The sequence below is a fragment of the Aythya ferina genome (genome assembly GCF_964211825.1).
Source record: "Aythya ferina genome assembly, chromosome: 6".
Classification (NCBI taxonomy): domain Eukaryota; kingdom Metazoa; phylum Chordata; class Aves; order Anseriformes; family Anatidae; genus Aythya; species Aythya ferina.
In genome coordinates, this window is record NC_140303.1 from 1,009,615 (window position 1) to 1,081,703 (window position 72,089).

Below are 72,089 nucleotides of genomic sequence, written 5' to 3' on the forward strand. Positions count from 1 at the left end.
TCCCCCTCATTCTAGTCAATTTATCACTCCTTAAATTTATGAACCTGTTTGCTTTTGTTATTCCGGACTTCTATTTCTAACACTGCTATAGATGTGTCTGTGAATGGCTGGGGAAGAATGTTTTAATTACTCGTGAAGCTGTTTGTGTTTGATGTCTGGGAGTTTCAGAACAACTGATAACAACTAGTGACTGTTATGGGATACTATGCGGATCTTTGGTATCTGGTTAGGGGGGCCGAGAGATTAAGAGGAAGGAAAAAGAAGCTGAAGGACGGCTGGGAGACAAGTCTTGAAGAGAATGTTCTATAAACTTGGTATGGTGCCAAGTAAGTACAAAGGGGGAGAGGAAGACTACGAGCCTTCAGCATGAAAGACCCCTAGAGACCCCCAGAAGAGACCCCAGAGGAGACTGCGCATGCTCCAGTAGGAGGGACTGCACCCCGGAAGCTAATTCTAATAATCTATTTTTTTTAGAAGTAGTAATGAATATGTATTAGTCTAGGAGCATAAAAATCAGCTGCTTGATGTAACTGGTGTGCGTCCTGGTGGAGCGGAGACTCCCGGTGCACCCAGCGCTGTTTGCTTACCTCTATTCCTTTATATTCTTTCAATAAATCCTATTTTTTTATTTAATCCTAATTTGAATCCTGAGCCATTTATAACAAGGGTTAGGTTAACTTTAAGGTTTATGTTAAGTGTAAGTGTAAGGGTAACGGAGACAGTAAAGGTAAGGGTAAGGGGAATGGTAAAGTTAAGGCTACAAGTACGTGTTAGGGTATGGGTTATGGTAAGGGTAAGTGTTAGGGTAATGGTTAGGGTTAATTTTAGGGTTAGGGTGAGGGAAACATAAGGGTAAGTGTTAGGGTAATAGTTAAGGGTAAGGTTAAGGTTAAGAGTAAGTGTAAGTTTTAGGGTAAGGGTTAGGGTTAATGTAAGGGTCAGGGTAAGGGCTGCGGTAAGGTTTAGGGTTAGGGTTAGGTTAAGGGTAAGGATTAGGGTAAGGGTAAGGGTATGGATAAGGATAAGTGTAAGTGTTAGGGTAAGGGTAATGTTAAAGGTAACAGTAAGTGTAAGGAGAAGGGTTAGGGTAAGGGTAAGAGTAAGGGTATTGGCAACAGTAAGGGTGAGGGTTACAGTAAGGGTAAGTGTAAGGTTTAGATTTAGGCTAAGGGTAAGTGTAGCAGAAAGGGTAAGGTTTACTGTAAGGTTTAAGGTTTCGGCTTAGGTTAAGGGTAAGGGTAAGGGTAAGGGTAATTGTACGAGTAATTGCTAGGGTAAGTGTAAGCGTAAGTGTACATGTAAGTGTTGTTGTAGGGCTTATGGTAAGGGTAAGGTCAAGGGTAAGGTTTATGTTAAGGGTAAGCGTAAGGGTAACAGATAGAGTAAGGGTAAGGGTAAGGTTAAGGGTACAAATATGTGTTAGGGTATGGGTTATGGTATGGGTAAGAATTAGGGTGAGTATAAGGGTAAGGGTAAGTGTAAGGGTACAGGTCAGGGTAAGGGTTAGAGTAAGGGTTAGGGTTAGGGTTAGGGTAAGTGTAAGGGTTAGGGTAAGGGTTAGTTTTAGGGTTAAAGTCAGGAAAATGTATGCGTAAGTATTAGGTTAATGTTAAGGGTAAGGTTAAGGTTAAAAGTAAGTGTAAGGTTTAGGGTAGAGGTTAGGGTTAATGTAAGGGTCAGGGTAAGGGTTGGGGTAAGGTTTAGGGTAAGGGTTAGGTTCAGGATAAGTGTTAGGGTAAGGGTAAGGTTAATGGTAACCGTAGGGTTACGGTAAGGGTAAGAATAAGGGTATGGGTAATGGTAAGGGCGAGGGTTAGGCTAAGGGTAAGTGTAAGGTTTAGATTTAGGCTAAGGGTAAATGTAGCAGAAAGGGTAAGGTTTACGGTAAGGGTAAGTGTTAGGATAAGGGTAAGGTTTAGGGTTAGGTTAAGGGTAAGGGATAGGGTAAGGGTAAGGGTTACGGTAATGGTAAGGGTAAGGGTTACGGTAAGGGTACGGGTACGGGTAGAAGTATGTGTTAGAGTATGGGTTATGGTAAGGGTGAGGGTTAGGGTAAGGGTAAGTGTTGGGGTAATGGTTAGGGTTAATTTTAGGGTTAGGGTGAGGGAAAAGTAAGGGTAAGTATTAGGTTAAGGTTAAGGGTAAGGTTAAGGTTAAGTTTTAGGGTTAGGGTTAATGTAAGGGTCAGGGTAAGGGTTCAGGTAAGGTTTAGGGTTAGGGTTAGGTTAAGGTTAAGTGTTAGGGTAAGCGGAAGTTGTATGGATAAGGATTAGTGTAAGGGATAGGGTAAGGGTAAGTGTTCGGGTAAGGGTAAGGTTAATGGTAACCGTAAGTGTAAGGGTAAGGGTTAGGGTAAGGGGAAGAGTAAGGGTAAGGGTAGGGGAAGTCTAAGGTTATGGGTCAGGGTTAAAAGTTAGACTAAGGGTTAGGATTAGGGTTAGGTAAGGATAAGTGTTAGGGTAATGGTTACGGTTAATTTTAGGGTTATGTTGAGGGAACATAGCAACAGTGCGCGCAGTCGCAGAATATACCAGGATGTGCTGAGTAATCCCAGAATTAGCAAGGTATAAAAAGGGACCCTGGCAGGGGTGAGGTGCGTGCCGTTGGCGGAGCTGAGACTCCCCGGCTGCCCAGTGCTGTTTTGCTTGATGTTTGCTTACTCAATAAATTCCTTTCTATGATTAATACAATGCTCTCTGAAAATTAATTAAGGGGGCAACTTATAACACTTTGGACGCTCAAAACCCAAACCCAAAAACTTTGGACGCTCAAAACCCTATCCCGAAAACAGGACGCTCAAAGCCCTAACCCAAAATCATTAGGATGCTCCAAGCCCTAACCCAAAAACATTCGGACGCTCAAAACCCAAACCCAAAACATTAAGATGCTCCAAACCCTATCCGGAAAACATTAGGAAGCTCAAAGACCTATCCCAAATACTTAGGACGCTCAAAACCCTATCCTGGAAACACTGAGATGCTCAGAACCCTATCCTCAAAATTTAGGACGCTCCAAACCCTAACCCAAAAACATTAGGACGCTCAAAGCCCCAACCCAAAACATTAGGACGCTCCAAACGCTATCCTGGAAACATTAAGATGCTCAAAACCCTATCCTGAAAACTGAGGATGCTCATTACCCAGACCCAAAATATTAAGATGCTCAAAACCCTAACCCAACTACTTAGGATGCTTGAAAGCCGATCCCAAAAAATTAGGGCACACAAAAGCCTAACCCCAAAAATTAAGATGCTCAAAATCCAAACCCCCAAAATTAGGATACTCAAAACCCTGGCCCTGGAGAACCTAACCTGAAAAAAAAAAAAAAAAAAAAAAAAAAAAAGATCTTAAAACCCTAACCGTAAATAACTGACCAAAAATAAAACCTTAAGACTCTAACCCTAAAAAACATATCAACACTACAACCCAAAAAACTCTAATACCCTAACACGCTAACCCTGAAACCCTTAAAACCCTAACCCCCAAATCCTTAAAACCCTAACCGTTAAAACTCCAACCCTAAAAACCTTAAAATCCTAAACATAAACCCTGAAACCTCTTACCCTGCAACCCAACCCTAGTGCCCAATCCCTGAAACCTTAAAACCCTGAATCAATCTGTAGCAAATAGCATAGGCTGAGTCGAGGATCTCAGTACAGTAGCATTATTATTCGAGATTACAATGGCGGGTGTCCCACAAGCAGGAGGGTGCCTACTAATTCCATACACAGTTTATACACTTTTTTTTTCTGCTGAGGACCGGGACCCTCCCGACCCTCCCCTGTTTCCCCTTTAACTGTGCTATTCAAGGTTCATAATCTAGCTGGTGCTTCACAGAAAATACACAGCTGCTGGCCTGTTACAAGTCACATTTCTTTTGAGGTTTTTACTCTTTGAGGTGGTAACGTTTCTTACGCCGTGATTTCCACCTAATTGCTGTAAGGATTCTGGTTGTCTGCGTTTTACAAGGTTGTCTGTTATAATAAATAAAAGTCCCAAATAGGATTACAATCAAAGTTTACAATTCACTGAATGAATAGAGGTAAGCAAACAGTGCTGGGTACGCCGGGAGTCTCTGCTCCACCAAGACGCGCACCAGTTATACACCAGTTACCTCCCTTAAGGGATATAGAGAAGCCCTCTCAGATACATCCGTCCTACTTCTCCTGCATGCGGCCGGAGGTCGGTCTAATTCTGGTGCTGTTGGTGGTGGAAGCTGGGGCAACGGTGGTACTGGTGGCGATACCACAGCCACCGGAGGGGGAGCCGCCGGGAGTGGATTGTTAGGATATGGAGGTGGTAGCTTATCCAACGGCTCACGTTTATCTTCTTTTTCTTTTTCATGTTCTTCTTGTTCTTCAAATTTCTTACCTGCTTTTAGTGTAAATATTGAGGCTGGAAAAGGACGTGAAGTCCTCCTGATCCATAATCCTGCATAATCACTTTCTTCCTGGCTAAAAGGTTCCTTTGAATTAACATGGATATTTAAGGCCTGGCAAATCCAGTCTTTGAAGGATCCAAAAACAGGCCAAAAGACATGTAGTCTTAAAGGCTCCTTTGGCCATTCTGTCACACAATACTGGACCATTTTTAATTTACTTTTTCCTTTTCTGGGGTCCCTATCATTCCAATTTCGAATCGTTATTCCTAATGGACTTTCTGGTGGTATGACTGGTAATTTGCTCCCTTTCTTCTGGTCTCTGGTCTTCGATTTTGTCTGACCCATCTAGGAATTTTACTCTGGCAATTCCCACAGCCCTTGGTTACCTTAGTAAGAGTGTCTTGCAGGGGGTCGAGGACCTATCACACACCCACAAATCCTATAGGAATCCCTTCGGTCCTTCACCGGCCAAGTCCCTCACGGGAGATTGGAACCGCGGTTAGAAGACCTCCACAATCGCTTCAGAACTAAGTTCCATCTCAGTCACACTCTTACACACACAGGCAACCGAACCCCACCCAACCGAACGGTATACGCTTTAAATGCTTACGACTCCGTCATCTTCGTTCGGATCTTCACACACACAATTATGGGCAAAATATAGTGCTGCAGCTGGCAAGGGAGCTGAAAAAAAGAATCAGAAACTTTGCTTACCTTTATTCAGGTTCAAGATGCCATTAGTTCCGACCTGACTCAAACAGCAGCCACCAAATGGTGGGGGTGCCTCTCCTAGATCAAACCAGAAATCAGGAACCAAAGCCCTCCCGGACGAGCGCCCACTTGTAATAAATGACTGGGTCCCAAATAGGATTGCAATTGAAATTTACAATTTATTAAATGAATAGAGGTAAGCAAGCAGCGCTGGGTGCGCCAGGAGTCTCTGCTCCACCAAGACGCACACAAGTTACATTAGGCGGCTGGTTTTTATGCTGCTAGGCTAATACATATTCATTACTACTTCTACAAAAGGCAGGGTTATTCTAATTAGTTCCCAGAATCCAAACCCTCCCACTGGTGCAGGCGTTATCAGTCTCCGGTGGTCCCTCTGGGGGCCGCTCGTACTGAAGGCTTGTAGTCTTCCTCCCAGGCTTTTCTCTTGTCCATCTCCTTTGTCCATCTTGGCTGGATGGCAGACACTTGCATAGTGTCCCATGCAACAGTTGTAATAGTTAGCAGTTATTCTGAAACCCCTTTGTTCTCTTATCCCCTATTGACCCGAATTGCTGGACCATTCCTTTGCAAGATTCAAGAACTATATATATTAACCACTCTGGTTTTCTCAGACTTTTCATCATATCATGCGGCCCTAGCATTGTTCCATATTGACACGAATCAGATGAACTCATTTCACACTGTTAAGCTGTCTTATCACTGCAAGCATATCTCAATACCACCTTCCTTCCCTCTACAGGATGTAACTGCGCAAAAACAACATTTTTATTCCCACAACCTTGATCCCCTTACCCTGAAATCCTTATTCCCCTTAAACCTAACAACTCTAACCACAACCCTAACCCTTATTATCAACCCCCTAACGCTAATGACACTGACCTTAATCCAAACCCCAACCTGCCCCTAACCCCAGACAACCAACAACGAAACACACACACACAAAGATGGAAACTACAAAAAAGGCAAAACCCACGATACAGGCCCCAAATCACAAATACGCAACCAAAATGCTACAGAAAAGCCCCAGATGCAGGCCCCAAATGCTACTGCTAGGCCTCAAAAGCTCAAGATGCATCCCAAAGCAAAAATGCAGGCCCCAAACGTTACAGAAAAGCCCCCAAACCCAGGCTGCACAAGTCTACAAGCAGGCCCCAAACTGCCAACAGAAGCAGGCACCAACCACACCCAGATGCAGACCCCAACTGCCCACAAGCAGCTCCTACCCCACCACCCCCTCCCAAGAACTGGACTCCACCCAGACACTGGCCCAAGACCCGGACCCGACCCCCGCCAACCCCCCTACCCTCCCCCCGACACAGGTGTACAAGCAGCTCACAACCCGCCCCTTCAGAGACCGGTCCCACTCCCCCCACCCCCCGCAAGACACGGGATGCGGAGGTGTACAACCAACTCCCAACTCCCTCCCCCTCAAAGGGAGGCCCCAAAGACCCCCAAATGGAGGCTCCTAGAGTGAACAAACAGCTCCCAACTTCCCCAGGCACAGTCCCACCCCCCCCCCCCCCCCAAACACAGGCCACAAAGGTGTATAAACAGCCCAGACCCCCCTCCAAGACCATGGCCCCTATAGTGTACAAGCAGCTCCCAACCACCCACAGATGCAGGCCCCAACCCTTCTCAAAAGGGAGGCACCTAGAATGCATGAGCAACTCCCAACCAGCCTAAACATAGGTCCAAAAGTGCACAAGCAGCTCCCAACCCCCCTCAAATACAGACCCCAAAAGTGTACAAGTAGCTCCCCCCCTGAGACAGGACCCAAAGGTGTACAACCAGTTCCCAACACCCCTGAGACACAGGCCCCAACCCCCCCCCCCAGACACAGCGACCCAAATTCTACAAGCAGCTCCCAACCCCTGCCAGGCAGGCCCCCTACCCTATACAAGCAGCTCCCAACCCTCCCCCCCCCCCCCGAGGGAGGCCCCCAAGCCCCCCACAAACACAGGCCCCTACAGTGTACAGGCAGCTCCCAGCCACCCCCAGATGCTGGCCCCAAAGTTGTACAAACAGCTCCCAGCTACCCTGCAGAAACAGATTCCTACATTGTACAAGCAGTTCCCAGCCCGCTAGACACAGGCCCTGACCCCCCACACATGCAGGCCCCAAAGGTGTACATGCAGCTCCCACCCCTCCCCCAGACGCAGGTCCCAACCCCCCCCCCCCAAACACAGGCCCCTACAACCAGCACCCAACCCCCTACCCCCGATGCCAGGCCCAAAGGTGTAGAAGCAGCTCCAAACCTCCTCCCTCAACCCAGGCTCCAACAGTGTACAAGCACCTCCCAACCAACCCTCCCCTTCCCCCCCCCCCCCCCCCCCCCCCGCCCCCTGACACAGGCTCCAAAGGAATACAAAGAGCTCCCACCCCTCCCCCAGATGCAGGTCTCAACCCCCCCCCGCCCCCAGAAGCAGGCCCCAAAGGTGTAGAGTCAGCTCCCAACCCCCTCAATGCCGGCCCCAAGGACCCTACAAGCAGCTCCCCCCTTGCCCCCAGATACCGGCCCCCAGACACAGACCCCAAAAGCCTAATCACAGGCCCTGAACTCTAGAGGCAGGCTCCAAAACCCAGGACAAAGCCCCAGTGGTTCGAGACAGGGCCCAAATCCCAGACACAGGCCCCAAACGCTAAACATATGCCAAAAAAAGTATTAGTGCTGGTGCCAAATGTTACAGACAGGCCCAAAAGCCCGAGATGCTCAAGGCTGAGACGTAACTTGGCTTTCTGAATTACTGGAAAGCAGCTTTCATTCTCAGATAATTGTGTGCAGGCTAGATAGGATGGGGCTTCAGGCACCTCTTCACCTGAGGAAACACATTGCCATCAGGCACCGCTGTGCCAGACAAGCTTGTTCTGCTAGAACACCCTACTCAGATGCACTTTGGATTTATAATTATGGACTATTGGTAAAGCCTCTATGTGAATTGATAAAGATTAACCAGTCAAAGTTAGTCTGGACTGGAGAAGCACAAAAAGTCTTTAAACAACTTAAACAAGAATTGATGATTTTGAAATATTAAGCAATATTGGTAGAACAGGACGACGTGGAAATTGTGATAACTAATATTGTGAATCTAGCCTCTTTTCTTAGTGATGCTCCAGCACAACCTGTGATTCACGATTGTTTAGAAACTATAGAGACTGTGTATTCCAGCCGACCAGACCTTAAGGAGGAGCCCATGGAAGATGCGGAAGAAACTTGGTTCTCGGATGGGAGCAGTTTTGTTATGCAAAGACAACATAAAGCTGGATATGCTATAACAACTACTCAGCAGGTAATCGAGTCTAAGCCTTTACCCCCTGGAACATCAGCTCAAAAGGCGGAGATAGTTGCTCTCATGAGAGCATTGGAACTGGCAGCAGGAAAAAGGGTAAATATTTGGACAGATTCTAAATATACATTCGGCGTGGTACATGCTCATGGAGCAATTTGGAAAGAACATGGATTGCTGACCGCTCAGTGAAAACACAAAGTATGCTGAAGAAATTTTAAAATTGTTAGAGGCTGTAAAACAACCAGAAAAGGTAGCTATCATGCATTGTCAGGGACACCAAAAGGGGAACACCGATTTTGAAATTGGAAATCGATTGGCAGAGGCTAAGCAGGCAGCTGAAATAACTGAGGTGAAGGCATTGTCTTTGATACCAGACGGTAAAATCCAAACTATATCCAAATTATACAAAAGAAGACTTAAAATTAATTGAAGATTTGAAAGGTAAAATGAAACCAGATGGATGAGTATATTTAAAAGATAACCACATAGTAATAGCCTCTAGTTTGACATGGCCCATAGTTCTTACAGAACACAATAAAACGTATTGGGGAGCTGGCACACTGCATAAGAGCCTGCGTCAGACATTAGTGGGACAATATGATAAAACAAGTAACTCAACAATGTAGCATTTGTTTATACAATAACCCCAATACCAAGAATAGAATAAAGTTTGGAATAATCGGTAAAGGAAATTATTCGGGGCAACAGTGGCAAATTGATTTTTCAGAACTCCCTAGAAAAGGGGGGTATCATTATTTACTGGTTCTGACTGACACGTTTTCAGGAAGGCCTGAAGCCTTTCCCTGTCAAACAAACAAAGCAAGAGAAGTGGTTAAAGTCTTGTTAAATGAAATAATACCATGCTTTGGGATTCTAGTAGCAATGTCTTCTGATAGAGTTTCACATTTTTGTGCACAAGTGGTAGACCAGATAAGTAAGATTCTAAAGATAGATTGGCAACTGCATACTCCTTATAGACCACAGGCAAGTGGACAGGTAGAAAAAATGAACCATTTAATTAAACAATAAATAGCTAAAATTGGATAAGAAGCTAATTTGTCATGGCCTCAATCCCTCCCTTTAGCATTACTTGGAATTAGAGTCAAACATAGAATAAAAGGGAATTTGAGTCCCTTCAAAATCTTATATGGAAGGCCGTAGCAATTTCTATTTAGTGGAGAGGACCTAATGCAGTTAGGATCAGAATATTTATATGCTTATATAACTGAACTTCAGAAACAATTAAATAAAGTACATAAATTTGTTTTAGGGACCAGGGCTAGAGGGTTGGATCAACCAATCCACCCCTTTAAGCTCGGGGATTATATATATATAAAGACTTTTTCAGGACAACCCCTACAGGAAAAATGGAAGGAAAGTGGATGGGAGCATACCAAGTATTACTGACAACACACACCGCCATTAAGATTAAGAAGCAAGCAGCTTGGATCCACAATTCAAGGGTGAAGAAGGTCCTGGCGAGGATATAGACCACCACTCCAATTGGACCAACAAAATTACGGTTTTCCAGATCCTAATGATTGCAGGGGTGCGGTTCTCGGATTCAGGGTGGGCAACTTGGGATGAGAACTTACACCTGACCTTAATACAAACAATTTCTCAAGTAACTAATAAGACGAACTGTTGGGTATGCACCCATCTGCCACAGCATGGGAATAAGGGTGTATCGTTAATTGGGATTCCCTTGCCTGCAAACTTATCTTGGACTAATTTGTGGGAAAACACATCTTGGGGTCGAAAATATTAAGCAGTTTTGGAACTAGAAGTGAGTAGCTTCATGCCGTTAGAATCCTATTATGTATGTGTACAAAGGTGTAACCCGCCTAAGGGTATAGGAAAACAGCATTGTATAAATACGGATACTACTTATGTGGGAAATCAGACATCTTGTAATTGAAGAATTGATATTAGTACGACTAGCGGCTGGGCAAATTCAACCAGCTGGACGGTTCCAGAAGGAAAAGGGTGCTATTGGCTATGCAATGATACAGCCTGTAAGGTCTTGCCTGAGAATTGGAAGGGAACTTGCACTCTTGGAGCGGTAGTCCCCAATATGACAGTACATGATGTAGTGCCTCGAGGTTACTTGAGAAATCATATGCGGAGAATCAGACGAAAAATTAACAATCCATTGATAGAGAGACACACCGCTTTTCATAGTTTTGTGCGATGGTTTATCCCATGGTTAGGAGTGAGTGAATTGGAAAAGGCAATAGTTAATATTTCTGCAATTATAGAGAAGTTAGAAAACAAAACTCTGGATGCTATAAAGGCTCAACAAGAAGAGATATCTAGTTTATCACAGGTAGTATTCCAAAATCGGATGGCCCTAGACTTGTTACTGGCCGCTCAAGGGGGAGTCTGTACAGTAATAAACACAAGTTGTTGTGTGTATGTAGATCAGAGTGGAAGGATCTCTACCGACCTGGAAGAAATATGGAAGCAGACAAGGGTCCTACATGATATCAGTAAAGATGATCTTTCGTGGAGTTTTAGTGAACTATGGAATAAGTTAACCTCCTGGTTGCCCAATTTTCAATGGTTGAAACAAGTGTTCATTGCTCTAATCGCATTAGTAGTATTAGGAATATTTGTGTGCATGTTGTTTAGATGCCTGCTTTGTTGTGTTACTGTAAATAATGAAAGTATCTGATGCAAAAGAATTTGCATGGGAAAAGAAAAGGGGGGATTGATTAAGGAGGTATTGGGGAGGTATTGGGGAGGCAAGGACAATCCCCAGACATGGACTGTATATCTCGAAACAAGACACTGGAACTCATGATAAGGAAGCGGCAGACGGACAGAGAAACAAACGTAAGGACTATAAATCTCAAAACTGGACATTGGAATTCATTATAAAGATACAACAAACGGAAGAATTGGCAACAACCAGCTCTCGCAATTAAGAAACATGCCAATTCAGCAGATTCCTGACCAAAGGTGAAAAGTACACTGTGAGGAAGACTCGGGGTCTTCCTCCCAAAGACCCCTGCCCACATCCCAAAGACCCCTGCCCACAATTCTTGGAAGGCTCTGCGCAGGCGCAAGGTGCCAAAAGACTAATTAGCATGAGAAGCGAGGGAAGGCGGGGATAGGTAATGCATATGTATAGGTGCTTGTAGAATATTGATAGATTGATTGTATAAATTCAAGACTGCTTTCTGCTTTGGGTATGCACGATAGGTGGAGAGATCCCCCGTGCATCCAGCGCTGCAATAAAGAATATACCACTTAAAGGAATTTCGGCTTCGATCTTTGAATCAATAGTACCACTACTAATAATGTGTACAAACAAGTGATGCACAATGCAATTGCTCACCACCTGCTGACCGATGCCCAGCCTAACCCCGAGCAGTCCGGCCCCCTCCCCCTGGCTAGCCACCCCTATGTATTGTTTAGCCTGACATCAGATGGTATGGAATACCCCTTTGGCTAGTTCGGGTCACCTGTCCTGGGTCTGTCCCCTCCCAGCTCTTGCTGCACCCCCAGCCTGCCTGTTGGCAGGACAGAGCAAAAGGCTGAGGTGTCCTTGGCTTGCTATAAGCACTGCTCTGCAACAATTAAAACATCGGGGTGTTATCAGCACTCTTCTCATCCTAAGCCAAAACATAGCATTCTATCAGCTACTAGGAAGAAAATTAACTCTGTTCTAACTGAAACCAGGACAAGGTGTAACCGAAAAGGCTTATTTTTGTGAACCTTTGAAGTACAAGTTAGGGAAACAATGGGGCATACACAGATTTTTATCTATGCCTAGCTCCTCATGGGCACTCTTAGGTAGAGATTTATTAGAGCAAGTAGGAACAGAAATTGTCTTTGAAAAAGGGAAAATGGAATTAAGAATAGGAGAAAAGCAACTAATAAATGTGTTAAGCTTGGCACTAATACAAACTGACCCTAAAAGTGAAATACCTTTAGAGATCACAGATCAAGTATGTCCAGGAGTTTGGGCTACTGAAACCCCTGAAAGAGGTAAAACTGTGACCTTAATAATTATTAAATTAAAGCCAGGAGAGAAACCCATTAAGGTTAAGTAATATCCTTTGAGGATAGAAGATAGGAAAGGAATTAAAGAGATAATTAATAAATTTTTACAGTATGGATTATTGATTGAATGCGAATCAGAATACAATACACCCATATTGCCAATTAAAAAGGCAGATGAAAAAGTTATAGGCTAGTTCAGGATTTGAGGGCCATAAATAAAATCACTGAGGATATACATCCAGTAGTGGCAAACCCTTATACTTTGCTGACTAAATTAAAGAATAGTCAAGTCTGGTTTACCGTACTGGATTTAAAAGATGCCTTCTTCTGCCTAGGCTTAGCCACAGAAAGCCAAAACCTATTCGCCTTTGAATGGGAAAATCCCGATTCAGGCAGAAAGACGCAGCTTACGTGGACATTACTACCTCAAGGATTCAAGAATAGCCCCACTATTTTTGGAAACCAATTAGCAAGGGAACTCGAAACATGGATACCTCCGGACACTGAAGGTGCTTTGTTACAATATGTAGATGATCTCTTAATAGCTACCGAGACTAAAGGGAGTTGTATTCAATGGACTATAAGTTGTCTTAATTTTCTGGGTTTAAATGGATATCAAGTCTCTTGACAGAAAGTCCAGCTGGCTCAACAAAGTGTGACCTATCTGGGATTTGAAATTTCGGAAGGACAACGAGAACTAGGAACTGAACATAAGGAAGTCATTTGCCGGACTCCAGAACCTCAAATGGTAAAGGAGCTACAAAGCTTTTTAGGAATGACAGGTTGGTGTCGCCTTTGGATTTATAATTATGGACTATTGGTAAAGCCTCTATGTGAATTGATAAAGATTAACCAGTCAAAGTTAGTCTGGACTGGAGAAGCACAAAAAGTCTTTAAACAACTTAAACAAGAATTGATGATTTTGAAATATCAAGCAATATTGGTAGAACAGGACAACATGGAAATTGTGATAATTCATATTGTGAATTTAGCCTCTTTTCTTAGTGATGCTCCGGCACAAGCTGTGATTCACGATTGTTTAGAAACTCTAGAGACTGTGTATTCCAGCCGACCAGACCTTAAGGAGGAGCCCATGGAAGATGCGGAAGAAACTTGGTTCACGGATGGGAGCAGTTTTGTTACGCAAAGGCAACGTAAAGCTGGATATGCTATAACAACTACTCAGCAGGTAATCGAGTCTAAGCCTTTACCCCCTGGAACATCAGCTCAAAAGGCGGAGATAGTTGCTCTCACGAGAGCATTGGAACTGGCAGCGGGAAAAAGGGTAAATATTTGGACAGATTCTAAATATACATTCGGCGTGGTACATGCTCATGGAGCAATTTGGAAAGAACATGGATTGCTGACCGCTCAGTGAAAACACAAAGTATGCTGAAGTAATTTTAAAATTGTTAGAGGCTGTAAAACAACCAGAAAAGGTAGCTATCATGCATTGTCAGGGACACCAAAAGGGGAACACCGATTTTGAAATTGGAAATCGATTGGCAGAGGCTAAGCAGGCAGCTGAAATAACTGAGGTGAAGGCATTGTCTTTGATACCAGACGGTAAAATCCAAACTATATCCAAATTATACAAAAGAAGACTTAAAATTAATTGAAGATTTGAAAGGTAAAATGAAACCAGATGGATGAGTATATTTAAAAGATAACCACATAGTAATACCCTCTAGTTTGACATGGCCCATAGTTCTTACAGAACACAATAAAACGCATTGGGGAGCTGGCACACTGCATAAGAGCCTGAGTCAGACATTAGTGGGACGATATGATAAAACAAGTAACTCAACAATGTAGCATTTGCTTACACAATAACCCCAATACCAAGGATAGAATAAAATTTGGAATAATCGGTAAAGGAAATTATTCGGGGCAACAGTGGCAAATTGATTTTTCAGAACTCCCTAGAAAAGGGGGGTATCATTATTTACTGGTTCTGACTGACACGTTTTCAGGAAGGCCTGAAGCCTTTCCCTGTCAAACAAACAAAGCAAGAGAAGTGGTTAAAGTCTTGTTAAATGAAATAATACCATGCTTTGGGATTCTAGTAGCAATGTCTTCTGATAGAGGTTCACATTTTTGTGCGCAAGTGGTACAACAGATAAGTAAGATTCTAAAGATAGATTGGCAACTGCATGCTCCTTATAGACCACAGGCAAGTGGACAGGTAGAAAAAATGAACCATTTAATTAAACAATAAATAGCTAAAATTGGATAAGAAGCTAATTTGTCATGGCCTCAATCCCTCCCTTTAGCATTACTTGGAATTAGAGTTAAACCTAGAATAAAAGGGAATTTGAGTCCCTTCAAAATCTTATATGGAAGGCCATAGCAATTTCTATTTAGTGGAGAGGACCTAACGCAGTTAGGATCAGAATATTTATATGCTTATATAACTGAACTTCAGAAACAATTAAATAAAGTACATACATTTGTTTTAGGGACCAGGGCTAGAGGGTTGGATCAACCAATCCACCCCTTTAAGCTCGGGAATTATATATATATAAAGACTTTTTCAGGACAACTCCTACAGGAAAAATGGAAGGAAAGTGGATGGGAGCATACCAAGTATTACTGACAACACACACCGCCATTAAGATTAAGAAGCAAGCAGCTTGGATCCACAATTCAAGGGTGAAGAAGGTCCCGGCGAGGATATAGACCACCACTCCAATTGGACCAACAAAATTACGGTTTTCCAGATCCTAATGATTGCAGGGGTGCGGTTCTCGGATTTGGGGTGGGCAACTTGGGATGAGAACTTACACCTGACCTTAATACAAACAATTTCTCAAGTAACTAATAAGACGAACTGTTGGGTATGCACCCATCTGCCACAGCATGGGAATAAGGGTGTATCGTTAATCGGGATTCCCTTGCCTGCAAACTTATCTTGGACTAATTTGTGGGAAAACACATCTTGGGGTCGAAAATATTAAGCAGTTTTGGAACTAGAAGTGAGTAGCTTCATGCCGTTAGAATCCTATTATGTATGTGTACAAAGGTGTAACCCGCCTAAGGGTATAGGAAAACAGCATTGTATAAATACGGATACTACTTATGTGGGAAATCAGACATCTTGTAATTGAACAATTGATATTAGTACGACTAGCGGCTGGGCAAATTCAACCAGCTGGACGGTTCCAGAAGGAAAAGGGTGCTATTGGCTATGCAATGATACAGCCTGTAAGGTCTTGCCTGAGAATTGGAAGGGAACTTGCACTCTTGGAGCGGTAGTCCCCAATATGACAGTACATGATGTAGTGCCTCGAGGTTACTTGAGAAATCATATGCGGAGAATCAGACGAAAAATTAACAATCCATTGATAGAGAGACACACCGCTTTTCATAGTTTTGTGCGATGGTTTATCCCATGGTTAGGAGTGAGTGAATTGGAAAAGGCAATAGTTAATATTTCTGCAATTATAGAGAAGTTAGAAAACAAAACTCTGGATGCTATAAAGGCTCAACAAGAAGAGATATCTAGTTTATCACAGGTAGTATTCCAAAATCGGATGGCCCTAGACTTGTTACTGGCCGCTCAAGGGGGAGTCTGTACAGTAATAAACACAAGTTGTTGTGTGTATGTAGATCAGAGTGGAAGGATCTCTACCGACCTGGAAGAAATATGGAAGCAGACAAGGGTCCTACATGATATCAGTAAAGATGATCTTTCGTGGAGTTTTAGTGAACTATGGAATAAGTTAACCTCCTGGTTGCCCAATTTTCAATGGTTGAAACAAGTGTTCATTGCTCTAATCGCATTAGTAGTATTAGGAATATTTGTGTGCATGTTGTTTAGATGCCTGCTTTGTTGTGTTACTGTAAATAATGAAAGTATCTGATGCAAAAGAATTTGCATGGGAAAAGAAAAGGGGGGATTGATTAAGGAGGTATTGGGGAGGTATTGGGGAGGCAAGGACAATCCCCAGACATGGACTGTATATCTCGAAACAAGACACTGGAACTCATGATAAGGAAGCGGCAGACGGACAGAGAAACAAACGTAAGGACTATAAATCTCAAAACTGGACATTGGAATTCATTATAAAGATACAACAAACGGAAGAATTGGCAACAACCAGCTCTCGCAATTAAGAAACATGCCAATTCAGCAGATTCCTGACCAAAGGTGAAAAGTACACTGTGAGGAAGACTCGGGGTCTTCCTCCCAAAGACCCCTGCCCACGTCCCAAAGACCCCTGCCCACAATTCTTGGAAGGCTCTGCGCAGGCGCAAGGTGCCAAAAGACTAATTAGCATGAGAAGCGAGGGAAGGCGGGGATAGGTAATGCATATGTATAGGTGCTTGTAGAATATTGATAGATTGATTGTATAAATTCAAGACTGCTTTCTGCTTTGGGTATGCACGATAGGTGGAGAGATCCCCCGTGCATCCAGCGCTGCAATAAAGAATATACCACTTAAAGGAATTTCGGCTTCGATCTTTGAATCAATAGTACCACTACTAATAATGTGTACAAACAAGTGATGCACAATGCAATTGCTCACCACCTGCTGACCGATGCCCAGCCTAACCCCGAGCAGTCCGGCCCCCTCCCCCTGGCTAGCCACCCCTATGTATTGTTTAGCCTGACATCAGATGGTATGGAATACCCCTTTGGCTAGTTCGGGTCACCTGTCCTGGGTCTGTCCCCTCCCAGCTCTTGCTGCACCCCCAGCCTGCCTGTTGGCAGGACAGAGCAAAAGGCTGAGGTGTCCTTGGCTTGCTATAAGCACTGCTCTGCAACAATTAAAACATCGGGGTGTTATCAGCACTCTTCTCATCCTAAGCCAAAACATAGCATTCTATCAGCTACTAGGAAGAAAATTAACTCTGTTCTAACTGAAACCAGGACAAGGTGTAACCGAAAAGGCTTATTTTTGTGAACCTTTGAAGTACAAGTTAGGGAAACAATGGGGCATACACAGATTTTTATCTATGCCTAGCTCCTCATGGGCACTCTTAGGTAGAGATTTATTAGAGCAAGTAGGAACAGAAATTGTCTTTGAAAAAGGGAAAATGGAATTAAGAATAGGAGAAAAGCAACTAATAAATGTGTTAAGCTTGGCACTAATACAAACTGACCCTAAAAGTGAAATACCTTTAGAGATCACAGATCAAGTATGTCCAGGAGTTTGGGCTACTGAAACCCCTGAAAGAGGTAAAACTGTGACCTTAATAATTATTAAATTAAAGCCAGGAGAGAAACCCATTAAGGTTAAGTAATATCCTTTGAGGATAGAAGATAGGAAAGGAATTAAAGAGATAATTAATAAATTTTTACAGTATGGATTATTGATTGAATGCGAATCAGAATACAATACACCCATATTGCCAATTAAAAAGGCAGATGAAAAAGTTATAGGCTAGTTCAGGATTTGAGGGCCATAAATAAAATCACTGAGGATATACATCCAGTAGTGGCAAACCCTTATACTTTGCTGACTAAATTAAAGAATAGTCAAGTCTGGTTTACCGTACTGGATTTAAAAGATGCCTTCTTCTGCCTAGGCTTAGCCACAGAAAGCCAAAACCTATTCGCCTTTGAATGGGAAAATCCCGATTCAGGCAGAAAGACGCAGCTTACGTGGACATTACTACCTCAAGGATTCAAGAATAGCCCCACTAATTTTGGAAACCAATTAGCAAGGGAACTCGAAACATGGATACCTCCGGACACTGAAGGTGCTTTGTTACAATATGTAGATGATCTCTTAATAGCTACCGAGACTAAAGGGAGTTGTATTCAATGGACTATAAGTTGTCTTAATTTTCTGGGTTTAAATGGATATCAAGTCTCTTGACAGAAAGTCCAGCTGGCTCAACAAAGTGTGACCTATCTGGGATTTGAAATTTCGGAAGGACAACGAGAACTAGGAACTGAACATAAGGAAGTCATTTGCCGGACTCCAGAACCTCAAATGGTAAAGGAGCTACAAAGCTTTTTAGGAATGACAGGTTGGTGTCGCCTTTGGATTTATAATTATGGACTATTGGTAAAGCCTCTATGTGAATTGATAAAGATTAACCAGTCAAAGTTAGTCTGGACTGGAGAAGCACAAAAAGTCTTTAAACAACTTAAACAAGAATTGATGATTTTGAAATATCAAGCAATATTGGTAGAACAGGACAACATGGAAATTGTGATAATTCATATTGTGAATTTAGCCTCTTTTCTTAGTGATGCTCCGGCACAAGCTGTGATTCACGATTGTTTAGAAACTCTAGAGACTGTGTATTCCAGCCGACCAGACCTTAAGGAGGAGCCCATGGAAGATGCGGAAGAAACTTGGTTCACGGATGGGAGCAGTTTTGTTACGCAAAGACAACGTAAAGCTGGATATGCTATAACAACTACTCAGCAGGTAATCGAGTCTAAGCCTTTACCCCCTGGAACATCAGCTCAAAAGGCGGAGATAGTTGCTCTCACGAGAGCATTGGAACTGGCAGCGGGAAAAAGGGTAAATATTTGGACAGATTCTAAATATACATTCGGCGTGGTACATGCTCATGGAGCAATTTGGAAAGAACATGGATTGCTGACCGCTCAGTGAAAACACAAAGTATGCTGAAGTAATTTTAAAATTGTTAGAGGCTGTAAAACAACCAGAAAAGGTAGCTATCATGCATTGTCAGGGACACCAAAAGGGGAACACCGATTTTGAAATTGGAAATCGATTGGCAGAGGCTAAGCAGGCAGCTGAAATAACTGAGGTGAAGGCATTGTCTTTGATACCAGACGGTAAAATCCAAACTATATCCAAATTATACAAAAGAAGACTTAAAATTAATTGAAGATTTGAAAGGTAAAATGAAACCAGATGGATGAGTATATTTAAAAGATAACCACATAGTAATACCCTCTAGTTTGACATGGCCCATAGTTCTTACAGAACACAATAAAACGCATTGGGGAGCTGGCACACTGCATAAGAGCCTGAGTCAGACATTAGTGGGACGATATGATAAAACAAGTAACTCAACAATGTAGCATTTGCTTACACAATAACCCCAATACCAAGGATAGAATAAAATTTGGAATAATCGGTAAAGGAAATTATTCGGGGCAACAGTGGCAAATTGATTTTTCAGAACTCCCTAGAAAAGGGGGGTATCATTATTTACTGGTTCTGACTGACACGTTTTCAGGAAGGCCTGAAGCCTTTCCCTGTCAAACAAACAAAGCAAGAGAAGTGGTTAAAGTCTTGTTAAATGAAATAATACCATGCTTTGGGATTCTAGTAGCAATGTCTTCTGATAGAGGTTCACATTTTTGTGCGCAAGTGGTACAACAGATAAGTAAGATTCTAAAGATAGATTGGCAACTGCATGCTCCTTATAGACCACAGGCAAGTGGACAGGTAGAAAAAATGAACCATTTAATTAAACAATAAATAGCTAAAATTGGATAAGAAGCTAATTTGTCATGGCCTCAATCCCTCCCTTTAGCATTACTTGGAATTAGAGTTAAACCTAGAATAAAAGGAAATTTGAGTCCCTTCAAAATCTTATATGGAAGGCCATAGCAATTTCTATTTAGTGGAGAGGACCTAACGCAGTTAGGATCAGAATATTTATATGCTTATATAACTGAACTTCAGAAACAATTAAATAAAGTACATACATTTGTTTTAGGGACCAGGGCTAGAGGGTTGGATCAACCAATCCACCCCTTTAAGCTCGGGAATTATATATATATAAAGACTTTTTCAGGACAACTCCTACAGGAAAAATGGAAGGAAAGTGGATGGGAGCATACCAAGTATTACTGACAACACACACCGCCATTAAGATTAAGAAGCAAGCAGCTTGGATCCACAATTCAAGGGTGAAGAAGGTCCCGGCGAGGATATAGACCACCACTCCAATTGGACCAACAAAATTACGGTTTTCCAGATCCTAATGATTGCAGGGGTGCGGTTCTCGGATTTGGGGTGGGCAACTTGGGATGAGAACTTACACCTGACCTTAATACAAACAATTTCTCAAGTAACTAATAAGACGAACTGTTGGGTATGCACCCATCTGCCACAGCATGGGAATAAGGGTGTATCGTTAATCGGGATTCCCTTGCCTGCAAACTTATCTTGGACTAATTTGTGGGAAAACACATCTTGGGGTCGAAAATATTAAGCAGTTTTGGAACTAGAAGTGAGTAGCTTCATGCCGTTAGAATCCTATTATGTATGTGTACAAAGGTGTAACCCGCCTAAGGGTATAGGAAAACAGCATTGTATAAATACGGATACTACCTATGTGGGAAATCAGACATCTTGTAATTGAACAATTGATATTAGTACGACTAGCGGCTGGGCAAATTCAACCAGCTGGACGGTTCCAGAAGGAAAAGGGTGGTATTGGCTATGCAACGATACAGCCCGTAAGGTCTTGCCTGAGAATTGGAAGGGAACTTGCACTCTTGGAGCGGTAGTCCCCAATATGACAGTACATGATGTAGTGCCTCGAGGTTACTTGAGAAATCATATGCGGAGAATCAGACGAAAAATTAACAATCCATTGATAGAGAGACACACCGCTTTTCATAGTTTCGTTCGATGGTTTATCCCATGGTTAGGAGTGAGTGAATTGGAAAAGGCAATAGTTAATATTTCTGCAATTATAGAGAAGTTAGAAAACAAAATTCTGGATGCTATAAAGGCTCAACAAGAAGAGATATCTAGTTTATCACAGGTAGTATTCCAAAATCGGATGACCCTAGACTTGTTACTGGCCACTCAAGGGGGAGTCTGTACAGTAATAAACACAAGTTATTGTATGTATGTAGATCAGAGTGGAAGGATCTCTACCGACCTGGAAGAAATATGGAAGCAGACCAGGATCCTACATGAGATCAGTAAAGATGATCTTTCATGGAGTTTTAGTGAACTATGGACTAAGTTAACCTCCTGGTTGCCCAATTTCCAATGGTTGAAACAAGTATTCATTGCTCTAATCGTATTAGTAGTGTTAGGAATATTTGTGTGCATGTTGTTTAGATGCCTGCTTTGTTGTGTTACTGTAAATAAAGAAAGTATCTGATGCAAAAGAATTTGCATGGGAAAAGAAAAGGGGGGATTGATTAAGGAGGTACTGGGGAGGTATTGGGGAGGCAAGGGCAATCCCCAGACATGGACTGTATATCTCGAAACAAGACACTGGAACTCATGATAAGGAAGCGGCAGACGGACAGAGAAACGAATGTAAGGACTATAAATCTTGAAACTGGACATTGGAATTCATTATAAAGATACAACAAACGGAAGAATTAGCAACAACCAGCTCTTGCAATTAAGAAACATGCCAATTCAGCAGATTCCTGACCAAAGGTGAAAAGTACACTGTGAGGAAGACTCGGGGTCTTCCTCCCAAAGACCCCTGCCCACGTCCCAAAGACCCCTGCCCACAATTCTTGGGAGGCTCTACGCAGGCGCAAGGTGCCAAAAGGCTAATTAGCATGAGAAGCGAGGGAAGGCGGGGATAGGTAATGAATATGTATAGGCACTTGTAGAATATTGATAGATTGATTGTATAAATTCAAGACTGCTTTCCGCTTTGGGTATGCACGATAGGTGGAGAGATCCCCCGTGCATCCAGCGCTGCAATAAAGAATATACCACTTAAAGGAATTTCGGCTTCGATCTTTGAATCAGAGCCTTCAGCATGAAAGACCCCTAGAGACCCCCAGAAGAGACCCCAGAGGAGACTGCGCATGCTCCAGTAGGAGAGACTGCACCCCGGAAGCTAATTTTAATAATCTATTTTTTTTAGAAGTAGTAATGAATATGTATTAGTCTAGGAGCATAAAAATCAGCTGCTTGATCTAACTGGTGTGCGTCCTGGTGGAGCGGAGACTCCCGGTGCACCCAGCGCTGTTTGCTTACCTCTATTCACGCTTAGATGTACAGCTTAGGGATATGGTTTAGTGGAGGGCTGTTAGCGTTAGGTTGGAGGTTGGACTCGATGACCTTGAGGTCTCTTCCAACCTAGAAAATTCTGTGATTCTGTGATTCTGTGATTCCTTTATATTCTTTCATAGAAGACAGCAGAGATGCTTGTGGATACCGTCCAGTTGGATTCTGGATGAATACGACTGATTCGTAAGATACCGTCCGGTTGGGTAAAGGTGCGGTTGCTAGTGTTTGTGTGTGAGAGTGTAACTGAGACTTCTAAAGTCCGTGTGGAGGTCTTTTTGTTTTCTCACCAGTTCTAATCTCCTCTCGGGGGTGCTGGGCTGGTGAAGAGAGGGATACGTGGGTGGGTGATAGGTCCTAAATCCCCTGCAAGACACTCTCACTAGGGGCAACCAAGGACTGTGGGAATTGCCACTAGTAAAATTCCTGGATGGGTCAGATAAAATCGAAGACCAAGGACCAGAAAGGGAGCAAATTACCAGATATATGACCAAAAAGTCCATTACGAATAATGATTAGAAATTGGAACAATAGGGGCCCCAGAAAATTAAAGAGTAAATTAAAAATGATCCTGTATTATATGATAGAATGACCAAAAGAACTCTTAAGACCCCATGTATTTTGATCCACAGAGGACGGGGTCTGTCAGGCTTTGAACATTAATAGTAGAATACCCATGGATCCAGAAAAGAGCAAGCTGAAACATTGGAATTAGAAATTTGAGAGCAATTGATTAAGAATGAATATGTGCTACATTTGTGCCTGTGCTGCACTTATACCACCAGATAACAGGAGCCTCTCGGACCCCGAGAACCAGATCAAAAACAACCTCATGGTTCGGACTTTAATCAAGGGGTCTGAGATAAGGAGGACTGCTCACAAAGGGACAGCTTAGGAATATGTATATGTATAGGAATGTTCATGTATATGTAACTCTTTACTAGAGCAATTTGCCACGTTAGGCGTGCACGACTTTGGTGGGACTACCCGCCCCGTGCTGCATGGAACTGAGTAAACATACCTACTTTACAATCTTACTGATTGTGGAGTCAGCTTTCTGTGAGTCATTTTGGTGAGCCAGGCAGGAGACACTCTGCTCGGCTGCGGGATCGGCTGCAGCGCGGACGCCCCTAGGTGCACCCTGAGCGTTTTTGCTCGGAGGGGACTCCACTCTCAGCTGCTCACCGCAGGAGCAAAGATCTCCTGAAACTCCAGACAAACGGTATGTTTTCAGCTGCTGGAGGGATACTAACTGGAGTGTTAATAATTGTATGTGTTTTTATGTATGTATTTTGTGTTGACATTTTGTATATTGTAATATTTGCATATTGTATGTATTTTGTGTTGAAAGTATTTGTGTAAATGTAAGGGTTTGAAACAAAGTGTTACAAGTCACTTCACGAAGAACACAGTCAGAGACAATACTTGTTTGGTTGGTTATCATTCTAAATTATATTCCTGTGGTATGAATGAGATGTGCTGGAGGCCTCCGTGTGCGATTGTGCTGTGTGAGTGAGACGCAGCGTTGCTGCAAAGCGAGTGCAGAGTTCCGATCCGTTGTTCCGTACTCTCCACAAGGGGAGTGGGCAGAGACGAACGAAGTGCTTGACAGACTGAAAAGAAGTGCTGTTTTATCCAAGTTTTGAGTGGTGGTGCCCAGTGTATCTTGTGTATCTTGTGTATCCTATTTTTGCTCTTAAATGTTTTGACTGTGACAAGAAAAAGGCAGGAGCATGATATGACATGCTTTCTGCAACATATGAGGCCTGCACAGGCCGAGACCTGGACTCGCTGAGACCTGAACAGGCCGAGAGACCGGAGCGGTGCCGAGAGACTGGAGTGGCGCTGGGAGACCCGAGACACTACGGAGGGACTACCACTGGACGGAGAGAGCCCTGAGAGACGCTGCAGAGCCACGGACGGCTCTGAGAGACACAGAATAGACCGGACAGAAGCCGGAAAACACGGGGAATTGAAGTAATTGCGGGACATCCAAGATCGAGTTGCTACGGGAGACCAGAGGCGTCAGTGGACACCGGTAGCCGACCCTCACCGTGTGGCCAGTCGGCACAGAGCAGAGGGGCGGACATCAGGACCCTGCAGCCTGTCTGACGTAACCATGGAGGCAGTGGCAGCAGCGGCTGTGCTGCTTCACTCTAGCATTCTTTTTATAAAAGGTTTATCTTGCAATGCAAAAAAGACTATTAGTCCCCAGATTGGTGTTATAACTGTTACTAATGACGACTAAGCTCTATTGCAGGGCAGGAGTGCAGAGACGCAGATTACACTGCCAAATGACCACCAGCAGGCTCTTTCACAAACCTAAGGTTGCAGCTGGCACTGCCTGCAGCCATATAGCAGACGTTACACTCTCTTTCCTAACTAGTAATCATGTGTCTCATCCATTTGTGGTGAATGGTCAGTGGCAAAAAGAAAAGGAGGATGCCACTGACACTAACAGCATGGGTAATAGGAGTAGTATAAGTGACACAGGTGACGGTGCGAGGCGAGGCGCTCTGCCTGCTGCTCGCCTTCGCCTGACTGTGCACTGCTGCCGACGGTGCTAGAGTAAAATGTGAAGACTGCTCAGATGGCAGTGATGAGAGTGTTTGTGTGAAGAAGATGTGTGAAGAAGATGTGTGCTGAATCTGACTTTGTGTGCAACGGTGGTCAGTGTGTGCCAAACAGATGGCAGTGTGATGGGGATCTGGATTGTGAAGATGGGTCTGATGAAAGTGCTGAGCTGTGTCATATGAGAACAGTGTCATGGAAATGTGATGGTGAAAAAGACTGTGACAGTGGAGAAGATGAAGAGAATTGTGGCGATGTGATAGAGATCCTTACTGTAAGGATGGAAGAGATGAAATTAACTGCCCTTCCTGGACCTGTAGGCCAGACCAGTTCAGATGTGAACTGTGTCCATGGGAGTAGGCAGTGCAGTGGTGTGAGAGACTGTCTGGATGGCACTGATGAAGCAAACTGTAACAATGTTATTCAGTGCTCTGGACCTGGCAAATTCAAGTGCAGAAGTGGAGAATGCATAGATATCAATAAAGTGTGTAACCAGCAGAGAGACTGCAAGGACTGGGGTGATGAGCCCCTGAAGGAATGCAACATAAATGAATGTGACTGTCCAGCTGTGAAACTGTGGAGATAGTGATGAATGCCAAAACCCTGTAGTCAAATCTGTATCAACCTGAAAGGCTATCAGATGAATCCTGCTACAGGAACCTGGAAAGGGCCATACGGCAAAGCAAATTAAATAACTGTTATTTAACTTGTCAGAAGATAAAAAATAAAGTGTTTCAACAAGTAGCCACGGGAGGGAAGAATCACTGAACCCTCGATGTGAGGGACTGTACCTTGTTTTACTGACTACTGAAACAGCTGTGAGAACTGCAGAAAGGGACCCACGCATCCAGAATAAAAGGACCAGTAACTACTGAAACTTGGAGGGTTGAGTCCGCTCCTGGGAAACTGAAACTCAAGCTAAGGGAGAACTAATATTCTGGCAACGAGGCTCTGCATGAATTAAGGATGCCAAATAAAAAGGACAAGCCTAAAGGGAGAAAAGGGAGAAGGCAAGACTGGGGCAGGACCCTCCACTGTGGTGTGTATGGTCTACCGAGGGAGGCAACCCCTATCAGTATTGACTGCCGAATGAGAGGGCCTCGACCGGACTTCTCCCACACTAAGATCAGGTTGTCCCGAGAAAATAACATAAAAAACCTCTTTTTTAAACCTATATAAAATTGTGATTCGTTTTACAGGAGCTGGATCACCCTGACAGGCCGAACGGTAACACAAGCCTGAATCGACCCTGAAGGCGTTTGCCTATTATGATCCAGCTACATGGGCAGAAGACAGATCCTGGGGCTATAGGACCTCAGTATATATACTTAATAGAATAATTAGGTTATTAGCTGTAATAGAAATAGTTATAAATGATGAGAACTGATCTAAATGAGTTATAAAGATGAGAACTGCTTTGTATCAAAATTGCCTAGCTTTGGATTGTTTGCTAGCACAAGAAGGAGAAGTCTGTGGAAAATTTAACTTTAGTAATTACTGTTTAAAGATTGATGAAAAGGTGTTTCTTCCTAGTAACTGATAGAATGTTATGTTCTGGTTTAGGATGAGAAGAATGTTAATAATATGCTGATGTTTTAATTGTTTTTAATTGTTACAGAGCAGTGCTTACACCAAGCCAAGGACCAAGCCAAATTCAGCTTCTCACTGTCCTGCCAGCAGGCAGGCTGGGAGGAGGGCCGGACTGCTCGGGGTAAGGTTGGGCATCGGACAGCAGGTGGTGAGCAATTGCATTGTGCATCACTTGTTTCGTACACATTATTACTAGTAGTACTATTATCATCATTATTGTTATTATCTTCTTGTTTTTAACTCAACTCACAGGCTTCACTTTCCCATTTCTCTCTCCCATCCCAGAGAAGGAGGGGGGAGGTGAGCGAGCAAACACAAACCTGGAAGGATATGGAATGGGATTTATTTTCATGGCTGCCTGGTGGACCATGGGTCAAAAGAGTGTTATTTTTATTGTTATGTGGTGTAATTACGTTATTATTTGTACCTTGTATGATACCTTGTCTTACATTATTAATACACCGGGTGATAAATAGTACATTTGTAATAACTTCATTAAAAAAAGAAGGGAATATGTCAATTATGATGCTTAAGAATTGGACCCTCCAAGAACAAACTGATGAAATCCAATTATTAATAACAGAAGAGACACGAATTGGGGATGTTAAAAAGAAGATAAGGGATTGTGAGGAATGTTTTAACAATTCGTGTCCATAAAGAACAATTCTGTTTGAATCCTGTCTGCCTCTGGGCCCTGCACTGGCAATTTAATTCTTGAACCACAGCTGCAGCGTGTCCCAGTCTCCCCCTCATTCTAGTCAATTTATCACTCCTTAAATTTATGAACCTGTTTGCTTTTGTTATTCCGGACTTCTATTTCTAACACTGCTATAGATGTGTCTGTGAATGGCTGGGGAAGAATGTTTTAATTACTCGTGAAGCTGTTTGTGTTTGATGTCTGGGAGTTTCAGAACAACTGATAACAACTAGTGACTGTTATGGGATACTATGCGGATCTTTGGTATCTGGTTAGGGGGGCCGAGAGATTAAGAGGAAGGAAAAAGAAGCTGAAGGACGGCTGGGAGACAAGTCTTGAAGAGAATGTTCTATAAACTTGGTATGGTGCCAAGTAAGTACAAAGGGGGAGAGGAAGACTACGAGCCTTCAGCATGAAAGACCCCTAGAGACCCCCAGAAGAGACCCCAGAGGAGACTGCGCATGCTCCAGTAGGAGGGACTGCACCCCGGAAGCTAATTCTAATAATCTATTTTTTTTAGAAGTAGTAATGAATATGTATTAGTCTAGGAGCATAAAAATCAGCTGCTTGATGTAACTGGTGTGCGTCCTGGTGGAGCGGAGACTCCCGGTGCACCCAGCGCTGTTTGCTTACCTCTATTCCTTTATATTCTTTCAATAAATCCTATTTTTTTATTTAATCCTAATTTGAATCCTGAGCCATTTATAACAAGGGTTAGGTTAACTTTAAGGTTTATGTTAAGTGTAAGTGTAAGGGTAACGGAGACAGTAAAGGTAAGGGTAAGGGGAATGGTAAAGTTAAGGCTACAAGTACGTGTTAGGGTATGGGTTATGGTAAGGGTAAGTGTTAGGGTAATGGTTAGGGTTAATTTTAGGGTTAGGGTGAGGGAAACATAAGGGTAAGTGTTAGGGTAATAGTTAAGGGTAAGGTTAAGGTTAAGAGTAAGTGTAAGTTTTAGGGTAAGGGTTAGGGTTAATGTAAGGGTCAGGGTAAGGGCTGCGGTAAGGTTTAGGGTTAGGGTTAGGTTAAGGGTAAGGATTAGGGTAAGGGTAAGGGTATGGATAAGGATAAGTGTAAGTGTTAGGGTAAGGGTAATGTTAAAGGTAACAGTAAGTGTAAGGAGAAGGGTTAGGGTAAGGGTAAGAGTAAGGGTATTGGCAACAGTAAGGGTGAGGGTTACAGTAAGGGTAAGTGTAAGGTTTAGATTTAGGCTAAGGGTAAGTGTAGCAGAAAGGGTAAGGTTTACTGTAAGGTTTAAGGTTTCGGCTTAGGTTAAGGGTAAGGGTAAGGGTAAGGGTAATTGTACGAGTAATTGCTAGGGTAAGTGTAAGCGTAAGTGTACATGTAAGTGTTGTTGTAGGGCTTATGGTAAGGGTAAGGTCAAGGGTAAGGTTTATGTTAAGGGTAAGCGTAAGGGTAACAGATAGAGTAAGGGTAAGGGTAAGGTTAAGGGTACAAATATGTGTTAGGGTATGGGTTATGGTATGGGTAAGAATTAGGGTGAGTATAAGGGTAAGGGTAAGTGTAAGGGTACAGGTCAGGGTAAGGGTTAGAGTAAGGGTTAGGGTTAGGGTTAGGGTAAGTGTAAGGGTTAGGGTAAGGGTTAGTTTTAGGGTTAAAGTCAGGAAAATGTATGCGTAAGTATTAGGTTAATGTTAAGGGTAAGGTTAAGGTTAAAAGTAAGTGTAAGGTTTAGGGTAGAGGTTAGGGTTAATGTAAGGGTCAGGGTAAGGGTTGGGGTAAGGTTTAGGGTAAGGGTTAGGTTCAGGATAAGTGTTAGGGTAAGGGTAAGGTTAATGGTAACCGTAGGGTTACGGTAAGGGTAAGAATAAGGGTATGGGTAATGGTAAGGGCGAGGGTTAGGCTAAGGGTAAGTGTAAGGTTTAGATTTAGGCTAAGGGTAAATGTAGCAGAAAGGGTAAGGTTTACGGTAAGGGTAAGTGTTAGGATAAGGGTAAGGTTTAGGGTTAGGTTAAGGGTAAGGGATAGGGTAAGGGTAAGGGTTACGGTAATGGTAAGGGTAAGGGTTACGGTAAGGGTACGGGTACGGGTAGAAGTATGTGTTAGAGTATGGGTTATGGTAAGGGTGAGGGTTAGGGTAAGGGTAAGTGTTGGGGTAATGGTTAGGGTTAATTTTAGGGTTAGGGTGAGGGAAAAGTAAGGGTAAGTATTAGGTTAAGGTTAAGGGTAAGGTTAAGGTTAAGTTTTAGGGTTAGGGTTAATGTAAGGGTCAGGGTAAGGGTTCAGGTAAGGTTTAGGGTTAGGGTTAGGTTAAGGTTAAGTGTTAGGGTAAGCGGAAGTTGTATGGATAAGGATTAGTGTAAGGGATAGGGTAAGGGTAAGTGTTCGGGTAAGGGTAAGGTTAATGGTAACCGTAAGTGTAAGGGTAAGGGTTAGGGTAAGGGGAAGAGTAAGGGTAAGGGTAGGGGAAGTCTAAGGTTATGGGTCAGGGTTAAAAGTTAGACTAAGGGTTAGGATTAGGGTTAGGTAAGGATAAGTGTTAGGGTAATGGTTACGGTTAATTTTAGGGTTATGTTGAGGGAACATAGCAACAGTGCGCGCAGTCGCAGAATATACCAGGATGTGCTGAGTAATCCCAGAATTAGCAAGGTATAAAAAGGGACCCTGGCAGGGGTGAGGTGCGTGCCGTTGGCGGAGCTGAGACTCCCCGGCTGCCCAGTGCTGTTTTGCTTGATGTTTGCTTACTCAATAAATTCCTTTCTATGATTAATACAATGCTCTCTGAAAATTAATTAAGGGGGCAACTTATAACACTTTGGACGCTCAAAACCCAAACCCAAAAACTTTGGACGCTCAAAACCCTATCCCGAAAACAGGACGCTCAAAGCCCTAACCCAAAATCATTAGGATGCTCCAAGCCCTAACCCAAAAACATTCGGACGCTCAAAACCCAAACCCAAAACATTAAGATGCTCCAAACCCTATCCGGAAAACATTAGGAAGCTCAAAGACCTATCCCAAATACTTAGGACGCTCAAAACCCTATCCTGGAAACACTGAGATGCTCAGAACCCTATCCTCAAAATTTAGGACGCTCCAAACCCTAACCCAAAAACATTAGGACGCTCAAAGCCCCAACCCAAAACATTAGGACGCTCCAAACGCTATCCTGGAAACATTAAGATGCTCAAAACCCTATCCTGAAAACTGAGGATGCTCATTACCCAGACCCAAAATATTAAGATGCTCAAAACCCTAACCCAACTACTTAGGATGCTTGAAAGCCGATCCCAAAAAATTAGGGCACACAAAAGCCTAACCCCAAAAATTAAGATGCTCAAAATCCAAACCCCCAAAATTAGGATACTCAAAACCCTGGCCCTGGAGAACCTAACCTGAAAAAAAAAAAAAAAAAAAAAAAAAAAAAGATCTTAAAACCCTAACCGTAAATAACTGACCAAAAATAAAACCTTAAGACTCTAACCCTAAAAAACATATCAACACTACAACCCAAAAAACTCTAATACCCTAACACGCTAACCCTGAAACCCTTAAAACCCTAACCCCCAAATCCTTAAAACCCTAACCGTTAAAACTCCAACCCTAAAAACCTTAAAATCCTAAACATAAACCCTGAAACCTCTTACCCTGCAACCCAACCCTAGTGCCCAATCCCTGAAACCTTAAAACCCTGAATCAATCTGTAGCAAATAGCATAGGCTGAGTCGAGGATCTCAGTACAGTAGCATTATTATTCGAGATTACAATGGCGGGTGTCCCACAAGCAGGAGGGTGCCTACTAATTCCATACACAGTTTATACACTTTTTTTTTCTGCTGAGGACCGGGACCCTCCCGACCCTCCCCTGTTTCCCCTTTAACTGTGCTATTCAAGGTTCATAATCTAGCTGGTGCTTCACAGAAAATACACAGCTGCTGGCCTGTTACAAGTCACATTTCTTTTGAGGTTTTTACTCTTTGAGGTGGTAACGTTTCTTACGCCGTGATTTCCACCTAATTGCTGTAAGGATTCTGGTTGTCTGCGTTTTACAAGGTTGTCTGTTATAATAAATAAAAGTCCCAAATAGGATTACAATCAAAGTTTACAATTCACTGAATGAATAGAGGTAAGCAAACAGTGCTGGGTACGCCGGGAGTCTCTGCTCCACCAAGACGCGCACCAGTTATACACCAGTTACCTCCCTTAAGGGATATAGAGAAGCCCTCTCAGATACATCCGTCCTACTTCTCCTGCATGCGGCCGGAGGTCGGTCTAATTCTGGTGCTGTTGGTGGTGGAAGCTGGGGCAACGGTGGTACTGGTGGCGATACCACAGCCACCGGAGGGGGAGCCGCCGGGAGTGGATTGTTAGGATATGGAGGTGGTAGCTTATCCAACGGCTCACGTTTATCTTCTTTTTCTTTTTCATGTTCTTCTTGTTCTTCAAATTTCTTACCTGCTTTTAGTGTAAATATTGAGGCTGGAAAAGGACGTGAAGTCCTCCTGATCCATAATCCTGCATAATCACTTTCTTCCTGGCTAAAAGGTTCCTTTGAATTAACATGGATATTTAAGGCCTGGCAAATCCAGTCTTTGAAGGATCCAAAAACAGGCCAAAAGACATGTAGTCTTAAAGGCTCCTTTGGCCATTCTGTCACACAATACTGGACCATTTTTAATTTACTTTTTCCTTTTCTGGGGTCCCTATCATTCCAATTTCGAATCGTTATTCCTAATGGACTTTCTGGTGGTATGACTGGTAATTTGCTCCCTTTCTTCTGGTCTCTGGTCTTCGATTTTGTCTGACCCATCTAGGAATTTTACTCTGGCAATTCCCACAGCCCTTGGTTACCTTAGTAAGAGTGTCTTGCAGGGGGTCGAGGACCTATCACACACCCACAAATCCTATAGGAATCCCTTCGGTCCTTCACCGGCCAAGTCCCTCATGGGAGATTGGAACCGCGGTTAGAAGACCTCCACAATCGCTTCAGAACTAAGTTCCATCTCAGTCACACTCTTACACACACAGGCAACCGAACCCCACCCAACCGAACGGTATACGCTTTAAATGCTTACGACTCCGTCATCTTCGTTCGGATCTTCACACACACAATTATGGGCAAAATATAGTGCTGCAGCTGGCAAGGGAGCTGAAAAAAAGAATCAGAAACTTTGCTTACCTTTATTCAGGTTCAAGATGCCATTAGTTCCGACCTGACTCAAACAGCAGCCACCAAATGGTGGGGGTGCCTCTCCTAGATCAAACCAGAAATCAGGAACCAAAGCCCTCCCGGACGAGCGCCCTCTTGTAATAAATGACTGGGTCCCAAATAGGATTGCAATTGAAATTTACAATTTATTAAATGAATAGAGGTAAGCAAGCAGCGCTGGGTGCGCCAGGAGTCTCTGCTCCACCAAGACGCACACAAGTTACATCAGGCGGCTGGTTTTTATGCTGCTAGGCTAATACATATTCATTACTACTTCTACAAAAGGCAGGGTTATTCTAATTAGTTCCCAGAATCCAAACCCTCCCACTGGTGCAGGCGTTATCAGTCTCCGGTGGTCCCTCTGGGGGCCGCTCGTACTGAAGGCTTGTAGTCTTCCTCCCAGGCTTTTCTCTTGTCCATCTCCTTTGTCCATCTTGGCTGGATGGCAGACACTTGCATAGTGTCCCATGCAACAGTTGTAATAGTTAGCAGTTATTCTGAAACCCCTTTGTTCTCTTATCCCCTATTGACCCGAATTGCTGGACCATTCCTTTGCAAGATTCAAGAACTATATATATTAACCACTCTGGTTTTCTCAGACTTTTCATCATATCATGCGGCCCTAGCATTGTTCCATATTGACACGAATCAGATGAACTCATTTCACACTGTTAAGCTGTCTTATCACTGCAAGCATATCTCAATACCACCTTCCTTCCCTCTACAGGATGTAACTGCGCAAAAACAACATTTTTATTCCCACAACCTTGATCCCCTTACCCTGAAATCCTTATTCCCCTTAAACCTAACAACTCTAACCACAACCCTAACCCTTATTATCAACCCCCTAACGCTAATGACACTGACCTTAATCCAAACCCCAACCTGCCCCTAACCCCAGACAACCAACAACGAAACACACACACACAAAGATGGAAACTACAAAAAAGGCAAAACCCACGATACAGGCCCCAAATCACAAATACGCAACCAAAATGCTACAGAAAAGCCCCAGATGCAGGCCCCAAATGCTACTGCTAGGCCTCAAAAGCTCAAGATGCATCCCAAAGCAAAAATGCAGGCCCCAAACGTTACAGAAAAGCCCCCAAACCCAGGCTGCACAAGTCTACAAGCAGGCCCCAAACTGCCAACAGAAGCAGGCACCAACCACACCCAGATGCAGACCCCAACTGCCCACAAGCAGCTCCTACCCCACCACCCCCTCCCAAGAACTGGACTCCACCCAGACACTGGCCCAAGACCCGGACCCGACCCCCGCCAACCCCCCTACCCTCCCCCCGACACAGGTGTACAAGCAGCTCACAACCCGCCCCTTCAGAGACCGGTCCCACTCCCCCCACCCCCCGCAAGACACGGGATGCGGAGGTGTACAACCAACTCCCAACTCCCTCCCCCTCAAAGGGAGGCCCCAAAGACCCCCAAATGGAGGCTCCTAGAGTGAACAAACAGCTCCCAACTTCCCCAGGCACAGTCCCACCCCCCCCCCCCCCCCAAACACAGGCCACAAAGGTGTATAAACAGCCCAGACCCCCCTCCAAGACCATGGCCCCTATAGTGTACAAGCAGCTCCCAACCACCCACAGATGCAGGCCCCAACCCTTCTCAAAAGGGAGGCACCTAGAATGCATGAGCAACTCCCAACCAGCCTAAACATAGGTCCAAAAGTGCACAAGCAGCTCCCAACCCCCCTCAAATACAGACCCCAAAAGTGTACAAGTAGCTCCCCCCCTGAGACAGGACCCAAAGGTGTACAACCAGTTCCCAACACCCCTGAGACACAGGCCCCAACCCCCCCCCCCAGACACAGCGACCCAAATTCTACAAGCAGCTCCCAACCCCTGCCAGGCAGGCCCCCTACCCTATACAAGCAGCTCCCAACCCTCCCCCCCCCCCCCGAGGGAGGCCCCCAAGCCCCCCACAAACACAGGCCCCTACAGTGTACAGGCAGCTCCCAGCCACCCCCAGATGCTGGCCCCAAAGTTGTACAAACAGCTCCCAGCTACCCTGCAGAAACAGATTCCTACATTGTACAAGCAGTTCCCAGCCCGCTAGACACAGGCCCTGACCCCCCACACATGCAGGCCCCAAAGGTGTACAAGCAGCTCCCACCCCTCCCCCAGACGCAGGTCCCAACCCCCCCCCGCAAACACAGGCCCCTACAACCAGCACCCAACCCCCTACCCCCGATGCCAGGCCCAAAGGTGTAGAAGCAGCTCCAAACCTCCTCCCTCGACCCAGGCTCCAACAGTGTACAAGCACCTCCCAACCAACCCTCCCCTTCCCCCCCCCCCCCCCCCCCCGCCCCCTGACACAGGCTCCAAAGGAATACAAAGAGCTCCCACCCCTCCCCCAGATGCAGGTCTCAACCCCCCTCCTGCCCCCAGAAGCAGGCCCCAAAGGTGTAGAGTCAGCTCCCAACCCCCTCAATGCCGGCCCCAAGGGTCTACAAGCAGCTCCCCCCTTGCCCCCAGATACCGGCCCCCAGACACAGACCCCAAAAGCCTAATCACAGGCCCTGAACTCTAGAGGCAGGCTCCAAAACCCAGGACAAAGCCCCAGTGGTTCGAGACAGGGCCCAAATCCCAGACACAGGCCCCAAACGCTAAACATATGCCAAAAGAAGTATTAGTGCTGGTGCCAAATGTTACAGACAGGCCCAAAAGCCCGAGATGCTCAAGGCTGAGACGTAACTTGGCTTTCTGAATTACTGGAAAGCAGCTTTCATTCTCAGATAATTGTGTGCAGGCTGATTAAGGAGCTATTGGGGAGGCAAGGACAATCCCCAGACAAGGACTGTATATCTCGAAACAAGACACTGGAACTCATGATAAGGAAGCGGCAGGCGGACAGAGAAACGAATGTAAGGACTATAACTCTCGAAACTGGACATTGGAATTCATTATAAAGATACAACAAACGGGAGAATTGGCAACAACCAGCTCTTGCAATTAAGAAACATGCCAATTCAGCAGATTCCTGACCAAAGGTGAAAAGTACACTGTGAGGAAGACTCGGGGTCTTCCTCCCAAAGACCCCTGCCCACGTCCCAAAGACCCCTGCCCACAATTCTTGGAAGGCTCTGCGCAGGCGCAAGGTGCCAAAAGGCTAATTAGCATGAGAAGCGAGGGAAGGCGGGGATAGGTAATGCATATGTATAGGTGCTTGTAGAATATTGATAGATTGATTGTATAAATTCAAGACTGCTTTCTGCTTTGGGTATGCACGATAGGTGGAGAGATCCCCCGTGCATCCAGCGCTGCAATAAAGAATATACCACTTAAAGGAATTTCGGCTTCGATCTTTGAATCAATTTGGCGACCCAGATGGGACAACCTCTCTGCCGGACTGCAGGACCTGCTGGGAACAGGACTCCCTAGGGTACCCCCGGGATTTCCCGGAGGGACTCCTCGACTCACCGGATCACTGCGGAGGCAGACAAGGACCCCATCATTGTAAGTGAGTATATTCTTTATTCTGGTTTGGTTTTCTGGTAGACCGGTCATCTGGAACTGTCTGTAAGTCAGAAGGTGATCTTCTGCGAGGCAGTGTTTGGTATATACTTTGTGGTTAGCACCATAAGTACATGTTTGGGGACCTTAAGGAAGGAGCTCGCTTTAAGGTCCATCTGGAATTGTGTTGTCTATTTCGGTTTTCTGACTCATGGAGTATGGTATTTAACTCTGGTTATTGTTACTGCGATTTTGGCAATATTGCTGGTAATAGTAGTTTTGTGGCATCGCTACTGAAAGATATTGCGTGCCCGTATTTTTGTGAGTGATACGTTTTGTGATACGCTTTTGTAAGTAACATGTGTATTCTGAAAGTGTAAACTGGAAACTGGGGGGGGCAAACAAGCAGTGAAATTTTAAAGAAAAGTGTGTTAGGATGTGTTTTAAGTCACTGGAAGGATATTGGAGGATCTGCCGGTGGAAGTGTGAACAGGAAAACATTGATAAAATATCGTAATCAGTGGTGGCCGCTTTATAAGCTGGAATGTGGAGAAAAGTGGCCCCTAAATGGAACTTTAAACTATAATATTTTGCTACAGTTAATGTTGTTTTTTGAGAAGCAGAACAGGATGAAATGTTGTATACTGATGTTTCAGCATCTTGGTGGGAAAAGGTAGGGAATTAAGTTGGCCCCTGACTGAACCTTTGATGTTGGCATTAGAGAAGTACAGGCTGGAGAAAGATAAAGGAAGTGTTAAAAGGGTTGTTGAAAGTGTTAAAGGTGTTTGAAGTTGAATGAGCAGGGAAAGAGGATGTAGGAATGTTAATAGTTCTGCCTCTGCCCGAGGCAGAGATCTTAAAATCATGGGTGTTAGCCCTTTAGGGCAAAGGGACCATGATCGGTCCGAGAGAGTTGTCACAGAAACAGAAAAGAGGTACACTCTTAAAACAACCTGAGTTCATGTGCGAGCTCAGATTGCTGATGGGACCGTTCAGGGAACTGTGGACAACTGCATTCCCCTGACCGACCCCCACTAAGACCCGAATCATCCTGAAAATCATGAACGGTTAAGTAAATACTAAAACCTGGATGAATTGGGAATTGAGAATATGCTTCCAACAAGGTCTAAAAGAAAGCCCTATGGAATTTTTGGACCAACTCTGAAATGTAATGAAAATAAATAAATAAATAAATAAATAAATAAATAAATAAAACAAAACGGTTTGGACCTGGCTTTGGAGGACAAATTGACTAGCCTTTTCCTAGGGTAATCAACCCCTGATTTCAACAGGAATAACGGGGACCTGGGGAATCTACCCTAGCGGATCCTCCACTGGTTATAATGAAGCTAGGGGAGGAATGGAAGTGAAATTTCTTATTGCTATGGGGCAACGTATTCAGTTCTAAATCAAGCATTAATGCCTTCACAGAATTATTATGTTAGGGTAAAAGGTGTGTCGTGGTTTAACCCGGCCGGCAGCTAAACACCACGCAGCTGTTCGCTCCCCCTCCCCCTCCCTCTCTGGGACGGGGGAGAGAAATGTAAAGTGAAGCCTGTGAGTTGAGATAAAGACAGTTTAATAAGACAAAATAATAATAATAATAATAATAATAATAACAATAATAATAACAATAATAATAATACAATGATGATAATAGTACCACTACTAATAATGTGTACAAACAAGTGATGCACAATGCAATTGCTCACCACCCGCTGACCGATGCCCAGCCTAACCCCGAGCAGTCCGGCCCCCTCCCCCTGGCTAGCCACCCCTATGTATTGTTTAGCCTGACGTCAGATGCTATGGAATACCCCTTTGGCTAGTTTGGGTCACCTGTCCTGGGTCTGTCCCCTCCCAGCTCTTACTGCACCCCCAGCCTGCCTGTTGGCAGGACAGAGCAAGAAGCTGAGATGTCCTTGGCTTGCTATAAGCATTGCTCTGCAACAATTGAAACATCGGGGTGTTATCAGCACTCTTCTCATCCTAAGCCAAAACATAGCATTCTCCCAGCTACTAGGAAGAAAATTAACTCTGTTCTAACTGAAACCAGGACAAGGTGTAACCGAAAAGGCTTATTTTTGTGAACCTTTGAAGTACAAATTAGGGAAACAATGGGGCATACACAGATTTTTATCTATGCCTAGCTCCTCATGGGCACTCTTAGGTAGAGATTTATTAGAGCAAGTAGGAGCAGAAATTGTCTTTGAAAAAGGGAAAATGGAATTAAGAACAGGAGAAGAACAACTAATAAATGTGTTAAGCTTGGCACTAATACAAACTGACCCTAAAAGTGAAATACCTTTAGAGATCACAGATCAAGTATGTCCAGGAGTTTGGGCTACCGAAGTCCCTGGAAGAGCTAAAAATGTGACCTTAATAATTATTAAATTAAAGCCAGGAGAGAAACCCGTTAAGGTTAAGTAATATCCTTTGGGGACAGAAGATAGGAAAGGAATTAAAGAGATAATTGATCAATTTTTACAGTATGGATTATTGATTGAATGCGAATCAGAATCCAATGCACCCATATTGCCAATTAAAAAGGCAGATGAAAAAGCTATAGGCTAGTTCAGGATTTGAGGGCCATAAATAAAATCACTGAGGATATACATCCAGTAGTGGCAAACCCTTATACTTTGCTGACTAAATTAAAGAATAGTCAAGTCTGGTTTACCGTACTGGATTTAAAAGATGCCTTCTTCTGCCTAGGCTTAGCCACAGAAAGCCAAAACCTATTCGCCTTTGAATGGGAAAATCCCGATTCAGGCAGAAAGACGCAGCTTACGTGGACATTACTACCTCAAGGATTCAAGAATAGCCCCACTAATTTTGGAAACCAATTAGCAAGGGAACTCGAAACATGGATACCTCCGGACACTGAAGGTGCTTTGTTACAATATGTAGATGATCTCTTAATAGCTACCGAGACTAAGGGGAGTTGGATTCAATGGACTATAAGTCGTCTTAATTTTCTGGGTTTAAATGGATATCAAGTCTCTTGACAGAAAGTCCAGCTGGCTCAACAAAGTGTGACCTATCTGGGATTTGACATTTCGGAAGGACAACGAGAACTAGGAACTGAACATAAGGAAGTCATTTGCCGGACTCCAGAACCTCAAATGGTAAAGGAGCTACAAAGCTTTTTAGGAATGACAGGTTGGTGTCGCCTTTGGATTTATAATTATGGACTATTGGTAAAGCCTCTATGTGAATTGATAAAGATTAACCAGTCAAACCATTAACGATTAACCATTAGTCTGGACTGGAGAAGCACAAAAAGTCTTTAAACAACTTAAACAAGAATTGATGATTTTGAAATATCAAGCAATATTGGTAGAACAGGACGACGTGGAAATTGTGATAATTCATATTGTGAATCTAGCCTCTTTTCTTAGTGATGCTCCAGCACAAGCTGTGATTCACGATTGTTTAGAAACTCTAGAGACTGTGTATTCCAGCCGACCAGACCTTAAGGAGGAGCCCATGGAAGACGCGGAAGAAACTTGGTTCACGGATGGGAGCAGTTTTGTTACGCAAAGACAACGTAAAGCTGGATATGCTATAACAACTACTCAGCAGGTAATCGAGTCTAAGCCTTTACCCCCTGGAACATCAGCTCAAAAGGCGGAGATAGTTGCTCTCACGAGAGCATTGGAACTGGCAGCGGGAAAAAGGGTAAATATTTGGACAGATTCTAAATATACATTCGGCGTGGTACATGCTCATGGAGCAATTTGGAAAGAACATGGATTGCTGACCGCTCAGTGAAAACACAAAGTATGCTGAAGAAATTTTAAAATTGTTAGAGGCTGTAAAACAACCAGAAAAGGTAGCTATCATGCATTGTCAGGGACACCAAAAGGGGAACACCGATTTTGAAATTGGAAAATCGATTGGCAGAGGCTAAGCAGGCAGCTGAAATAACTGAGGTGAAGGCATTGTCTTTGATACCAGACGGTAAAATCCAAACTATATCCAAATTATACAAAAGAAGACTTAAAATTAATTGAAGATTTGAAAGGTAAAATGAAACCAGATGGATGAGTATATTTAAAAGATAACCCCATAGTAATACCCTCTAGTTTGACATGGCCCATAGTTCTTACAGAACACAATAAAACGCACTGGGGAGCTGGCACACTGCATAAGAGCCTGAGTCAGACATTAGTGGGACGATATGATAAAACAAGTAACTCAACAATGTAGCATTTGCTTACACAATAACCCCAATACCAAGGATAGAATAAAATTTGGAATAATCGGTAAAGGAAATTATTCGGGGCAACAGTGGCAAATTGATTTTTCAGAACTCCCTAGAAAAGGGGGGTATCATTATTTACTGGTTCTGACTGACACGTTTTCAGGAAGGCCTGAAGCCTTTCCCTGTCGAACAACCAAAGCAAGAGAAGTGGTTAAAGTCTTGTTAAATGAAATAATACCATGCTTTGGGATTCTAGTAGCAATGTCTTCTGATAGAGTTTCACATTTTTGTGCACAAGTGGTAGACCAGATAAGTAAGATTCTAAAGATAGATTGGCAACTGCATACTCCTTATAGACCACAGGCAAGTGGACAGGTAGAAAAAATGAACCATTTAATTAAACAATAAATAGCTAAAATTGGATAAGAAGCTAATTTGTCATGGCCTCAATCCCTCCCTTTAGCATTACTTGGAATTAGAGTTAAACCTAGAATAAAAGGAAATTTGAGTCCCTTCAAAATCTTATATGGAAGGCCATAGCAATTTCTATTTAGTGGAGAGGACCTAACGCAGTTAGGATCAGAATATTTATATGCTTATATAACTGAACTTCAGAAACAATTAAATAAAGTACATACATTTGTTTTAGGGACCAGGGCTAGAGGGTTGGATCAACCAATCCACCCCTTTAAGCTCGGGGATTATATATATATAAAGACTTTTTCAGGACAACCCGTGCAGGAAAAATGGAAGGAAAGTGGATGGGACCACACCAAGTATTACTGACAACACACACCGCCATTAAGATTAAGAAGCAAGCAGCTTGGATCCACAATTCAAGGGTGAAGAAGGCCCCGGCGAGGATATGGACCACCACTCCAATTGGACCAACAAAATTACGGTTTTCCAGATCCTAATGATTGCAGGGGTGCGGTTCTCGGATTTGGGGTGGGCAACTTGGGATGAGAACTTACACCTGACCTTAATACAAACAATTTCTCAAGTAACTAATAAGACGAACTGTTGGGTATGCACCCATCTGCCACAGCATGGGAATAAGGGTGTATCGTTAATTGGGATTCCCTTGCCTGCAAACTTATCTTGGACTAATTTGTGGGAAAACACATCTTGGGGTCGAAAATATTAAGCAGTTTTGGAACTAGAAGTGAGTAGCTTCTTGCCGTTAGAATCCTATTATGTGTGTGTACAAAGGTGTAACCCGCCTAAGGGTATAGGAAAACAGCATTGTATGAATACGGATACTACTTATGTGGGAAATCAGACATCTTGTAATTGAACAATTGATATTAGTACGACTAGCGGCTGGGCAAATTCAACCAGCTGGACGGTTCCAGAAGGAAAAGGGTGGTATTGGCTATGCAATGATACAGCCCGTAAGGTCTTGCCTGAGAATTGGAAGGGAACTTGCACTCTTGGAGCGGTAGTCCCCAATATGACAGTACATGATGTAGTGCCTCGAGGTTACTTGAGAAATCATATCCGGAGAATCAGATGAAAAATTAACAATCCATTGGTAGAGAGACACACCCCTTTTCATAGTTTTGTGCGATGGTTTATCCCATGGTTAGGAGTGAGTGAATTGGAAAAGGCAATAGTTAATATTTCTGCAATTATAGAGAAGTTAGAAAACAAAATTCTGGATGCTATAAAGGCTCAACAAGAAGAGATATCTAGTTTATCACAGGTAGTATTCCAAAATCGGATGGCCCTAGACTTGTTACTGGCCACTCAAGGGGGAGTCTGTACAGTAATAAACACAAGTTGTTGTATGTATGTAGATCAGAGTGGAAGGATCTCTACCGACCTGGAAGAAATATGGAAGCAGACCAGGATCCTACATGAGATCAGTAAAGATGATCTTTCATGGAGTTTTAGTGAACTATGGAATAAGTTAACCTCCTGGTTGCCCAATTTCCAATGGTTGAAACAAGTATTCATTGCTCTAATCGTATTAGTAGTGTTAGGAATATTTGTGTGCATGTTGTTTAGATGCCTGCTTTGTTGTGTTACTGTAAATAAAGAAAGTATCTGATGCAAAAGAATTTGCATGGGAAAAGAAAAGGGGGGATTGATTAAGGAGGTATTGGGGAGGCAAGGACAATCCCCAGACAAGGACTGTATATCTCGAAACAAGACACTGGAACTCATGATAAGGAAGCGGCAGGCGGACAGAGAAACGAATGTAAGGACTATAACTCTCGAAACTGGACATTGGAATTCATTATAAAGATACAACAAACGGGAGAATTGGCAACAACCAGCTCTTGCAATTAAGAAACATGCCAATTCAGCAGATTCCTGACCAAAGGTGAAAAGTACACTGTGAGGAAGACTCGGGGTCTTCCTCCCAAAGACCCCTGCCCACGTCCCAAAGACCCCTGCCCACAATTCTTGGAAGGCTCTGCGCAGGCGCAAGGTGCCAAAAGGCTAATTAGCATGAGAAGCGAGGGAAGGCGGGGATAGGTAATGCATATGTATAGGTGCTTGTAGAATATTGATAGATTGATTGTATAAATTCAAGACTGCTTTCTGCTTTGGGTATGCACGATAGGTGGAGAGATCCCCCGTGCATCCAGCGCTGCAATAAAGAATATACCACTTAAAGGAATTTCGGCTTCGATCTTTGAATCAATTTGGCGACCCAGATGGGACAACCTCTCTGCCGGACTGCAGGACCTGCTGGGAACAGGACTCCCTAGGGTACCCCCGGGATTTCCCGGAGGGACTCCTCGACTCACCGGATCACTGCGGAGGCAGACAAGGACCCCATCATTGTAAGTGAGTATATTCTTTATTCTGGTTTGGTTTTCTGGTAGACCGGTCATCTGGAACTGTCTGTAAGTCAGAAGGTGATCTTCTGCGAGGCAGTGTTTGGTATATACTTTGTGGTTAGCACCATAAGTACATGTTTGGGGACCTTAAGGAAGGAGCTCGCTTTAAGGTCCATCTGGAATTGTGTTGTCTATTTCGGTTTTCTGACTCATGGAGTATGGTATTTAACTCTGGTTATTGTTACTGCGATTTTGGCTATTTTCCTGGTGGTAATAGTAGGTTCGTGGCATTGTTATAAGAAAGATATCGTTACGGTGTTACACAGTTCGGTTTTCTGACTTATCGCATGTGGAATTTGACTCTGACTATTGTTACTGTGATTTTGGCAATATTGCTGGTAATAGTAGTTTTGTGGCATCGCTACTGAAAGATATTGCGTGCCCGTATTTTTGTGAGTGATACGTTTTGTGATACGCTTTTGTAAGTAACATGTGTATTCTGAAAGTGTAAACTGGAAACTGGGGGGGCAAACAAGCAGTGAAATTTTAAAGAAAAGTGTGTTAGGATGTGTTTTAAGTCACTGGAAGGATATTGGAGGATCTGCCGGTGGAAGTGTGAACAGGAAAACATTGATAAAATATCGTAATCAGTGGTGGCCACTTTATAAGCTGGAATGTGGAGAAAAGTGGCCCCTAAATGGAACTTTAAACTATAATATTTTGCTACAGTTAATGTTGTTTTTTGAGAAGCAGAACAGGATGAAATGTTGTATACTGATGTTTCAGCATCTTGGTGGGAAAAGGTAGGGAATTAAGTTGGCCCCTGACTGAACCTTTGATGTTGGCATTAGAGAAGTACAGGCTGGAGAAAGATAAAGGAAGTGTTAAAAGGGTTGTTGAAAGTGTTAAAGGTGTTTGAAGTTGAATGAGCAGGGAAAGAGGATGTAGGAATGTTAATAGTTCTGCCTCTGCCCGAGGCAGAGATCTTAAAATCATGGGTGTTAGCCCTTTAGGGCAAAGGGACCATGATCGGTCCGAGAGAGTTGTCACAGAAACAGAAAAAAGGTACACTCTTAAAACAACCTGAGTTCATGTGCGAGCTCAGATTGCTGATGGGACCGTTCAGGGAACTGTGGACAACTGCATTCCCCTGACCGACCCCCACTAAGACCCGAATCATCCTGAAAATCATGAACGGTTAAGTAAATACTAAAACCTGGATGAATTGGGAATTGAGAATATGCTTCCAACAAGGTCTAAAAGAAAGCCCTATGGAATTTTTGGACCAACTCTGAAATGTAATGAAAATAAATAAATAAATAAATAAATAAATAAATAAATAAAACAAAACGGTTTGGACCTGGCTTTGGAGGACAAATTGACTAGCCTTTTCCTAGGGTAATCAACCCCTGATTTCAACAGGAATAACGGGGACCTGGGGAATCTACCCTAGCGGATCCTCCACTGGTTATAATGAAGCTAGGGGAGGAATGGAAGTGAAATTTCTTATTGCTATGGGGCAACGTATTCAGTTCTAAATCAAGCATTAATGCCTTCACAGAATTATTATGTTAGGGTAAAAGGTGTGTCGTGGTTTAACCCGGCCGGCAGCTAAACACCACGCAGCTGTTCGCTCCCCCTCCCCCTCCCTCTCTGGGACGGGGGAGAGAAATGTAAAGTGAAGCCTGTGAGTTGAGATAAAGACAGTTTAATAAGACAAAATAATAATAATAATAATAATAATAATAATAATAATAATAATAATAATAATAATACAATGATGATAATAGTACCACTACTAATAATGTGTACAAACAAGTGATGCACAATGCAATTGCTCACCACCCGCTGACCGATGCCCAGCCTAACCCCGAGCAGTCCGGCCCCCTCCCCCTGGCTAGCCACCCCTATGTATTGTTTAGCCTGACGTCAGATGCTATGGAATACCCCTTTGGCTAGTTTGGGTCACCTGTCCTGGGTCTGTCCCCTCCCAGCTCTTACTGCACCCCCAGCCTGCCTGTTGGCAGGACAGAGCAAGAAGCTGAGATGTCCTTGGCTTGCTATAAGCATTGCTCTGCAACAATTGAAACATCGGGGTGTTATCAGCACTCTTCTCATCCTAAGCCAAAACATAGCATTCTCCCAGCTACTAGGAAGAAAATTAACTCTGTTCTAACTGAAACCAGGACAAGGTGTAACCGAAAAGGCTTATTTTTGTGAACCTTTGAAGTACAAATTAGGGAAACAATGGGGCATACACAGATTTTTATCTATGCCTAGCTCCTCATGGGCACTCTTAGGTAGAGATTTATTAGAGCAAGTAGGAGCAGAAATTGTCTTTGAAAAAGGGAAAATGGAATTAAGAACAGGAGAAGAACAACTAATAAATGTGTTAAGCTTGGCACTAATACAAACTGACCCTAAAAGTGAAATACCTTTAGAGATCACAGATCAAGTATGTCCAGGAGTTTGGGCTACCGAAGTCCCTGGAAGAGCTAAAAATGTGACCTTAATAATTATTAAATTAAAGCCAGGAGAGAAACCCGTTAAGGTTAAGTAATATCCTTTGGGGACAGAAGATAGGAAAGGAATTAAAGAGATAATTGATCAATTTTTACAGTATGGATTATTGATTGAATGCGAATCAGAATCCAATGCACCCATATTGCCAATTAAAAAGGCAGATGAAAAAGCTATAGGCTAGTTCAGGATTTGAGGGCCATAAATAAAATCACTGAGGATATACATCCAGTAGTGGCAAACCCTTATACTTTGCTGACTAAATTAAAGAATAGTCAAGTCTGGTTTACCGTACTGGATTTAAAAGATGCCTTCTTCTGCCTAGGCTTAGCCACAGAAAGCCAAAACCTATTCGCCTTTGAATGGGAAAATCCCGATTCAGGCAGAAAGACGCAGCTTACGTGGACATTACTACCTCAAGGATTCAAGAATAGCCCCACTAATTTTGGAAACCAATTAGCAAGGGAACTCGAAACATGGATACCTCCGGACACTGAAGGTGCTTTGTTACAATATGTAGATGATCTCTTAATAGCTACCGAGACTAAAGGGAGTTGGATTCAATGGACTATAAGTTGTCTTAATTTTCTGGGTTTAAATGGATATCAAGTCTCTTGACAGAAAGTCCAGCTGGCTCAACAAAGTGTGACCTATCTGGGATTTGACATTTCGGAAGGACAACGAGAACTAGGAACTGAACATAAGGAAGTCATTTGCCGGACTCCAGAACCTCAAATGGTAAAGGAGCTACAAAGCTTTTTAGGAATGACAGGTTGGTGTCGCCTTTGGATTTATAATTATGGACTATTGGTAAAGCCTCTATGTGAATTGATAAAGATTAACCAGTCAAAGTTAGTCTGGACTGGAGAAGCACAAAAAGTCTTTAAACAACTTAAACAAGAATTGATGATTTTGAAATATCAAGCAATATTGGTAGAACAGGACGACGTGGAGATTGTGATAATTCATATTGTGAATCTAGCCTCTTTTCTTAGTGATGCTCCGGCACAAGCTGTGATTCACGATTGTTTAGAAACTCTAGAGACTGTGTATTCCAGCCGACCAGACCTTAAGGAGGAGCCCATGGAAGACGCGGAAGAAACTTGGTTCACGGATGGGAGCAGTTTTGTTACGCAAAGACAACGTAAAGCTGGATATGCTATAACAACTACTCAGCAGGTAATCGAGTCTAAGCCTTTACCCCCTGGAACATCAGCTCAAAAGGCGGAGATAGTTGCTCTCACGAGAGCATTGGAACTGGCAGCGGGAAAAAGGGTAAATATTTGGACAGATTCTAAATATACATTCGGCGTGGTACATGCTCATGGAGCAATTTGGAAAGAACATGGATTGCTGACCGCTCAGTGAAAACACAAAGTATGCTGAAGAAATTTTAAAATTGTTAGAGGCTGTAAAACAACCAGAAAAGGTAGCTATCATGCATTGTCAGGGACACCAAAAGGGGAACACCGATTTTGAAATTGGAAAATCGATTGGCAGAGGCTAAGCAGGCAGCTGAAATAACTGAGGTGAAGGCATTGTCTTTGATACCAGACGGTAAAATCCAAACTATATCCAAATTATACAAAAGAAGACTTAAAATTAATTGAAGATTTGAAAGGTAAAATGAAACCAGATGGATGAGTATATTTAAAAGATAACCCCATAGTAATACCCTCTAGTTTGACATGGCCCATAGTTCTTACAGAACACAATAAAACGCATTGGGGAGCTGGCACACTGCATAAGAGCCTGAGTCAGACATTAGTGGGACGATATGATAAAACAAGTAACTCAACAATGTAGCATTTGCTTACACAATAACCCCAATACCAAGGATAGAATAAAATTTGGAATAATCGGTAAAGGAAATTATTCGGGGCAACAGTGGCAAATTGATTTTTCAGAACTCCCTAGAAAAGGGGGGTATCATTATTTACTGGTTCTGACTGACACGTTTTCAGGAAGGCCTGAAGCCTTTCCCTGTCGAACAACCAAAGCAAGAGAAGTGGTTAAAGTCTTGTTAAATGAAATAATACCATGCTTTGGGATTCTAGTAGCAATGTCTTCTGATAGAGTTTCACATTTTTGTGCACAAGTGGTAGACCAGATAAGTAAGATTCTAAAGATAGATTGGCAACTGCATACTCCTTATAGACCACAGGCAAGTGGACAGGTAGAAAAAATGAACCATTTAATTAAACAATAAATAGCTAAAATTGGATAAGAAGCTAATTTGTCATGGCCTCAATCCCTCCCTTTAGCATTACTTGGAATTAGAGTTAAACCTAGAATAAAAGGAAATTTGAGTCCCTTCAAAATCTTATATGGAAGGCCATAGCAATTTCTATTTAGTGGAGAGGACCTAACGCAGTTAGGATCAGAATATTTATATGCTTATATAACTGAACTTCAGAAACAATTAAATAAAGTACATACATTTGTTTTAGGGACCAGGGCTAGAGGGTTGGATCAACCAATCCACCCCTTTAAGCTCGGGGATTATATATATATAAAGACTTTTTCAGGACAACCCGTGCAGGAAAAATGGAAGGAAAGTGGATGGGACCACACCAAGTATTACTGACAACACACACCGCCATTAAGATTAAGAAGCAAGCAGCTTGGATCCACAATTCAAGGGTGAAGAAGGCCCCGGCGAGGATATGGACCACCACTCCAACTGGACCAACAAAATTACGGTTTTCCAGATCCTAATGATTGCAGGGGTGCGGTTCTCGGATTTGGGGTGGGCAACTTGGGATGAGAACTTACACCTGACCTTAATACAAACAATTTCTCAAGTAACTAATAAGACGAACTGTTGGGTATGCACCCATCTGCCACAGCATGGGAATAAGGGTGTATCGTTAATTGGGATTCCCTTGCCTGCAAACTTATCTTGGACTAATTTGTGGGAAAACACATCTTGGGGTCGAAAATATTAAGCAGTTTTGGAACTAGAAGTGAGTAGCTTCTTGCCGTTAGAATCCTATTATGTATGTGTACAAAGGTGTAACCCGCCTAAGGGTATAGGAAAACAGCATTGTATGAATACGGATACTACTTATGTGGGAAATCAGACATCTTGTAATTGAACAATTGATATTAGTACGACTAGCGGCTGGGCAAATTCAACCAGCTGGACGGTTCCAGAAGGAAAAGGGTGGTATTGGCTATGCAATGATACAGCCCGTAAGGTCTTGCCTGAGAATTGGAAGGGAACTTGCACTCTTGGAGCGGTAGTCCCCAATATGACAGTACATGATGTAGTGCCTCGAGGTTACTTGAGAAATCATATCCGGAGAATCAGATGAAAAATTAACAATCCATTGGTAGAGAGACACACCCCTTTTCATAGTTTTGTGCGATGGTTTATCCCATGGTTAGGAGTGAGTGAATTGGAAAAGGCAATAGTTAATATTTCTGCAATTATAGAGAAGTTAGAAAACAAAATTCTGGATGCTATAAAGGCTCAACAAGAAGAGATATCTAGTTTATCACAGGTAGTATTCCAAAATCGGATGGCCCTAGACTTGTTACTGGCCACTCAAGGGGGAGTCTGTACAGTAATAAACACAAGTTGTTGTATGTATGTAGATCAGAGTGGAAGGATCTCTACCGACCTGGAAGAAATATGGAAGCAGACCAGGATCCTACATGAGATCAGTAAAGATGATCTTTCATGGAGTTTTAGTGAACTATGGAATAAGTTAACCTCCTGGTTGCCCAATTTCCAATGGTTGAAACAAGTATTCATTGCTCTAATCGTATTAGTAGTGTTAGGAATATTTGTGTGCATGTTGTTTAGATGCCTGCTTTGTTGTGTTACTGTAAATAAAGAAAGTATCTGATGCAAAAGAATTTGCATGGGAAAAGAAAAGGGGGGATTGATTAAGGAGGTATTGGGGAGGCAAGGACAATCCCCAGACAAGGACTGTATATCTCGAAACAAGACACTGGAACTCATGATAAGGAAGCGGCAGGCGGACAGAGAAACGAATGTAAGGACTATAACTCTCGAAACTGGACATTGGAATTCATTATAAAGATACAACAAACGGGAGAATTGGCAACAACCAGCTCTTGCAATTAAGAAACATGCCAATTCAGCAGATTCCTGACCAAAGGTGAAAAGTACACTGTGAGGAAGACTCGGGGTCTTCCTCCCAAAGACCCCTGCCCACGTCCCAAAGACCCCTGCCCACAATTCTTGGAAGGCTCTGCGCAGGCGCAAGGTGCCAAAAGGCTAATTAGCATGAGAAGCGAGGGAAGGCGGGGATAGGTAATGCATATGTATAGGTGCTTGTAGAATATTGATAGATTGATTGTATAAATTCAAGACTGCTTTCTGCTTTGGGTATGCACGATAGGTGGAGAGATCCCCCGTGCATCCAGCGCTGCAATAAAGAATATACCACTTAAAGGAATTTCGGCTTCGATCTTTGAATCAATTTGGCGAGCCAGATGGGACAACCTCTCTGCCGGACTGCAGGACCTGCTGGGAACAGGACTCCCTAGGGTACCCCCGGGATTTCCCGGAGGGACTCCTCGACTCACCGGATCACTGCGGAGGCAGACAAGGACCCCATCATTGTAAGTGAGTATATTCTTTATTCTGGTTTGGTTTTCTGGTAGACCGGTCATCTGGAACTGTCTGTAAGTCAGAAGGTGATCTTCTGCGAGGCAGTGTTTGGTATATACTTTGTGGTTAGCACCATAAGTACATGTTTGGGGACCTTAAGGAAGGAGCTCGCTTTAAGGTCCATCTGGAATTGTGTTGTCTATTTCGGTTTTCTGACTCATGGAGTATGGTATTTAACTCTGGTTATTGTTACTGCGATTTTGGCTATTTTCCTGGTGGTAATAGTAGGTTCGTGGCATTGTTATAAGAAAGATATCGTTACGGTGTTACACAGTTCGGTTTTCTGACTTATCGCATGTGGAATTTGACTCTGACTATTGTTACTGTGATTTTGGCAATATTGCTGGTAATAGTAGTTTTGTGGCATCGCTACTGAAAGATATTGCGTGCCCGTATTTTTGTGAGTGATACGTTTTGTGATACGCTTTTGTAAGTAACATGTGTATTCTGAAAGTGTAAACTGGAAACTGGGGGGGCAAACAAGCAGTGAAATTTTAAAGAAAAGTGTGTTAGGATGTGTTTTAAGTCACTGGAAGGATATTGGAGGATCTGCCGGTGGAAGTGTGAACAGGAAAACATTGATAAAATATCGTAATCAGTGGTGGCCACTTTATAAGCTGGAATGTGGAGAAAAGTGGCCCCTAAATGGAACTTTAAACTATAATATTTTGCTACAGTTAATGTTGTTTTTTGAGAAGCAGAACAGGATGAAATGTTGTATACTGATGTTTCAGCATCTTGGTGGGAAAAGGTAGGGAATTAAGTTGGCCCCTGACTGAACCTTTGATGTTGGCATTAGAGAAGTACAGGCTGGAGAAAGATAAAGGAAGTGTTAAAAGGGTTGTTGAAAGTGTTAAAGGTGTTTGAAGTTGAATGAGCAGGGAAAGAGGATGTAGGAATGTTAATAGTTCTGCCTCTGCCCGAGGCAGAGATCTTAAAATCATGGGTGTTAGCCCTTTAGGGCAAAGGGACCATGATCGGTCCGAGAGAGTTGTCACAGAAACAGAAAAAAGGTACACTCTTAAAACAACCTGAGTTCATGTGCGAGCTCAGATTGCTGATGGGACCGTTCAGGGAACTGTGGACAACTGCATTCCCCTGACCGACCCCCACTAAGACCCGAATCATCCTGAAAATCATGAACGGTTAAGTAAATACTAAAACCTGGATGAATTGGGAATTGAGAATATGCTTCCAACAAGGTCTAAAAGAAAGCCCTATGGAATTTTTGGACCAACTCTGAAATGTAATGAAAATAAATAAATAAATAAATAAATAAATAAATAAATAAAACAAAACGGTTTGGACCTGGCTTTGGAGGACAAATTGACTAGCCTTTTCCTAGGGTAATCAACCCCTGATTTCAACAGGAATAACGGGGACCTGGGGAATCTACCCTAGCGGATCCTCCACTGGTTATAATGAAGCTAGGGGAGGAATGGAAGTGAAATTTCTTATTGCTATGGGGCAACGTATTCAGTTCTAAATCAAGCATTAATGCCTTCACAGAATTATTATGTTAGGGTAAAAGGTGTGTCGTGGTTTAACCCGGCCGGCAGCTAAACACCACGCAGCTGTTCGCTCCCCCTCCCCCTCCCTCTCTGGGACGGGGGAGAGAAATGTAAAGTGAAGCCTGTGAGTTGAGATAAAGACAGTTTAATAAGACAAAATAATAATAATAATAATAATAATAATAATAATAATAATAATAATAATAATACAATGATGATAATAGTACCACTACTAATAATGTGTACAAACAAGTGATGCACAATGCAATTGCTCACCACCCGCTGACCGATGCCCAGCCTAACCCCGAGCAGTCCGGCCCCCTCCCCCTGGCTAGCCACCCCTATGTATTGTTTAGCCTGACGTCAGATGCTATGGAATACCCCTTTGGCTAGTTTGGGTCACCTGTCCTGGGTCTGTCCCCTCCCAGCTCTTACTGCACCCCCAGCCTGCCTGTTGGCAGGACAGAGCAAGAAGCTGAGATGTCCTTGGCTTGCTATAAGCATTGCTCTGCAACAATTGAAACATCGGGGTGTTATCAGCACTCTTCTCATCCTAAGCCAAAACATAGCATTCTCCCAGCTACTAGGAAGAAAATTAACTCTGTTCTAACTGAAACCAGGACAAGGTGTAACCGAAAAGGCTTATTTTTGTGAACCTTTGAAGTACAAGTTAGGGAAACAATGGGGCATACACAGATTTTTATCTATGCCTAGCTCCTCATGGGCACTCTTAGGTAGAGATTTATTAGAGCAAGTAGGAGCAGAAATTGTCTTTGAAAAAGGGAAAATGGAATTAAGAACAGGAGAAGAACAACTAATAAATGTGTTAAGCTTGGCACTAATACAAACTGACCCTAAAAGTGAAATACCTTTAGAGATCACAGATCAAGTATGTCCAGGAGTTTGGGCTACCGAAGTCCCTGGAAGAGCTAAAAATGTGACCTTAATAATTATTAAATTAAAGCCAGGAGAGAAACCCGTTAAGGTTAAGTAATATCCTTTGAGGACAGAAGATAGGAAAGGAATTAAAGAGATAATTGATCAGTTTTTACAGTATGGATTATTGATTGAATGCGAATCAGAATACAATGCACCCATATTGCCAATTAAAAAGGCAGATGAAAAAGCTATAGGCTAGTTCAGGATTTGAGGGCCATAAATAAAATCACTGAGGATATACATCCAGTAGTGGCAAACCCTTATACTTTGCTGACTAAATTAAAGAATAGTCAAGTCTGGTTTACCGTACTGGATTTAAAAGATGCCTTCTTCTGCCTAGGCTTAGCCACAGAAAGCCAAAACCTATTCGCCTTTGAATGGGAAAATCCCGATTCAGGCAGAAAGACGCAGCTTACGTGGACATTACTACCTCAAGGATTCAAGAATAGCCCCACTAATTTTGGAAACCAATTAGCAAGGGAACTCGAAACATGGATACCTCCGGACACTGAAGGTGCTTTGTTACAATATGTAGATGATCTCTTAATAGCTACCGAGACTAAAGGGAGTTGGATTCAATGGACTATAAGTTGTCTTAATTTTCTGGGTTTAAATGGATATCAAGTCTCTTGACAGAAAGTCCAGCTGGCTCAACAAAGTGTGACCTATCTGGGATTTGACATTTCGGAAGGACAACGAGAACTAGGAACTGAACATAAGGAAGTCATTTGCCGGACTCCAGAACCTCAAATGGTAAAGGAGCTACAAAGCTTTTTAGGAATGACAGGTTGGTGTCGCCTTTGGATTTATAATTATGGACTATTGGTAAAGCCTCTATGTGAATTGATAAAGATTAACCAGTCAAAGTTAGTCTGGACTGGAGAAGCACAAAAAGTCTTTAAACAACTTAAACAAGAATTGATGATTTTGAAATATCAAGCAATATTGGTAGAACAGGACGACGTGGAGATTGTGATAATTCATATTGTGAATCTAGCCTCTTTTCTTAGTGATGCTCCGGCACAAGCTGTGATTCACGATTGTTTAGAAACTCTAGAGACTGTGTATTCCAGCCGACCAGACCTTAAGGAGGAGCCCATGGAAGACGCGGAAGAAACTTGGTTCACGGATGGGAGCAGTTTTGTTACGCAAAGACAACGTAAAGCTGGATATGCTATAACAACTACTCAGCAGGTAATCGAGTCTAAGCCTTTACCCCCTGGAACATCAGCTCAAAAGGCGGAGATAGTTGCTCTCACGAGAGCATTGGAACTGGCAGCGGGAAAAAGGGTAAATATTTGGACAGATTCTAAATATACATTCGGCGTGGTACATGCTCATGGAGCAATTTGGAAAGAACATGGATTGCTGACTGCTCAGTGAAAACACAAAGTATGCTGAAGAAATTTTAAAATTGTTAGAGGCTGTAAAACAACCAGAAAAGGTAGCTATCATGCATTGTCAGGGACACCAAAAGGGGAACACCGATTTTGAAATTGGAAAATCGATTGGCAGAGGCTAAGCAGGCAGCTGAAATAACTGAGGTGAAGGCATTGTCTTTGATACCAGACGGTAAAATCCAAACTATATCCAAATTATACAAAAGAAGACTTAAAATTAATTGAAGATTTGAAAGGTAAAATGAAACCAGATGGATGAGTATATTTAAAAGATAACCACATAGTAATACCCTCTAGTTTGACATGGCCCATAGTTCTTACAGAACACAATAAAACGCATTGGGGAGCTGGCACACTGCATAAGAGCCTGAGTCAGACATTAGTGGGACGATATGATAAAACAAGTAACTCAACAATGTAGCATTTGCTTACACAATACCAAGGATAGAATAAAATTTGGAATAATCGGTAAAGGAAATTATTTGGGGCAACAGTGGCAAATTGATTTTTCAGAACTCCCTAGAAAAGGGGGGTATCATTATTTACTGGTTCTGACTGACACGTTTTCAGGAAGGCCTGAAGCCTTTCCCTGTCGAACAACCAAAGCAAGAGAAGTGGTTAAAGTCTTGTTAAATGAAATAATACCATGCTTTGGGATTCTAGTAGCAATGTCTTCTGATAGAGTTTGACATTTTTGTGCACAAGTGGTAGACCAGATAAGTAAGATTCTAAAGATAGATTGGCAACTGCATACTCCTTATAGACCACAGGCAAGTGGACAGGTAGAAAAAATGAACCATTTAATTAAACAATAAATAGCTAAAATTGGATAAGAAGCTAATTTGTCATGGCCTCAATCCCTCCCTTTAGCATTACTTGGAATTAGAGTTAAACCTAGAATAAAAGGAAATTTGAGTCCCTTCAAAATCTTATATGGAAGGCCATAGCAATTTCTATTTAGTGGAGAGGACCTAACGCAGTTAGGATCAGAATATTTATATGCTTATATAACTGAACTTCAGAAACAATTAAATAAAGTACATACATTTGTTTTAGGGACCAGGGCTAGAGGGTTGGATCAACCAATCCACCCCTTTAAGCTCGGGGATTATATATATATAAAGACTTTTTCAGGACAACCCGTGCAGGAAAAATGGAAGGAAAGTGGATGGGACCACACCAAGTATTACTGACAACACACACCGCCATTAAGATTAAGAAGCAAGCAGCTTGGATCCACAATTCAAGGGTGAAGAAGGCCCCGGCGAGGATATGGACCACCACTCCAACTGGACCAACAAAATTACGGTTTTCCAGATCCTAATGATTGCAGGGGTGCGGTTCTCGGATTTGGGGTGGGCAACTTGGGATGAGAACTTACACCTGACCTTAATACAAACAATTTCTCAAGTAACTAATAAGACGAACTGTTGGGTATGCACCCATCTGCCACAGCATGGGAATAAGGGTGTATCGTTAATTGGGATTCCCTTGCCTGCAAACTTATCTTGGACTAATTTGTGGGAAAACACATCTTGGGGTCGAAAATATTAAGCAGTTTTGGAACTAGAAGTGAGTAGCTTCTTGCCGTTAGAATCCTATTATGTATGTGTACAAAGGTGTAACCCGCCTAAGGGTATAGGAAAACAGCATTGTATGAATACGGATACTACTTATGTGGGAAATCAGACATCTTGTAATTGAACAATTGATATTAGTACGACTAGCGGCTGGGCAAATTCAACCAGCTGGACGGTTCCAGAAGGAAAAGGGTGGTATTGGCTATGCAATGATACAGCCCGTAAGGTCTTGCCTGAGAATTGGAAGGGAACTTGCACTCTTGGAGCGGTAGTCCCCAATATGACAGTACATGATGTAGTGCCTCGAGGTTACTTGAGAAATCATATCCGGAGAATCAGATGAAAAATTAACAATCCATTGGTATAGAGACACACCCCTTTTCATAGTTTTGTGCGATGGTTTATCCCATGGTTAGGAGTGAGTGAATTGGAAAAGGCAATAGTTAATATTTCTGCAATTATAGAGAAGTTAGAAAACAAAATTCTGGATGCTATAAAGGCTCAACAAGAAGAGATATCTAGTTTATCACAGGTAGTATTCCAAAATCGGATGGCCCTAGACTTGTTACTGGCCACTCAAGGGGGAGTCTGTACAGTAATAAACACAAGTTGTTGTATGTATGTAGATCAGAGTGGAAGGATCTCTACCGACCTGGAAGAAATATGGAAGCAGACCAGGATCCTACATGAGATCAGTAAAGATGATCTTTCATGGAGTTTTAGTGAACTATGGAATAAGTTAACCTCCTGGTTGCCCAATTTCCAATGGTTGAAACAAGTATTCATTGCTCTAATCGTATTAGTAGTGTTAGGAATATTTGTGTGCATGTTGTTTAGATGCCTGCTTTGTTGTGTTACTGTAAATAAAGAAAGTATCTGATGCAAAAGAATTTGCATGGGAAAAGAAAAGGGGGGATTGATTAAGGAGGTATTGGGGAGGCAAGGACAATCCCCAGACAAGGACTGTATATCTCGAAACAAGACACTGGAACTCATGATAAGGAAGCGGCAGGCGGACAGAGAAACGAATGTAAGGACAATAACTCTCGAAACTGGACATTGGAATTCATTATAAAGATACAACAAACGGGAGAATTGGCAACAACCAGCTCTTGCAATTAAGAAACATGCCAATTCAGCAGATTCCTGACCAAAGGTGAAAAGTACACTGTGAGGAAGACTCGGGGTCTTCCTCCCAAAGACCCCTGCCCACGTCCCAAAGACCCCTGCCCACAATTCTTGGAAGGCTCTGCGCAGGCGCAAGGTGCCAAAAGGCTAATTAGCATGAGAAGCGAGGGAAGGCGGGGATAGGTAATGCATATGTATAGGTGCTTGTAGAATATTGATAGATTGATTGTATAAATTCAAGACTGCTTTCTGCTTTGGGTATGCACGATAGGTGGAGAGATCCCCCGTGCATCCAGCGCTGCAATAAAGAATATACCACTTAAAGGAATTTCGGCTTCGATCTTTGAATCAATTTGGCGAGCCAGATGGGACAACCTCTCTGCCGGACTGCAGGACCTGCTGGGAACAGGACTCCCTAGGGTACCCCCGGGATTTCCCGGAGGGACTCCTCGACTCACCGGATCACTGCGGAGGCAGACAAGGACCCCATCATTGTAAGTGAGTATATTCTTTATTCTGGTTTGGTTTTCTGGTAGACCGGTCATCTGGAACTGTCTGTAAGTCAGAAGGTGATCTTCTGCGAGGCAGTGTTTGGTATATACTTTGTGGTTAGCACCATAAGTACATGTTTGGGGACCTTAAGGAAGGAGCTCGCTTTAAGGTCCATCTGGAATTGTGTTGTCTATTTCGGTTTTCTGACTCATGGAGTATGGTATTTAACTCTGGTTATTGTTACTGCGATTTTGGCTATTTTCCTGGTGGTAATAGTAGGTTCGTGGCATTGTTATAAGAAAGATATCGTTACGGTGTTACACAGTTCGGTTTTCTGACTTATCGCATGTGGAATTTGACTCTGACTATTGTTACTGTGATTTTGGCAATATTGCTGGTAATAGTAGTTTTGTGGCATCGCTACTGAAAGATATTGCGTGCCCGTATTTTTGTGAGTGATACGTTTTGTGATACGCTTTTGTAAGTAACATGTGTATTCTGAAAGTGTAAACTGGAAACTGGGGGGGCAAACAAGCAGTGAAATTTTAAAGAAAAGTGTGTTAGGATGTGTTTTAAGTCACTGGAAGGATATTGGAGGATCTGCCGGTGGAAGTGTGAACAGGAAAACATTGATAAAATATCGTAATCAGTGGTGGCCGCTTTATAAGCTGGAATGTGGAGAAAAGTGGCCCCTAAATGGAACTTTAAACTATAATATTTTGCTACAGTTAATGTTGTTTTTTGAGAAGCAGAACAGGATGAAATGTTGTATACTGATGTTTCAGCATCTTGGTGGGAAAAGGTAGGGAATTAAGTTGGCCCCTGACTGAACCTTTGATGTTGGCATTAGAGAAGTACAGGCTGGAGAAAGATAAAGGAAGTGTTAAAAGGGTTGTTGAAAGTGTTAAAGGTGTTTGAAGTTGAATGAGCAGGGAAAGAGGATGTAGGAATGTTAATAGTTCTGCCTCTGCCCGAGGCAGAGATCTTAAAATCATGGGTGTTAGCCCTTTAGGGCAAAGGGACCATGATCGGTCCGAGAGAGTTGTCACAGAAACAGAAAAAAGGTACACTCTTAAAACAACCTGAGTTCATGTGCGAGCTCAGATTGCTGATGGGACCGTTCAGGGAACTGTGGACAACTGCATTCCCCTGACCGACCCCCACTAAGACCCGAATCATCCTGAAAATCATGAACGGTTAAGTAAATACTAAAACCTGGATGAATTGGGAATTGAGAATATGCTTCCAACAAGGTCTAAAAGAAAGCCCTATGGAATTTTTGGACCAACTCTGAAATGTAATGAAAATAAATAAATAAATAAATAAATAAATAAATAAATAAATAAAACAAAACGGTTTGGACCTGGCTTTGGAGGACAAATTGACTAGCCTTTTCCTAGGGTAATCAACCCCTGATTTCAACAGGAATAACGGGGACCTGGGGAATCTACCCTAGCGGATCCTCCACTGGTTATAATGAAGCTAGGGGAGGAATGGAAGTGAAATTTCTTATTGCTATGGGGCAACGTATTCAGTTCTAAATCAAGCATTAATGCCTTCACAGAATTATTATGTTAGGGTAAAAGGTGTGTCGTGGTTTAACCCGGCCGGCAGCTAAACACCACGCAGCTGTTCGCTCCCCCTCCCCCTCCCTCTCTGGGACGGGGGAGAGAAATGTAAAGTGAAGCCTGTGAGTTGAGATAAAGACAGTTTAATAAGACAAAATAATAATAATAATAATAATAATAATAATAATAATAATAATAATAATAATACAATGATGATAATAGTACCACTACTAATAATGTGTACAAACAAGTGATGCACAATGCAATTGCTCACCACCCGCTGACCGATGCCCAGCCTAACCCCGAGCAGTCCGGCCCCCTCCCCCTGGCTAGCCACCCCTATGTATTGTTTAGCCTGACGTCAGATGCTATGGAATACCCCTTTGGCTAGTTTGGGTCACCTGTCCTGGGTCTGTCCCCTCCCAGCTCTTACTGCACCCCCAGCCTGCCTGTTGGCAGGACAGAGCAAGAAGCTGAGATGTCCTTGGCTTGCTATAAGCATTGCTCTGCAACAATTGAAACATCGGGGTGTTATCAGCACTCTTCTCATCCTAAGCCAAAACATAGCATTCTCCCAGCTACTAGGAAGAAAATTAACTCTGTTCTAACTGAAACCAGGACAAGGTGTAACCGAAAAGGCTTATTTTTGTGAACCTTTGAAGTACAAGTTAGGGAAACAATGGGGCATACACAGATTTTTATCTATGCCTAGCTCCTCATGGGCACTCTTAGGTAGAGATTTATTAGAGCAAGTAGGAGCAGAAATTGTCTTTGAAAAAGGGAAAATGGAATTAAGAACAGGAGAAGAACAACTAATAAATGTGTTAAGCTTGGCACTAATACAAACTGACCCTAAAAGTGAAATACCTTTAGAGATCACAGATCAAGTATGTCCAGGAGTTTGGGCTACCGAAGTCCCTGGAAGAGCTAAAAATGTGACCTTAATAATTATTAAATTAAAGCCAGGAGAGAAACCCGTTAAGGTTAAGTAATATCCTTTGGGGACAGAAGATAGGAAAGGAATTAAAGAGATAATTGATCAGTTTTTACAGTATGGATTATTGATTGAATGCGAATCAGAATACAATGCACCCATATTGCCAATTAAAAAGGCAGATGAAAAAGCTATAGGCTAGTTCAGGATTTGAGGGCCATAAATAAAATCACTGAGGATATACATCCAGTAGTGGCAAACCCTTATACTTTGCTGACTAAATTAAAGAATAGTCAAGTCTGGTTTACCGTACTGGATTTAAAAGATGCCTTCTTCTGCCTAGGCTTAGCCACAGAAAGCCAAAACCTATTCGCCTTTGCATGGGAAAATCCCGATTCAGGCAGAAAGACGCAGCTTACGTGGACATTACTACCTCAAGGATTCAAGAATAGCCCCACTATTTTTGGAAACCAATTAGCAAGGGAACTCGAAACATGGATACCTCCGGACACTGAAGGTGCTTTGTTACAATATGTAGATGATCTCTTAATAGCTACCGAGACTAAAGGGAGTTGGATTCAATGGACTATAAGTCGTCTTAATTTTCTGGGTTTAAATGGATATCAAGTCTCTTGACAGAGAGTCCAGCTGGCTCAACAAAGTGTGACCTATCTGGGATTTGACATTTCGGAAGGACAACGAGAACTAGGAACTGAACATAAGGAAGTCATTTGCCGGACTCCAGAACCTCAAATGGTAAAGGAGCTACAAAGCTTTTTAGGAATGACAGGTTGGTGTCGCCTTTGGATTTATAATTATGGACTATTGGTAAAGCCTCTATGTGAATTGATAAAGATTAACCAGTCAAAGTTAGTCTGGACTGGAGAAGCACAAAAAGTCTTTAAACAACTTAAACAAGAATTGATGATTTTGAAATATCAAGCAATATTGGTAGAACAGGACGACGTGGAGATTGTGATAATTCATATTGTGAATCTAGCCTCTTTTCTTAGTGATGCTCCGGCACAAGCTGTGATTCACGATTGTTTAGAAACTCTAGAGACTGTGTATTCCAGCCGACCAGACCTTAAGGAGGAGCCCATGGAAGACGCGGAAGAAACTTGGTTCACGGATGGGAGCAGTTTTGTTACGCAAAGACAACGTAAAGCTGGATATGCTATAACAACTACTCAGCAGGTAATCGAGTCTAAGCCTTTACCCCCTGGAACATCAGCTCAAAAGGCGGAGATAGTTGCTCTCACGAGAGCATTGGAACTGGCAGCGGGAAAAAGGGTAAATATTTGGACAGATTCTAAATATACATTCGGCGTGGTACATGCTCATGGAGCAATTTGGAAAGAACATGGATTGCTGACCGCTCAGTGAAAACACAAAGTATGCTGAAGAAATTTTAAAATTGTTAGAGGCTGTAAAACAACCAGAAAAGGTAGCTATCATGCATTGTCAGGGACACCAAAAGGGGAACACCGATTTTGAAATTGGAAAATCGATTGGCAGAGGCTAAGCAGGCAGCTGAAATAACTGAGGTGAAGGCATTGTCTTTGATACCAGACGGTAAAATCCAAACTATATCCAAATTATACAAAAGAAGACTTAAAATTAATTGAAGATTTGAAAGGTAAAATGAAACCAGATGGATGAGTATATTTAAAAGATAACCACATAGTAATACCCTCTAGTTTGACATGGCCCATAGTTCTTACAGAACACAATAAAACGCATTGGGGAGCTGGCACACTGCATAAGAGCCTGAGTCAGACATTAGTGGGACGATATGATAAAACAAGTAACTCAACAATGTAGCATTTGCTTACACAATACCAAGGATAGAATAAAATTTGGAATAATCGGTAAAGGAAATTATTCGGGGCAACAGTGGCAAATTGATTTTTCAGAACTCCCTAGAAAAGGGGGGTATCATTATTTACTGGTTCTGACTGACACGTTTTCAGGAAGGCCTGAAGCCTTTCCCTGTCGAACAACCAAAGCAAGAGAAGTGGTTAAAGTCTTGTTAAATGAAATAATACCATGCTTTGGGATTCTAGTAGCAATGTCTTCTGATAGAGTTTCACATTTTTGTGCACAAGTGGTAGACCAGATAAGTAAGATTCTAAAGATAGATTGGCAACTGCATACTCCTTATAGACCACAGGCAAGTGGACAGGTAGAAAAAATGAACCATTTAATTAAACAATAAATAGCTAAAATTGGATAAGAAGCTAATTTGTCATGGCCTCAATCCCTCCCTTTAGCATTACTTGGAATTAGAGTTAAACCTAGAATAAAAGGAAATTTGAGTCCCTTCAAAATCTTATATGGAAGGCCATAGCAATTTCTATTTAGTGGAGAGGACCTAACGCAGTTAGGATCAGAATATTTATATGCTTATATAACTGAACTTCAGAAACAATTAAATAAAGTACATACATTTGTTTTAGGGACCAGGGCTAGAGGGTTGGATCAACCAATCCACCCCTTTAAGCTTGGGGATTATATATATATAAAGACTTTTTCAGGACAACCCGTGCAGGAAAAATGGAAGGAAAGTGGATGGGACCACACCAAGTATTACTGACAACACACACCGCCATTAAGATTAAGAAGCAAGCAGCTTGGATCCACAATTCAAGGGTGAAGAAGGCCCCGGCGAGGATATGGACCACCACTCCAATTGGACCAACAAAATTACGGTTTTCCAGATCCTAATGATTGCAGGGGTGCGGTTCTCGGAGTTGGGGTGGGCAACTTGGGATGAGAACTTACACCTGACCTTAATACAAACAATTTCTCAAGTAACTAATAAGACGAACTGTTGGGTATGCACCCATCTGCCACAGCATGGGAATAAGGGTGTATCGTTAATTGGGATTCCCTTGCCTGCAAACTTATCTTGGACTAATTTGTGGGAAAACACATCTTGGGGTCGAAAATATTAAGCAGTTCTGGAACTAGAAGTGAGTAGCTTCTTGCCGTTAGAATCCTATTATGTGTGTGTACAAAGGTGTAACCCGCCTAAGGGTATAGGAAAACAGCATTGTATAAATACGGATACTACTTATGTGGGAAATCAGACATCTTGTAATTGAACAATTGATATTAGTACGACTAGCGGCTGGGCAAATTCAACCAGCTGGACGGTTCCAGAAGGAAAAGGGTGGTATTGGCTATGCAATGATACAGCCCGTAAGGTCTTGCCTGAGAATTGGAAGGGAACTTGCACTCTTGGAGCGGTAGTCCCCAATATGACAGTACATGATGTAGTGCCTCGAGGTTACTTGAGAAATCATATCCGGAGAATCAGATGAAAAATTAACAATCCATTGGTAGAGAGACACACCCCTTTTCATAGTTTTGTGCGATGGTTTATCCCATGGTTAGGAGTGAGTGAATTGGAAAAGGCAATAGTTAATATTTCTGCAATTATAGAGAAGTTAGAAAACAAAATTCTGGATGCTATAAAGGCTCAACAAGAAGAGATATCTAGTTTATCACAGGTAGTATTCCAAAATCGGATGGCCCTAGACTTGTTACTGGCCACTCAAGGGGGAGTCTGTACAGTAATAAACACAAGTTGTTGTATGTATGTAGATCAGAGTGGAAGGATCTCTACCGACCTGGAAGAAATATGGAAGCAGACCAGGATCCTACATGAGATCAGTAAAGATGATCTTTCATGGAGTTTTAGTGAACTATGGAATAAGTTAACCTCCTGGTTGCCCAATTTCCAATGGTTGAAACAAGTATTCATTGCTCTAATCGTATTAGTAGTGTTAGGAATATTTGTGTGCATGTTGTTTAGATGCCTGCTTTGTTGTGTTACTGTAAATAAAGAAAGTATCTGATGCAAAAGAATTTGCATGGGAAAAGAAAAGGGGGGATTGATTAAGGAGGTATTGGGGAGGCAAGGACAATCCCCAGACAAGGACTGTATATCTCGAAACAAGACACTGGAACTCATGATAAGGAAGCGGCAGGCGGACAGAGAAACGAATGTAAGGACTATAACTCTCGAAACTGGACATTGGAATTCATTATAAAGATACAACAAACGGGAGAATTGGCAACAACCAGCTCTTGCAATTAAGAAACATGCCAATTCAGCAGATTCCTGACCAAAGGTGAAAAGTACACTGTGAGGAAGACTCGGGGTCTTCCTCCCAAAGACCCCTGCCCACGTCCCAAAGACCCCTGCCCACAATTCTTGGAAGGCTCTGCGCAGGCGCAAGGTGCCAAAAGGCTAATTAGCATGAGAAGCGAGGGAAGGCGGGGATAGGTAATGCATATGTATAGGTGCTTGTAGAATATTGATAGATTGATTGTATAAATTCAAGACTGCTTTCTGCTTTGGGTATGCACGATAGGTGGAGAGATCCCCCGTGCATCCAGCGCTGCAATAAAGAATATACCACTTAAAGGAATTTCGGCTTCGATCTTTGAATCAATTTGGCGAGCCAGATGGGACAACCTCTCTGCCGGACTGCAGGACCTGCTGGGAACAGGACTCCCTAGGGTACCCCCGGGATTTCCCGGAGGGACTCCTCGACTCACCGGATCACTGCGGAGGCAGACAAGGACCCCATCATTGTAAGTGAGTATATTCTTTATTCTGGTTTGGTTTTCTGGTAGACCGGTCATCTGGAACTGTCTGTAAGTCAGAAGGTGATCTTCTGCGAGGCAGTGTTTGGTATATACTTTGTGGTTAGCACCATAAGTACATGTTTGGGGACCTTAAGGAAGGAGCTCGCTTTAAGGTCCATCTGGAATTGTGTTGTCTATTTCGGTTTTCTGACTCATGGAGTATGGTATTTAACTCTGGTTATTGTTACTGCGATTTTGGCTATTTTCCTGGTGGTAATAGTAGGTTCGTGGCATTGTTATAAGAAAGATATCGTTACGGTGTTACACAGTTCGGTTTTCTGACTAATCGCATGTGGAATTTGACTCTGACTATTGTTACTGTGATTTTGGCAATATTGCTGGTAATAGTAGTTTTGTGGCATCGCTACTGAAAGATATTGCGTGCCCGTATTTTTGTGAGTGATACGTTTTGTGATACGCTTTTGTAAGTAACGTGTGTATTCTGAAAGTGTAAACTGGAAACTGGGGGGGGCAAACAAGCAGTGAAATTTTAAAGAAAAGTGTGTTAGGATGTGTTTTAAGTCACTGGAAGGATATTGGAGGATCTGCCGGTGGAAGTGTGAACAGGAAAACATTGATAAAATATCGTAATCAGTGGTGGCCGCTTTATAAGCTGGAATGTGGAGAAAAGTGGCCCCTAAATGGAACTTTAAACTATAATATTTTGCTACAGTTAATGTTGTTTTTTGAGAAGCAGAACAGGATGAAATGTTGTATACTGATGTTTCAGCATCTTGGTGGGAAAAGGTAGGGAATTAAGTTGGCCCCTGACTGAACCTTTGATGTTGGCATTAGAGAAGTACAGGCTGGAGAAAGATAAAGGAAGTGTTAAAAGGGTTGTTGAAAGTGTTAAAGGTGTTTGAAGTTGAATGAGCAGGGAAAGAGGATGTAGGAATGTTAATAGTTCTGCCTCTGCCCGAGGCAGAGATCTTAAAATCATGGGTGTTAGCCCTTTAGGGCAAAGGGACCATGATCGGTCCGAGAGAGTTGTCACAGAAACAGAAAAGAGGTACACTCTTAAAACAACCTGAGTTCATGTGCGAGCTCAGATTGCTGATGGGACCGTTCAGGGAACTGTGGACAACTGCATTCCCCTGACCGACCCCCACTAAGACCCGAATCATCCTGAAAATCATGAACGGTTAAGTAAATACTAAAACCTGGATGAATTGGGAATTGAGAATATGCTTCCAACAAGGTCTAAAAGAAAGCCCTATGGAATTTTTGGACCAACTCTGAAATGTAATGAAAATAAATAAATAAATAAATAAATAAAACAAAACGGTTTGGACCTGGCTTTGGAGGACAAATTGACTAGCCTTTTCCTAGGGTAATCAACCCCTGATTTCAACAGGAATAACGGGGACCTGGGGAATCTACCCTAGCGGATCCTCCACTGGTTATAATGAAGCTAGGGGAGGAATGGAAGTGAAATTTCTTATTGCTATGGGGCAACGTATTCAGTTCTAAATCAAGCATTAATGCCTTCACAGAATTATTATGTTAGGGTAAAAGGTGTGTCGTGGTTTAACCCGGCCGGCAGCTAAACACCACGCAGCTGTTCGCTCCCCCTCCCCCTCCCTCTCTGGGACGGGGGAGAGAAATGGAAAGTGAAGCCTGTGAGTTGAGATAAAGACAGTTTAATAAGACAAAATAATAATAATAATAATAATAATAATAATAATAATAATAATAATAATAATAATAATACAATGATGATAATAGTACCACTACTAATAATGTGTACAAACAAGTGATGCACAATGCAATTGCTCACCACCTGCTGACCGATGCCCAGCCTAACCCCGAGCAGTCCGGCCCCCTCCCCCTGGCTAGCCACCCCTATGTATTGTTTAGCCTGACGTCAGATGCTATGGAATACCCCTTTGGCTAGTTTGGGTCACCTGTCCTGGGTCTGTCCCCTCCCAGCTCTTACTGCACCCCCAGCCTGCCTGTTGGCAGGACAGAGCAAGAAGCTGAGATGTCCTTGGCTTGCTATAAGCATTGCTCTGCAACAATTGAAACATCGGGGTGTTATCAGCACTCTTCTCATCCTAAGCCAAAACATAGCATTCTCCCAGCTACTAGGAAGAAAATTAACTCTGTTCTAACTGAAACCAGGACAAGGTGTAACCGAAAAGGCTTATTTTTGTGAACCTTTGAAGTACAAGTTAGGGAAACAATGGGGCATACACAGATTTTTATCTATGCCTAGCTCCTCATGGGCACTCTTAGGTAGAGATTTATTAGAGCAAGTAGGAGCAGAAATTGTCTTTGAAAAAGGGAAAATGGAATTAAGAACAGGAGAAGAACAACTAATAAATGTGTTAAGCTTGGCACTAATACAAACTGACCCTAAAAGTGAAATACCTTTAGAGATCACAGATCAAGTATGTCCAGGAGTTTGGGCTACCGAAGTCCCTGGAAGAGCTAAAAATGTGACCTTAATAATTATTAAATTAAAGCCAGGAGAGAAACCCGTTAAGGTTAAGTAATATCCTTTGAGGACAGAAGATAGGAAAGGAATTAAAGAGATAATTGATCAATTTTTACAGTATGGATTATTGATTGAATGCGAATCAGAATCCAATGCACCCATATTGCCAATTAAAAAGGCAGATGAAAAAGCTATAGGCTAGTTCAGGATTTGAGGGCCATAAATAAAATCACTGAGGATATACATCCAGTAGTGGCAAACCCTTATACTTTGCTGACTAAATTAAAGAATAGTCAAGTCTGGTTTACCGTACTGGATTTAAAAGATGCCTTCTTCTGCCTAGGCTTAGCCACAGAAAGCCAAAACCTATTCGCCTTTGAATGGGAAAATCCCGATTCAGGCAGAAAGACGCAGCTTACGTGGACATTACTACCTCAAGGATTCAAGAATAGCCCCACTATTTTTGGAAACCAATTAGCAAGGGAACTCGAAACATGGATACCTCCGGACACTGAAGGTGCTTTGTTACAATATGTAGATGATCTCTTAATAGCTACCGAGACTAAAGGGAGTTGGATTCAATGGACTATAAGTCGTCTTAATTTTCTGGGTTTAAATGGATATCAAGTCTCTTGACAGAAAGTCCAGCTGGCTCAACAAAGTGTGACCTATCTGGGATTTGAAATTTCGGAAGGACAACGAGAACTAGGAACTGAACATAAGGAAGTCATTTGCCGGACTCCAGAACCTCAAATGGTAAAGGAGCTACAAAGCTTTTTAGGAATGACAGGTTGGTGTCGCCTTTGGATTTATAATTATGGACTATTGGTAAAGCCTCTATGTGAATTGATAAAGATTAACCAGTCAAAGTTAGTCTGGACTGGAGAAGCACAAAAAGTCTTTAAACAACTTAAACAAGAATTGATGATTTTGAAATATCAAGCAATATTGGTAGAACAGGACGACGTGGAAATTGTGATAATTCATATTGTGAATCTAGCCTCTTTTCTTAGTGATGCTCCGGCACAAGCTGTGATTCACGATTGTTTAGAAACTCTAGAGACTGTGTATTCCAGCCGACCAGACCTTAAGGAGGAGCCCATGGAAGATGCGGAAGAAACTTGGTTCACGGATGGGAGCAGTTTTGTTACGCAAAGGCAACGTAAAGCTGGATATGCTATAACAACTACTCAGCAGGTAATCGAGTCTAAGCCTTTACCCCCTGGAACATCAGCTCAAAAGGCGGAGATAGTTGCTCTCACGAGAGCATTGGAACTGGCAGCGGGAAAAAGGGTAAATATTTGGACAGATTCTAAATATACATTCGGCGTGGTACATGCTCATGGAGCAATTTGGAAAGAACATGGATTGCTGACCGCTCAGTGAAAACACAAAGTATGCTGAAGAAATTTTAAAATTGTTAGAGGCTGTAAAACAACCAGAAAAGGTAGCTATCATGCATTGTCAGGGACACCAAAAGGGGAACACCGATTTTGATATTGGAAAATCGATTGGCAGAGGCTAAGCAGGCAGCTGAAATAACTGAGGTGAAGGCATTGTCTTTGATACCAGACGGTAAAATCCAAACTATATGCAAATTATACAAAAGAAGACTTAAAATTAATTGAAGATTTGAAAGGTAAAATGAAACCAGATGGATGAGTATATTTAAAAGATAACCCCATAGTAATACCCTCTAGTTTGACATGGCCCATAGTTCTTACAGAACACAATAAAACGCATTGGGGAGCTGGCACACTGCATAAGAGCCTGAGTCAGACATTAGTGGGACGATATGATAAAACAAGTAACTCAACAATGTAGCATTTGCTTACACAATACCAAGGATAGAATAAAATTTGGAATAATCGGTAAAGGAAATTATTCGGGGCAACAGTGGCAAATTGATTTTTCAGAACTCCCTAGAAAAGGGGGGTATCATTATTTACTGGTTCTGACTGACACGTTTTCAGGAAGGCCTGAAGCCTTTCCCTGTCGAACAACCAAAGCAAGAGAAGTGGTTAAAGTCTTGTTAAATGAAATAATACCATGCTTTGGGATTCTAGTAGCAATGTCTTCTGATAGAGTTTCACATTTTTGTGCACAAGTGGTAGACCAGATAAGTAAGATTCTAAAGATAGATTGGCAACTGCATACTCCTTATAGACCACAGGCAAGTGGACAGGTAGAAAAAATGAACCATTTAATTAAACAATAAATAGCTAAAATTGGATAAGAAGCTAATTTGTCATGGCCTCAATCCCTCCCTTTAGCATTACTTGGAATTAGAGTTAAACCTAGAATAAAAGGAAATTTGAGTCCCTTCAAAATCTTATATGGAAGGCCATAGCAATTTCTATTTAGTGGAGAGGACCTAACGCAGTTAGGATCAGAATATTTATATGCTTATATAACTGAACTTCAGAAACAATTAAATAAAGTACATACATTTGTTTTAGGGACCAGGGCTAGAGGGTTGGATCAACCAATCCACCCCTTTAAGCTCGGGGATTATATATATATAAAGACTTTTTCAGGACAACCCGTGCAGGAAAAATGGAAGGAAAGTGGATGGGACCACACCAAGTATTACTGACAACACACACCGCCATTAAGATTAAGAAGCAAGCAGCTTGGATCCACAATTCAAGGGTGAAGAAGGCCCCGGCGAGGATATGGACCACCACTCCAATTGGACCAACAAAATTACGGTTTTCCAGATCCTAATGATTGCAGGGGTGCGGTTCTCGGATTTGGGGTGGGCAACTTGGGATGAGAACTTACACCTGACCTTAATACAAACAATTTCTCAAGTAACTAATAAGACGAACTGTTGGGTATGCACCCATCTGCCACAGCATGGGAATAAGGGTGTATCGTTAATTGGGATTCCCTTGCCTGCAAACTTATCTTGGACTAATTTGTGGGAAAACACATCTTGGGGTCGAAAATATTAAGCAGTTTTGGAACTAGAAGTGAGTAGCTTCATGCCGTTAGAATCCTATTATGTATGTGTACAAAGGTGTAACCCGCCTAAGGGTATAGGAAAACAGCATTGTATAAATACGGATACTACTTATGTGGGAAATCAGACATCTTGTAATTGAACAATTGATATTAGTACGACTAGCGGCTGGGCAAATTCAACCAGCTGGACGGTTCCAGAAGGAAAAGGGTGGTATTGGCTATGCAATGATACAGCCCGTAAGGTCTTGCCTGAGAATTGGAAGGGAACTTGCACTCTTGGAGCGGTAGTCCCCAATATGACAGTACATGATGTAGTGCCTCGAGGTTACTTGAGAAATCATATCCGGAGAATCAGATGAAAAATTAACAATCCATTGGTAGAGAGACACACCCCTTTTCATAGTTTTGTGCGATGGTTTATCCCATGGTTAGGAGTGAGTGAATTGGAAAAGGCAATAGTTAATATTTCTGCAATTATAGAGAAGTTAGAAAACAAAATTCTGGATGCTATAAAGGCTCAACAAGAAGAGATATCTAGTTTATCACAGGTAGTATTCCAAAATCGGATGGCCCTAGACTTGTTACTGGCCACTCAAGGGGGAGTCTGTACAGTAATAAACACAAGTTGTTGTATGTATGTAGATCAGAGTGGAAGGATCTCTACCGACCTGGAAGAAATATGGAAGCAGACCAGGATCCTACATGAGATCAGTAAAGATGATCTTTCATGGAGTTTTAGTGAACTATGGAATAAGTTAACCTCCTGGTTGCCCAATTTCCAATGGTTGAAACAAGTATTCATTGCTCTAATCGTATTAGTAGTGTTAGGAATATTTGTGTGCATGTTGTTTAGATGCCTGCTTTGTTGTGTTACTGTAAATAAAGAAAGTATCTGATGCAAAAGAATTTGCATGGGAAAAGAAAAGGGGGGATTGATTAAGGAGGTATTGGGGAGGCAAGGACAATCCCCAGACAAGGACTGTATATCTCGAAACAAGACACTGGAACTCATGATAAGGAAGCGGCAGGCGGACAGAGAAACGAATGTAAGGACTATAACTCTCGAAACTGGACATTGGAATTCATTATAAAGATACAACAAACGGGAGAATTGGCAACAACCAGCTCTTGCAATTAAGAAACATGCCAATTCAGCAGATTCCTGACCAAAGGTGAAAAGTACACTGTGAGGAAGACTCGGGGTCTTCCTCCCAAAGACCCCTGCCCACGTCCCAAAGACCCCTGCCCACAATTCTTGGAAGGCTCTGCGCAGGCGCAAGGTGCCAAAAGGCTAATTAGCATGAGAAGCGAGGGAAGGCGGGGATAGGTAATGCATATGTATAGGTGCTTGTAGAATATTGATAGATTGATTGTATAAATTCAAGACTGCTTTCTGCTTTGGGTATGCACGATAGGTGGAGAGATCCCCCGTGCATCCAGCGCTGCAATAAAGAATATACCACTTAAAGGAATTTCGGCTTCGATCTTTGAATCAATTTGGCGAGCCAGATGGGACAACCTCTCTGCCGGACTGCAGGACCTGCTGGGAACAGGACTCCCTAGGGTACCCCCGGGATTTCCCGGAGGGACTCCTCGACTCACCGGATCACTGCGGAGGCAGACAAGGACCCCATCATTGTAAGTGAGTATATTCTTTATTCTGGTTTGGTTTTCTGGTAGACCGGTCATCTGGAACTGTCTGTAAGTCAGAAGGTGATCTTCTGCGAGGCAGTGTTTGGTATATACTTTGTGGTTAGCACCATAAGTACATGTTTGGGGACCTTAAGGAAGGAGCTCGCTTTAAGGTCCATCTGGAATTGTGTTGTCTATTTCGGTTTTCTGACTCATGGAGTATGGTATTTAACTCTGGTTATTGTTACTGCGATTTTGGCTATTTTCCTGGTGGTAATAGTAGGTTCGTGGCATTGTTATAAGAAAGATATCGTTACGGTGTTACACAGTTCGGTTTTCTGACTTATCGCATGTGGAATTTGACTCTGACTATTGTTACTGTGATTTTGGCAATATTGCTGGTAATAGTAGTTTTGTGACATCGCTACTGAAAGATATTGCGTGCCCGTAGTTTTGTGAGTGATACGTTTTGTGATACGCTTTTGTAAGTAACATGTGTATTCTGAAAGTGTAAACTGGAAACTGGGGGGGCAAACAAGCAGTGAAATTTTAAAGAAAAGTGTGTTAGGATGTGTTTTAAGTCACTGGAAGGATATTGGAGGATCTGCCGGTGGAAGTGTGAACAGGAAAACATTGATAAAATATCGTAATCAGTGGTGGCCGCTTTATAAGCTGGAATGTGGAGAAAAGTGGCCCGTAAATGGAACTTTAAACTATAATATTTTGCTACAGTTAATGTTGTTTTTTGAGAAGCAGAACAGGATGAAATGTTGTATACTGATGTTTCAGCATCTTGGTGGGAAAAGGTAGGGAATTAAGTTGGCCCCTGACTGAACCTTTG